General features: G+C 46.7%; 1 protein-coding gene and 1 pseudogene across 3 annotated transcripts; both read left to right on the forward strand.

The window, feature by feature from the left end:
- The first annotated feature begins 2,625 nt into the window (after positions 1 to 2,625).
- On the forward strand, positions 2,626 to 3,845 carry LOC129523592 (uncharacterized; annotated as a pseudogene).
- An 11,382-nt stretch (positions 3,846 to 15,227) lies between these two features.
- Positions 15,228 to 42,488, forward strand: RBAK (RB associated KRAB zinc finger). 3 transcript variants are annotated; one of them, XM_055346447.2, is made up of 9 exons: positions 15,228 to 15,489; positions 15,775 to 15,940; positions 17,053 to 17,174; positions 26,529 to 26,655; positions 26,917 to 27,012; positions 32,951 to 39,440; positions 40,473 to 41,466; positions 41,628 to 41,763; positions 42,189 to 42,488. In XM_055346447.2, the coding sequence occupies exons 3-6, from the start codon at positions 17,160 to 17,162 to the stop codon at positions 34,855 to 34,857; spliced, it is 2,145 nt and encodes a 714-aa protein (XP_055202422.1). In that variant the 5' UTR covers positions 15,228 to 15,489; positions 15,775 to 15,940; positions 17,053 to 17,159; the 3' UTR covers positions 34,858 to 39,440; positions 40,473 to 41,466; positions 41,628 to 41,763; positions 42,189 to 42,488. The 3 variants fall into 3 exon arrangements, with proteins under 3 accessions (XP_055202422.1, XP_030868716.1, XP_030868714.1); XM_031012856.3 differs by having other exon boundaries at positions 17,116 to 17,174; XM_031012854.3 differs by lacking the exon at positions 15,775 to 15,940 and having other exon boundaries at positions 17,116 to 17,174.
- Positions 42,489 to 71,235: the final 28,747 nt, after the last annotated feature.

Consider the following 71,235-nt stretch of genomic DNA (forward strand, 5'->3'; position numbering starts at 1 on the left):
CTGCCCAGGGAGTAGGGCACCCTCAGAGAATGTGGCTTTGGACTTCATCACAGCTGGGGCCTTTTGTGTCACTTAAGAGCTAAACTTGTAACCATGCTAGATCTGTTTCTAATGTGACAACATCATGAACCACGAGTCCCAAAGCCTAATCCTTAATCCTACCTCCTCATGATGAAGTCTCATGCTCTGTGCTCAACGTGGTTAGCTGCACAAGATGTAAACCAAAGCTTCACTGAACCCTCAACCCAAATCGGTAACTCAAGTGCTTCAATCATAGTGAACCTCCCCGAACTCAGTATTTATGATTATTTTTGAATCAGGGTCTCACTCTGTCGCCCGGGCTGGAGCGCAGTGGCAGGATCAGGGCTCCCTGCAGCCCCGACCTTCCAGGCTCCAGCGATCCTCCTGCCTCAGCCTCCTGAGTAGTTGGGAGTAGAGATGCCTCCCACACCGCCTGGCTACTTTTTGTATTTTTGTGGAGAGGGGATCTCGCCACATTGCCCAGGCTTGAAGCCAGATCAAGCAGTTGGGTTCCTCAGATTTCTGAAATAGACCCCAATATTCTGCCTTTACCCCGGAGGACACAGATGTACCTTCTCTCAGGCCAATGACCTCAGGCCTCTACGGTCCGTGGAGCTCTAGGAAAGGCGGGTGCGATCTCACGCCCACACCCAGTGCTGTGGGTCATAACCCTGGATCTGGAAAAACAAATGCCCCTTAAGAAGATGGAGACTCCCCAGGATACTCCTCCCTCCCCTCATCCAGCCTCCAGCCTCCAGCCCACCCGATTCCTCCCCACCTCCTCCATCTCCCCAGGCCCCACCCACCTCTTCCAACTCCTCCAGGAAAACCCAAGCCCTGCAGTGCACGTAACAGAAGAACTGGAACCGAAGCTTGTGGAACAAGGCTATCTGAGAGCAGTTCTTCCCGTACAAGAAGTAGAAGATGTTTTGTTTGGGGGTCTCGCTGTCCTCCTCCATGTCATTGGCCAGGTAGCTGGGGACAGAAGTCAGGTTACTGCTCAGGGGCACCACCAGGAGAGACCTCCGGCTGAGGTCAGCTTCCCAGAGAGGAGGGCAGGGGACCGTCCTGAGCTCAGGATGGGCACCCACCCTGCAGAGAGCCACGCCTTCCTCAGGAGGGCTCTGCTGGACACAGACCTGCTGAAGGGCATCTCCCACTCCTTCAGGATGGAGACAAAAACCCAACTGGTGGCCGAGAGTGGTGGCTTATGCGAGGAATCCCAGCACATTGGGAGGCCGAAGCAGGAGGATCACTTGAGGCCAGGAGTTTGAGACGGGCCTGGGCAACATAGCAAGACCCTCATCTGTATTAAAAATATAAAAAATACGCCGGATGCAGTGGCTCATGCCTGTAATCCCAGCATTTTAGAAGGTTGAAGCAGGTGGATCACTTGAGACCAGGAGTTTGAGACCAGCCTGGTCAACCTGGAGAAACCCCGTCTCTACTAAAAATACAAAAGTCCCCCTAGTGCGGTGGCACACCTGTTAGTCCTAGCGACTCAAGAGGCTGAAGCATAAGAATTGTGTGAACCCAGGAGGCGGAGGTTGCAGTGAGCCGAGATTGGGCCACTCCACTCCAGCCTGAGAGGTACAGCAACACTCTGTCTCAATCAGTCAATCAATCAATAACTGTCCAGGTATGGTGGCACAGCCCTGTAGTCGGAGCTAATCAAGGGGCTGAGGTGGGAGGATCGCCTGAGCCCAGGATATGGAGGCTGCAGTGAGCTATGATCTCACCACTGCACTCCAGCTTGGGGCACAGGGCAAGTCTGTCTCAAAAAAATAAAAGAAATTGAATACATTGATATTTTGCCAGGACCCTGCCTTCTACAGGCATCTAGTCTAATGGGACTGGGAGTAATCAGGGCAGATGACCTAATCCCAGTGTCACATTATAATAGGATGTAACTGGAGAGCTATGGGCATGCAGAAGTTGGAAGATGAGGGAAGGCATGACAGAGGCTGTGGGGTGAACTGACTTCAAGGAATGGGTCCTTCCCTTCAGAACCACATGTGTGTGGGACACCCAGACAGAAAACACAAACGCAAAGTCGAGTGGAGGGCATTTGGAAGGAGCAGTGAAGCCAAGCCAGGAAACACCAAGAAGGCGAGCCAGTGTGGTTGTAGAGATTGTAGAGAGGGTGGAATTGGCACTGTTACCCTGGCCTCGATTTAGAAAGACATCAGCTAAGGAGGTTGTTCAGGTGGGCAGTGAGGTTGTTGTGCTGTGGAAAGATGTTCAGGCTGCACTAGGGAGCCCCCTGGCTTGGGGAGAGACTCCAGGAGACCCCAGCAGGGAGCATTTGACAGTGGATTCGAGTGATGCGAGGGGGACCTGAACTGTGGCCTCTGTCGTGAGAACCTGGAGGAGGTCGATGGCATTTGCGGTTGATGTGGGAAGGAGAGAGAGAGAAGAACCAGAAACGTCTGCTTGCTGGGGGAAGTGTTGTGTCCGCTCCTCCGCTCCTTTTCTTCTCCCCTTAGGAGCAGTTTATGGTTCCTTTTGTTTTATTCTTTTATTTGTACACTGGCGTTGGAGTTTGTTTTTTTTGCTGTTTTTTTTTTTTTTTTTTTTTTTTGGAGAAAAAGTCTCACTCTGTCACCCAGGCTGGAGTGCAGTGGCTCAACCTTAGCTTACTGCAACTTCCACCTCCTCGGTTCAAGGGGTTCTCTTGCCTCAGCTTCCCAAGTACCTGGGATTACAAGTGCACACCACCATGCCCAGCTAATTTTTCTATTTTTACTAGAGACGGGGTTTGGCCATGTTCACCAGGCTGGTCTCGAACTCCTAACCTCAGGTGATCCGCTTGCCTTGGCCTCCCAAAGTGCTGGGATTACAGGCATTAGCCACTGCACCCAGCCTGAGTTTCTTTTTAGAAACAGCAGTTTAAGAACAAGATAGTATAATCCTGTCTTTTTTGTACACAGAGTAAAGAGGACAAATAGGTGAAAGAATAAATGAAAGGCTGGAATCCCACCTTCCTCTGCTGTCCCAGGGCGTTGGATACTGACGGATAGGAGTCAGCAAACCACTCACAGAGCCAGGAAGAAATGAATGCGTTGGTATTGCCAGGAGAAGAGGCTGGCCGGGCTAGAATACGCTATGACCGTAGCCAGGAGATACTGATGGAGCGAAGGGAACACAGAGAGGGAGAGGTCACATCTTGGGAGAGGAAGATCATGGAGATAGTGGAATGGGGGTCTGGGGAGGGGCTGCCCATCAGAGAAGGGACCTCAGTGTTGGGGTGACTGTGCTCATGTGCAAATTGCGGGGTGGAGGGGTATTCAAAGGTCGGATGCAAATTCGAGAAGCCGGAGGAAGGGATGTCGGTGATGCTCCCAGGATGGTGGGCTCTGATGGGATCTTTGAAAGGGTGAGTCTAGGTCAGCTGGTGTCAGGAGGGTCTTTGGTGTGCCAGGCAGAGAACTGTCCCAAAGAGCTGAGAGTAGAGGGGCCAGGAGCTTCAGGGCTGTGGCCAGACTGTGGCCCAGGGCTCAGATCCCAAACGACCTGTAGGAGAGGCAGGGGCCACTCATTCACTCGGCAAGAGACCAGCAGAGTCCTGAGGGAGATGCTGACAAATCATAAAAAAGACCAAGAATAGCCAGGAGTGGCGGCTGAAGCCTGTGATCCCACTAGTTTGAGAGGTGGAGACAGGAGGATCACGTGAGCCCAACAGTTCGAGAACAACCGGGACAACATAGCAAGACCCTGTTTGTTTAAAAATTATTCAAGCGTGATGGCATGTGCCTGTACTCCCAGCTACTCAGGAGGCTGAGGCAGGAGTATTGCTTGAGCCTAGGAATTAGAGGCTGCAGTGAGCTGTGATCATGCCACTGCACTCCATCCTGGGGAACTCAGCTACATACTGTCTCAAAAAAAAAAGGGGGGGGAACCAAGACTCAAGACTGTGGGAGCTGGAGGGGCACAGTGGCTGACGTCTGTAATCCCAGCACTTTGGGAGGCCAAGGCAAGTGGAACACCTGAGGTCAGGTGTTCAAGGCCAGCCAGGTCAACATGGCAAAACCCGGTCTATACTAAAAACACAAAAATTAGCCAGCCCTGGTGGTGCATGCCTGTAATCCCAGCTGCTTGAGAGGCTGAGGCAGGAGAATGCCTTGAACTCGGGAGGCGTCGGCTGCAGTGAGCCAAGGTTGAGACACTGCCCTCCAGCCTGGGCAACAGAGCGAGACTCTGTCTCACAAAAAGAAAAGAAAAAGACTGTGGGAGCATCTGGTGGGAGATGCTGGAGGGAGAGAGGAGAGGAACTGTGGGTTTGGAAGCTGTGCCCTGCCCCGGGCGGTGCATTGTAGCAGGAACACCGTTCCGTAGAAAACAACCTTACCTTGTCCGACACCCTCAGATCTTTGTCCCAGACCAGGAGTCTTTTAACGACAGGATCCTCTGTGATTAGAGAGCAGATGTCAGCGTGAGAAGCAGGACAGGGTTTCCGTGGGAGCAGCAGAGCAGCGAGAAGTGTGCTTCCCGGGGGGAAGTCTCAGGATTGTGGCCACGGGTGAGGTGGATGGGAGAGGGGAGAATGACTTTCACTGGGCAAGGGACAGAGGCTCCCGCTCTGACAGTCCCCTGAGAAGAGGCCGAAGGAGGCCCTGGGTGTGAGAATCTACGAGATGTAGAGCTGGGAATAAGCCAGGACGCCCTCCCAGCAGACACGGAGGGACCACTGCAGAGTCGTAAAAGAATTCCCATCATTTCCCCATAAGACAATCACATCAGGGTGCGACCATGGCCTTGGTATCCCCCTCTATGGATGGAGACACTTAGGTTTAGAAAAGTCAGTAAGAGACATTAAGTTTCAGAGAGCACAGCTGAAGCCACTTTCTTTGATTTCTTATTTTATTTATTTATTTATTTATTTATTTATTTATTTACTTATTGAGATGGAGTCTCACTCTGTGGGCCAGGCTGGAATGCAGTGGCACAATCTCAGCTCACTGCAACCTCGACCTCCCAAGTTCAAGCGATTCTCCTGTCTCAGTCCCCTGAGTAGCTGGGATTACAGGCGTGTGCTACCACGCCCGGCTAATTTTTGTATTTTTAGTAGAGATCAGGTTTTACTATGTTGGTCAGACTGGTCTCTAGCTCCTGACCTCAGGTGATCCACCTGCCTTGGCCTCCCAAAGTGCTGGGATTACAGGTATGAGCTACCGCGCCTGGCCTTGCTTTTTCTTTTGAGACAGAGTTTTGCTCTATCACCCAAGCTGGAGTGCAGTGGTGCCATCATAGCTCATAGCTCACTGCAGCCTCAAAGTCCAGAGTTCAAGCAATCCTCTTGCCTCAGCCTCCCAATGTGCTGGGATCTCAGGCGTGAGCCCCCGCACTCAGCCCAAAACCAAGCTTTCTCATCCCAAGTGCTGACCTAATCCTAATCCTCTATCGTCTCCTAAACGTCCCTCATGAGTGATCACTTCTGAGTCCTCCCGCATGGAGAGCTCACCCACTGGGGGCATGTTTTTCCCATTGGAAAAGTGTGGTTATTGGAAGTTTCCTCTTTTTAGAAAGAACAGGATTGGAGGTGCTCTCTGGGGTGTCCTCCTACCAAGCAGCCTGTTAAAGGACTCAGGTGCTCAGGGAGCATGGGTGACACTCGCTGTCACTTCAGCTTCATCTTGAGCCCACACAGTGTCTCCGCCACCCAGGTCTCCTCAGGCTCGGGGGTGAGCTCCTTCTCTGGCTCCTCCTCACATTCGTCCGACCACTCATTCTTCCTTTTCCAACAAAGGGACCTACCCCAGGGGCTGAGTAAAGAAACCAGTCCACGGTGTAATGCTTCTGCAACTGATCACCTTAGACCCCGACCCAAAACCCCAAACTACTCTCCATCCTCCCTAGCGTCACAGACTGTTGGTTTCTCCAAGCCATCTTTCTGTCTTTCTCCTCTGCTGAGCCCCATGTGGTGCTCCTTCTCCTCCCCATTCTTGCATCTCTCTGTCCTGAGAACACTTCCTCATGTCCTTCCCTGGTCCCTGGCTCTCTGAGTCCCTCTTTTTCTGTTTGTTTGTTTGTTTGTTTGTTTGTTTTGTTTTGAGACAGAATCTTGCTTTGTCTCCCAGACTGGAGTGTAGTGGTGCAATGTCAGCTCACTGCAACATCCATCTCCCGGATTCCAGTTATTCTCCTGCCTCAGCCTCTCAGCTCTCAGGTAGCTGGGATTACAGGTGTCTGCTATAATGCCCAGCTCAGTTTTGTACTTTTAGTAGAGATGGGGTTTCACCATGTTGGCCAGGCTGGTCTCAAACTCCTGGCCTCAAACTCTTGGCAGGCCAAGTGAACCGTCTGCCTTGGCCTCCCAAAGTGCTGGGATTACCGGTGTGAGCCACTGCACCCGGTCTGAATTTCTCCATTCTTCCCACACACCCTTCTCAGGTTCTCCTTCCTGATTTCTGACCCTTTTTTTTTTTTTTTTTTTTTTGAGACAGTCTCTCTCACCCAGACTGGAGTGCAGTAGTGCTATCTCGGCTCACTGCAACCTCTTCCTCCCAGGCTTAAGCGATGCTCCTGTCTCAGCCTCCTGAGTAGCTGGGATTACAGGCGCACACCACTACCACCTGGATTTTTGTACTTTTAGTAGAGATGGAGTTTCACCATATTGGCCAGGCTGGTCTTGAACTCCTAACCTTAGGTGATCCACCCACCTTGGCCTCCCAAAGTGTTGGGGTTACAGGTGTGAGCCACTGCGCCCAGCCCCCTTCCTTCGTCTTAGTCAATCCTATCCTACCTCTTCTTCCTCCAGTCCCCTCACCTGATGGTCCCGACACTTCATCATCCACCACCTCCTGGAGGGGGTACCCCGAGGCGCTGGGCTGGGGGCTCTGCTCCTCATCCTGGAGGTGTGGTTGGTGGCTGGTCATGATCTTCCCCAAAACCTGTCCCATCCCATGGAACCTAGTCTCTGTTCTGTCCAAGGCCTTCTTCTGGACTCTGCTAAGACCCAGAAGAGTGTGTTGTCAATTCTCGAGGCTGGGAGAAGTCAGGAGTGGACAACAGCTCTGAGAAGATGCTGTTGTCCACCTGAGCTCCCAGGCGCCCACAGAGTCCAGTCCTTCCTAGGAAGGTTGGAATCTCTGATGTCATTGGTCATTCCAACCTGGCAACCATTTGGAAGAAAAACACATGTAACTGCCAGGCTGATCTCTTGTCCTGGGTGAATGGTATCTCCTGCCACTGTCCCAACCTCAGACCACTGTCCAAAAGCATCTTCAGGGTCTCCGCATCCCTCTGTTCCCTGTCCCAGCAGAGGCTGTGTCCTCTCCACTCAAAGCCTGAAGTATGTTGGGGTCTCCTCTTCTCTGTACATGCCCATTTCAGAGTCCAGTCTGGTGGGAGAGGGAACAGGGTTGGAAAGAAAACTAGGGTAAGCAGAAACTATGAAACCTTACAAGAGTGAGATGATCATGTACAAGAGATCCCAGGAACATTGACTTGATGAAAAAGTCACATCAGAGCACTCAATTTGGCAGAGCTTTTCTGCCGAATGTTTACTGACATTCACTGTCTGAGATTCTATACTGGGGGTACAAGCGTCCTCTGCCCTAAGGCATCTTTGAGTCCAAGAGACATTTTGAGGCCTGAAAATCATAGGAAAGTGCCCATGAGCTCACACATATTTCCAATTGTGTCCCGAATTTCAGGGAGTCCATGGATTACCTAAAGCCAGCCTCTCCAGTTCAGCTAAGAAACTCTAGTCTATATATCAAGTTTTGTATCATATGTATTACTCTGAACTCAGAAATTTCCCTACCATTTATGGAGTCTATGAATAAAATATCGCATATACAAAAAGACTAAGTCGAAAAATTTCAGCTGTGCACAGTGGCTCATGCTTGTAATCCCAGCACTTTGGGTGGCCAAGGGAGGAAGATTGCCTGAGGCCAGCAGTTCAAGATCAGTGTAGGCAACATAGCAAGACCCCCATCTCTAAAAAAACAAAACCAAACCAAATTAGCCAGGTGTGGTGGCTGGCACCTGTGCTCCACTTACTTGGGAGACTCGTGACAGGAAGATCGCTTGAGCCCAGGAGTTAGAAGCTGCAGTGAGCTATGATCTGGCCACTGCACTCCAGTCTGGGCAACACAGCAAGACGTTGTGTCAAAAAAAGTTTTTTGATAAAAAATAAAAGAGTTGCATGACATTCAGAGACCATCCGAAAAACCTGTGGGTTCCTGGCCGGGCTCAGTGGCTCATGCCTATAATCCCAGCACTTTGGGAGGCCAAAGGGGGTGGATCACTTGAGGTCAGGAGTTTGAGACCAGCCTGGCCAACATGGTGAAACCCCATCTCTACTAAAAATACAAAAAATTAGTCAGGCATGGTGGCGGGTGCCTGTAATCCTAGCTACTTGGGTGAGGGAGTGCTGGAGAATCACTTGAACTCGGGGTGCAGAGGTTGCAGGGAGCCAAGATCACACCATTGCTCTCCAGCCTGGGCAACAAAAGCAAAACTCTGTCTCAAAAAAATAAAGAACCTGTGAGTGAGTTCCCACATGGCTTCCTAATGGGCTGCGGCTCTCCTAGGAGTCTCTTGCTCATGGGAAAGACACAGACTGAGTGAAGAAGCAGATCCCATTGCTGTGGAAGTCCCATTGTTAGGAAACTCTGCTTTTCTGGAGTTCAAATTTGCATTCATGACGCTTTAAACCGTCAGAGCTGGGTGGGTCCTCCTACCACAAAACAGTTTGCTCTCTGTCTCCTGGTTAACAGGCTTTCAGATATTAGAAGATCCATGTTCTGACCCCGTTAAAATTGCTCTTTTGTGGAATGAAAAGCTCTGATTTAACCCGTCTTCAAGCCTGGTTTGCATATTCCCCTCTCTTCTGGCCACCTTGTCTAGACACACTACACTGAGGCCGTGCCCATCTTAAATAATGTTGATACATTGTCAAAAAATGGGCGAAGCAGGTGCGGTGGCTCTTGCCTGTAATCCTACCACTTTAAGAAGCCGAGGCAGACAGATCACCAGAGGTCAGAAGTTTGAGACCAGCCTGGCCAAGGTGTTGAAATCCGTCTCTACTAAAAATACAGAAAAAATGAGCTGGGCGTGGGAGTGCACATCTGTAATCCCAGCTACTTGGGAGGCTGAGGCAGGAGAATCACTGGAACCTGGAAGGCAGAGGTTGCAGTGAGCAGAGATTGCGCCACTGCACTCCAGCCTGGGCAACAGGGCGAGACACCATCTCAAAAAAAAAAAAAAAAAAAAGGCTAAACAGCCCAGGTTTGGTCTGATATGTTCAGAAAAAAGCAAAACAGCCACCTCTCGCCTTCTTTTTTCCTGCAGTGATGCAGTTGAATACAGCAATGGCTGCACGTATGCGGCAGAAATATCATTCAAGTGACACAGAAGGGCTTTCCTGGCCTGACACAGTGCTCACTCCTGCAATCCCAACACTTTGGTTGCAAGGTGGGAGGATTTCTTGCAGCCAGGAGTTGGAGGCTGCAGTGAGCTGTGATCCCACCACTGCATTCGAGGCTGGGCCTCAGAGTGAGGCCTGTCTCTAAAAAACTCTTCACTCCCCACAAGAAGGGATTTGCAAATACCAGCCTTTCAGCATGAGGATCACAGGGAGGAACATTAAGATATAGATGCTGGGACCTGGCCCTATTGATTGTAATTCAAAAGCTCAGGTGGGGCCTGATTTAACCCCATTATTGGAATCCATTCAGATTTGGAACTCTCTGGGTTGAACAGTGTAAGAGAGATCCTAAGAAAGCAAAGTCACTATGGACTGAAATGAGTAGACAAGGTTTTCTTTCTTTCTTTCTTTCTTTTTTTTTGGAGACAGAGTCTCGCTCTGTCACCCAGGCTGGAGTGCAGTGGCGTGATCTTGGCTCACTGCAAGCTTCGCCTCCCAGGTTCATGCTATTCTCCTGCCTCAGCCTCCCGAGTAGCTGGGACGACAGGTGCCTGCCACCACGCCCGGCTAATTTTTTTGTATTTTTAGTAGAGACGGGGTTTCACCGTGTTAGCCAGGCTGGTCTCCATCTCCTGACCTTGTGATCCTGCCCGCCTCGGCCTCCCAAAGTTCTGGGATTACAGGCGTGAGCCACCGATCCCGGCCGTAGACAAGGTTTTCTGAGCATAGTGAAATATGATCTGGGCCTCACTTGGGAGGGCTGTGGCCAGGCCTTGAGTCCTTGGCTCAGTGAGACCATCTGAAACAGCCTCCAAGCTGTGCCCCCGCTTCCTTTGCTGTTGGATGACCCCCTCCAGTGGCTTTGGTGCTGATGGGAATAAGTCGACCTGCAGCGGAAGTTCAGCCCAAGTCTCAGCCCAGCAGCCTCCCCACACCTGACTGGGGTCTGGTCATGCTGCCATCTCCGTGGTTCTCTGCAGAGTTGTGGTTTCTGTACCTTGAAGAGAATTTCCCCTTCTGGAACCCAGAAACCCAGTAAACCCTGAGGAAAAAAGCGAATGAAATTACTCTGTGGTGGGGAGATGGAAAAGAGGCTCTTTGTTTTTGTTTTTTTGTTTTTTGTTTTTTGAGACACAGTTTCACTCTTGTTGCCCAGACTGGATTGTAGTGGCTCAATCTTGGCTCATTGCAACCTCTGCCTCCCATGTTTGAGCGGTTCTCGTGCCTCAGCCTCCAGAGTAGCTGGGACAATAGGCGCACACTACCATGCCCAGCTAATTTTTGTATTTGTAGTAGAGATGGGGTTTTGCCATGTTGCCCAGGCTGGTCTTGAACTCCTGGCCTGAAGCAATCCGCCTGCCTTGGCCTCCCAAAGTGCTGGGATTACAGATGATGTAAGCCACTGTGTCCAGCCCTCACTGTACGGATTTTCTAAAAAAAAAAAAAAAAAAAAAAAAAAAGATTAAATTTGTCTTAGTTGCCAAAAGGTAAATTAACCTTTTCTCCTCTCCTTTTTAAAGAGTATTTCCTGATAAATGTTGTAATATAAATAACTTTTGTGCCTTTGACATGTATCTAAATCTTTTAAAAAGGTAAATGAACTTCTTGCCAACATTACAACCCAGGAATTTTTTTTTTTTTTTTTTTTTTTTGAGACAGAATCTCACTCTCACCCAGGCTGGAGTGCAGTGGTGTGATCTCGGCTCACTTCAACCTCCACTTCCCCGGTTCAAGCAATTCCCCCGTCTCAACCTCCTGAGTAGCTGAGACTACAGCGCCTGCCACCACGCCTGGCTAATTTTTTTATTTTTAGTAGAGACGGGGTTTCACCTTGTTGGTCTGGCTCGTCTTGAACTCCTAGCCTCAGGTGATCCACCTGCCTCGGCCTCCCAAAGTGCTGGGATTACCAGCATGACCCACCACGCCTGGCCACAACCCAGGAATTTTTTTCTTAAGAGCCTGAGAGTCTTGTCTTTGAAATGTAAACCTCGAGGAAGATAGTGTCCCTATCTTCCTGTTGCCTAGGGAGTTTAGCCTAGGCACCTTGAGCTGTTACTACCTGCTTGTCAAGGAGATATGAGAAGTTTTGTTTTTTCATCGGATACAGGTAATTAACTAGCATGGGTGGCCACCTTGATTTCCAGGTGAATTTAGGATGAGTGTTTAAGAATGCATAGCAGGCCAGGCGCGGTGGCTCACACCTGTAATCCCAGCACTCTGGGGAGGCCGAGATGGGCGGATCACTTGAAGCCGCACAGAAATCAAAAGAAGGAGTTTGAGTCCAGCCTGGCCAATATGGCGAAACTCTGTCTCTACTAAAATACAAAGATTAGCTGGGCATGATGGCACATGTCTGTAATTCCAGCTACTCGGGAGGCTTAGGCACGAGAATCACTTGAATCCAGGAGGTGGGGGTTACAGTGAGCCAAGATCACACCACTACACTCCAGCCTGGATGACAGAATGAGACCCTGTCTCAAAAAAAAAAAAAAAAAAAAAAAGCATAGCAAGTCCTTTTACATGAGGATGAGTCACCGTTTATCTTGACAGCGTGTGTGCAATGGATCATGTCTGCCAGGCTATGTAAATAGGAGGCTTTGGCGGGGCGCCATGGCTCATGCCTATAATTCCAGCACTTTGGGAGGCCTAGGTGGGTGAATTGTGAGGTCAGGATTTTGAGACCATCCAAGCTAACATGACGAAACCCCATCTCTACTAAAAATACAAAAAATTAGCCAGGCGTGGTGGTACGTGCTTGTAGTCCCAGTTACTTGGGAGGCTGAGGCAGCAGAATCGCTTAAACTGGGGAGGCAGAGGTTGCAGTGAGCCGAGATCATACCACTGCACTCCAGCCTGGGTGAAACAGCAAGACTCTGTCTCAAAAAAAAAAAAGGAGGCTTTATTTCTCTTTGCATCTCATTAATGGATCACCTGCAATGGACATCACAGTTTGGTTTAATGTTTATTCAATAATAAAATTGTTTTCTTTATTTTCTGAATTTGTTGAGAGAATATTCTAGGTTAATAGAAGAATTTATTTATTTGTCTATTTATTTATTTAGAGGTGGAGTCTTGCTCTGTCGCCAGGCTGGAGTGTAGTGGCGTGATCTCGGCTCACTGCAATCTCCGCCTCCCGGTTCAAATGATTCCCCTGCCTCAGCCTGCCAAGTAGCTGGGACTACAGGCACGCACCACCACACCCAGCTAATTTTTTGTGTTTTAGTCGAGACGGGGTTTCACCATGTTGGCCAGGATGGTCTTGGTCTCCTGACCTCATGATCCACCTGCCTCAGCCTCCCAAAGTGCTGGGATTACAGGCATGAGCCACTGTTCCTGGCCTCAGAAGAATTTATTTTTAGTCTTTTCCTTACCAGTTTTTATGAAACAACTGGGCAAGAACACTGTTAGATTTCACCAAAAAATTGTGATGAATCATTGTCCTTATGATCCCATTTTTGAAAACTGACATTTTAATTGTAAAGCAAAAATAAAATTCTAAGCCCCCACAACTGACTGAATGGACTCCCCTGTTGGCCAGCAGGATCCAAAATAAACATGAAAAACTGATTCAGGTCATGATGGGAAGGAGGGGGTCAGACATGCCTTGTCATACTCTCCTCCCTTCAGAGTTTAGGCACAGCTGACCAACATTAACACTAGAATACAGATCATAAGACTGACAGAACAGGCTCTTTGTATCAGTAAGATACCCAACTCCAACCAGACTCTGATATAGCATCACATGACAGATAGCAGTCCCTGAAGGAAATCATAGTATTTTACCCCATAATATATTTTCTTTGACACACTTTAAAATAGTCCTGCAAAGCCATCTCTTTGGGGGAAATTTGCATTCTGTAGGGAATCTCCTTCCCTTACAGAAAAGAATCCAGGTCTTTTCTCGAGATTCTGACACCTTTTAAGATCCAATAAGAGATTTTTATCATCTATTCTCTCTGAAGCCTGTTCTGAGGCTTCATCTACATAACAAGAACCTTGGTTTCCACAATGCCCTTTACCTTAACTCAAGCTTTTCTTTTCTTTCCCTCCCTCTTTCTTTTCCTTCCTTCCCTCCTTCCTCTCTCTCTTTTCCTCTCTCTCTTTCTCTCTTTCTTTTATTCTCTGTTGCCCAAGCTGGAGTGCAGTGGCACCATCATGGCTCACTGTAGCCTCAACTTCCCAGGCTCAAGCGATCCTCCCATCTCAGCCTTCTGAGTAGCTGAGACTACAGGCATGCGCCACCACACCTGGATAATTTGTTTTTTTTTTTTTGTAGAGGTGGGGGTCTTCCTGTGTTGCCCAGGCTGTCCTTGAACTCCTGGCCTCAAGGGATCCTCCCAGCTCACCCTCCCAAAATGCTGGGATTACAGGCATGAGCCACCGCAATGGCCCATTCCTTTATGTCGTTTTCCAACTGTTCAGCCAACGCTTAACTCTGAACCAACTGCCAATCTTTGAATCTGCTAGTGACCTGAAAGCCTTTCCAGGCTGACCCAATGTGTACCTCTCATGTATTGATTTATGTCTTTGCCTGTAACTGCTGTCTCCCTGAGATGTATAAAACCAAGCTGTAACCCAACCACTTTGGGCTCACACTCTCAGGACCCCCTGAGGCTGTGTCACCAGCCATGGTCACTCAAATAGGAGGCCCAGAATAAAACTCTTTACAGACTTTGAGTCTTTTTGGTCAACATAACCTAACCCTAAACATAATCCTCCTGGGGAAGGTGAGATCACAGGTATCTCTTTTCTTCGTTCGATCTGTATATTTCCTGATTTCTCTACAGTTTTTAGGCATTCGCTGTGTGATCTAGAAAAGCTACAGAGTCTTGCTCCGTCGCCAGGCTGGAGTGCAGGGGCGCGAACTCGGCTCACTGCAACCTCCACCTCCCAGGTTCAAACTGTTCTCCTGCCTCAGCCCTCGAGTAGCTGGGATTGCAGGCACACGCCACTACTCCCAGCTAATTTTCGTATTTTTAGTAGAGACGGGGTTTCACCATGTTGGCCAGGATGGTATCTATCTCTTGACCTCGCGATCCGCCCTCCTCGGCCTCCCAAAGTGCTGGGATTTACAGGCGTGAGCCACCGCGCCCGGCCACAAATTCTATTTTCTTTCTCTTCCTTGGAAAGCATCGCTGGGCATTTATCCTGTCCTAGTATTTGAGTGAAACTTCTCTTAGCATTTCAGCGCAGTGACCACGATACACCCTTTCCTTTCCTTCTCGTTATGGGAAACTCGGTTCTAACCCAGAGGCCTTGAGCTCCAGGACCCAGTCAGGCAGCCCTGGACTTGACCCTAAAAGGGAGTAAAGACAAATGCGAAGTTCAATCAGGGGTTCAGCGCTCCCAAACCTCATAGCCTGGAGCTTCTTAACCTTTAGGCAGGGTAGAGACATTTAAAACGGCCCCTAAACTTGGGGGGCGCGTAGGCTCATGGGAAATAGAGTAGGGTGCTTGTCCTAGGACCAGCTGTGGGCCCCGGAGGCTGACTTCCGGTGCACTCCTGCGCGTGTGCACCTCTCTCTGTGTGCGTGTTCGCGCATGCGCGCCGTCGCTGCACTGCCCTCGCTTCCTGTGCGTCCTCAGGTCACCGCTTGCTCTAGTTCCCAGGCTTTGGCCTCCAGTGGACGAGAATCGCGGAGCCCGCGGGGCTGGACGCTGAGCACCCGGGCCAGCACCTAGGCGGGCGCGGGGCTGTGCGGGCCAGGGTTCGCGCGGGCCGGGTGGAGGCTTGAGCGGGGACCCCCGAGCTTGAGCCCCGGAGCCGGCGGCGCTGGGGCCAGAGGGGCCGGACGGGAGGTGGCGGAGGTGGCGGCGGAGGCAAAGGGGCGGCGGGACGCGGGCCTGGCCCGTGTGTGTCCTGGCGGCCTGGCCCAGGCTGCCGGTGTACGGTGAGCCCCAGGGAGGCGGATCTGGGTCCCGGGAAGGACACCCGCCTGGATTTGCCCCTTAGGCCCGGCCCGGGCCCCTCGGGAGCAGAACAACCTTAGTGAGGTGGACAGGAGGGGTCCTCGCGAGCAGACGCGCGCCAGCAACAGCAGCCCCGCCCCGGCCTCTCGGGAGCCGTGGGGCAGAGGCTGCGGAGCCCCAGAAGGGTAGGTCTTGGGTTTTCGGGCCCGGAGCGAGAAGGGCCTGGGTGAAGTCACCGTGTGTTGGGGACCTTAGAGTGTGGGGCAGGGGGAGGGTCTCGATCGCTTGCAGGAGAGACGTGTGTTTGGGTCTGAGGGCAGGGTCCGGCTGCACCGAACAGGCGCTGCATGGGAAATCTGGGAGGACGAGGCTTATGGGGGCCTGGAGGGTGTCACCAGCCTCAGCTGCGGACGTCGTCTCCACTCCCCGCTAACCCCTAACAGCCCTTCCTCCTCCTTTCCGTGCTGCAGATTTCGACTGCCTCTAAACGTCCGTCAGCACCTCTGTTCTCTCATTGAAGTGTCTGCTGACTCCCCCCTTAGATCTGTCCTGGAGACTGGTAGTAATGCAGGAACGGTCTGCAGGGATTCTCTCTTGCTGCCTCAGTTGCTAGGGGAAGAGACTCGGCCTTAGCAGGTGGGTGACTTGACCAGGTCACCGGCTTTGTGGGTAGAGTTGCTCATAGTAGAACTCAGGAGTCTTATCTCCCAGGGCAGTGTTCTTTCTCCCGTATCCTAGTTTTCTTAATAGAAGATTATTAGGTGCAGCAATAACCAAGTTTAGTTAGATAATTTAGAAACAAAACCATATTTTATACACATTCATTTCATTTCTGAGAGCTCACACACTCAATTCCTATGGTTTCTTTGATTTTAAGCAGTTTAAAGAGACAATAAGAAAATGCGGGCTGGATGCAGTGGCCCATACCTGTAATCCCAGCGCTTTGCGGGGCTACAGCAAGAGTATCCCTTGAGACCAGGAGTTAGAGACCAGCCTAGGCAACATAGGGAGACCCTGACGCTTCAAAAAATACAAAAGTAGCCAGGCATGCTGGGATGCACCTGTGGTCCCAACTACTCAGGAGGCTGAGGTGGGAGGATCAATGGAGCCCAGGAGGTCGAGGCTGCAGTGAGCTGTGAATGCACCACTGCACTCCAGCCTGGGTGGCAGATTGAGACCCTGTCTCAACAAACAAACCAGAAAAAACATGAGCTGTATAATGGGAATTTTTTTTTCTTTTTGCAGGTTGTATTTGATGATGGCAGACTATATTTGTAAAAGGAGTCATGTTACCCATGAGAGTCTAACTCATCTAATTACTACCCGATTATCTTAGAGTTACAAAGTTACAAGTGCATGCTTCGCCTATCACTCTTTTTCACTCTTTTTTTTTTTTTTTTTTTTTTGAGACAGTGTCTCTCACCCAGTCTGGAGTGCAGCAGTGTGGTCTTGGCTCACTGCAACCTCCACCTCCCAGGTTCAAAGGATTCTTGTGCCTCAGCCTCCTGAGTAGCTGGGACTACAGGCACGTGACACTGTGCCTGGCTAATTTTTTTGTTATTTTTAGGTAGAGACGGGGTTTCGCCATGTTGGCCAAGGCAGGCAGATCACTTGAGGCCAGAATTCGAGACCAGCCTGGCCAACATGGCGAAACCCTGTATCACTCTTTTAGGCCCTTCTGAGTGTTTGCAGGCTGAGTGTTCACAGGGTGTTAGCCTATTGAGCTTTCTTTTGTGGTTCTTACGCAGGAGATTCCTGCCTTTGCAGGCCAGAGCACTCATGACTTCAGTGACCTGCTTCTCCCCCTCTAGGTCTATCAGCCACAGTCTCTGCACGTTTCCAAGAGCAGCAGAAAATGAACACATTGCAGGTGAGTTTTCATGCTTGTGTACATGTTCCTCAACTTTATTTTATGATGCATTTTAAGAGGTTTGTAAGGATTCGTACTTTTTTTTTTTCTTTTTTTTTTTGAGATGGATTCTTGCTCTGTTGCCCAGGCTGGAGTGCAGTGGCATGATCTCACTTCACTGCAACCTCCACCTCCTGGGTTCAAGCGATTCTCCTGCCTCAGCCTCCCGAGTAGCTGGGATTACAGGCGTGCGCCACCATGCCCAACTAATTTTTTGTATTTTTAGAAGAGACAGGGTTTTACAATGTTGGCCAGGCTGGTCTCAAACTCCTGACCTCAGGTGATCCTCCCACCTCAGCCTCCCAAACTGCTGGGATTACAGGCGTGAGCCACCGCACCCAGCCAGGATTCATACTTTAAAATGGGAATGTGGAAATAGACATTGTCCTGTAAAATATAGTTAGTGTGGCAGATCAACACCAAAAATGATTTGTGAAGCTTGTATGTGTGGATAGTAGATTTTAAGGCTGTTGAAATTGAGCTGCACCCAGGACTGATATTCTTGGCAGTCATCACAAAAGGAAAATGCTATCTGTATTAGTCCATTCTCACGCTGCTATAGAGAAATAACCAAGACTGGGTCATGTATAAAGAAAAGAGGTTTAATTGGCTCACGCCTGCAGGCTCTATCATAGAAAGCATGGCTGGGGAGGCCTCAGGAAACTTACAGTCATGGTGGAAGGCAAAGGGAAAGCGGGTACATCTTCCATCACCAGAGCAGGAGGAAGAGGGAGGGGGAGGCGCTACACACTTTTAAACAACCACGTCTTGTGATAAGTCACTGAGTGTCAGGAGAACAGCACCAAAAGGGAAATTGCCCCCATGATGCAATCACCTCCCAGCAGGCCCCACCCCCAACATTGGGGATTACAATTGAACATGAGATTTGGGCGGCGACACAAACCGAAACCATATCACCATCCATGACATCATTTGCATTCATAATAAGGAGAAACCAATTTTGTTACTTCTGGATTTAAAAGATTTTCTAGGACTTGGAAAAATTTCTTCATTCAAGTTCATATAATTGCGGATAGCTTTCCTAATAACAACCATTAAGTTACCATAACTTATGGCTTATTCTTGGTGCTTATGTAAGCAGAGGGCCTGCCTGCTGCCCAAGGAGAACTTGGTGCATATAATTTTTCCAGGGACGGAAATATTGTGATCCAAGTAGACAGAATTCTGTTTTTACTGTTGAGTCCTAGATCATGGGGGGAATGAATGACTTGATCATCCTTCAAATATTTGTTCGTCTTTCAGTTTGGGTTGCACAGCAAACAATACAGTTACTCTCTTGTGAAGATTTCCTCATTTCTGTTTCTCATTTCAGTTCTCAGTGTTTTAGTTTTGTCCTTTTCACATTGCTGAGTCAGTCTGTAAAGATTACCAGTGATTTCATTGCAGTCAAATCCAGCGGGCATTTTCTAGCCCCTACCTCCCAGGACCCTTTGTCTGCCTTTGACATCTGTTACTTCCAAACTGATACTTTCTCCATGGAGTCTCTCTTTTCTTGGCTTTTAAAAAGATTCATCTGTAAGTATTTCTGCTTGTCTTTAAATGATGAAGTCTGTTTTGTTTTGTTCTGTTTCTTTTTTTCTTTTTTTGAGATAGGGTCTTGCTCTGTCACCCAGGCTGGAGCGTAGAGACGTGATCACAACTCACTGCAACCTCAATCTCCTGGGCTCACACGATCCTCCTGCCTCAGCCTCCTACATAGCTACAGGCGCAAGCTGCCACACCCGACTAATTTTTTTATATTTTAGTAGGGACTGGGTTTCACCATGTCACCCAGGCTGGTCTTGAACTCCTGAGCTCAGGCAATCTGCCCACCTCAGCCTCCCAAAATGCTAGGATTACAGGCGTGAGCCACTGCTCCCGGCCTAGAGATGTATTCCCACTGTATTGCTCAGACTGGTCTCAAACTCCTGACCTCAAGCAGTCCTTTCACTTTGGCCTCCCAAAGTGCTAGGATTACAGGTGTAAGCCACCACACCTGGCTAATAAGGAATCTTTTTAAAAGGGGCTAGGAATAACCCATAATACTCTCTTAATACATGTGGCAATTGGGTTAAATCTTTTAATAGTTCCTATATTATGTCTCTTGCGTGCTCATTGTTTTGAAGAAACTGGGTTGGTTATCCTCAGTTTGGATTGTGTTACCCTTGTTTCACCTTTAGCACATTTTTAAAAAATATCTTGTATGCCTTGTAAAATTGGTAGTTTGATCTGGAAGTCTAATCAGGTTTATGTTCAATTCTTTTCACACAGCTGTACCATATGTGGCATTTGTCTACTTCTGGAGGCATGTGTTACCTTCTTTGTTTTTGTGAACTTAAGAACTATTGACTGTTGATTATTGCTGTGATTTACTAGTTCATTAGGGGAGGCAAAATGGTGATGTGCTAATTCTACCATTTCTTCTTTATTTACTAGCCAAAATACCTTTCTTTTCTTTTCTTTTTTTGGAAACAGAGTCTCACTCTGTCACCCAGGCTGTCGTGTTTATGGCTCACTGCAGCTTCAGACTCCTGTGCTCAAGTGATCCTCCCACTTCAGCCTCACAACTAGCTGGAAGTATAGTCATGTGCCACAATGCCCAGTGAATTTTTTAATTTTTAGTAGAGACAGGTTTTGCTATGTTGCCCAGGCTGGTCTTGAACTCCTGGGCTCAAGTGATCCTCTTCTTTGACCTCCCAGTGTTGGGATTACAGGCATGAGTCACCACAGCTGGCCTAGAATACTTTTCTAAAGATAAATTTCTGTTCTCTATTTGGTTATGTAATTCATGCAGGAAAGACAGTTTCTAAAATATTGAGTAGGCTTCTAAGCAGGAAGGTTTTTTTGTTTTGTTACCATTATGAGCTCATGGGTTTAAACAGATAGTAAATATTTCAGTACATCGAAGTTGTGATTCTTTTTGAAAATTAAGTGGCTCCATCTTTGGCCAGACAAAATCCCTTTAAGTTGGTTTCTGAGTCCTTTTGAAATATATTTGATATATTTGATAGCAAATCTATACATATAATATATATTTGATAGCATTATTTTCTGTTCAGCGTTTTATTTTGAAATCATTTCAAATTTTCAGAAAAATTGCAAGGATTTTACAGAGAAATCCCAGCTACTTCCTTTTGTTCAGATACTTCATTCTTAACATTTTCCCACATTAATCATTTATATGCATATATACATATATGTGTGTACATATTTTTATATATTTTTTTTCTGAACTGTTTGAGAGTGGGTATGATTTGTCATGCCTCTTTACCCTATAAAGTTTTAGATTATATCTCATAAAATCAAGAACTTTCTATTAAATACCCATAGCACAGTAATTGAATTCAGGAAATTTATCATTGATTTAATACTTTTATCTAAACTATAGTTCATTTTCCAGTTTTGCCAGTTTCCCAATAATTTCCTTTATAGCAATTTTTAATTTTTGGTAGAAGATTCAGTCTAGGACTGTCAATTGCCTTTAGTTTTCATGCTTTTTAAGGCTGTTTAATATGAATTTGTTCCTCAGTGCCATTATAATATTTGCAGAATACAGGCCAATGATTTTATAGAAGTCTTTAAATTTAGGTTTCCCTGATCTTTCTTCATGATTAGATTTAGTTGGTGAATTTTGGTCTGGAACACTACATGGGACCTCTTAAATTTATGGCTCAGAATAGGATCTGTCTTGGGAAACTTCTGCGCATGCTTGAGAAGATGGCTTGTTCTGCTCTGGTTGGGTGGAGTGTTTGATAAATGTTAATGAGATCAAGTTGGTTGGTTGTGTTGTTCAAGTGTATTATATCCTTGCCTACTTGTATCAATTGTTGGGGAGAGGGGATTGAAATCTGCTGCATTTGTGGTTCTCTTTCTCTTTGCAATTTTACCACTTTTTGCTTTATGTATTATATGAGATACATAAATGTTCAAGATTATTACGTCCTGTTGATTAATTAACCACTTTGTAAAATGGCCTTCCTTATCCCTGCTAATATTCCAGGCTGAAATGTACTTTGTTATTTATGTAGCATTCTTTTGAGTAATGCATGCATGGTATATCTTATTCCATCCTTTTACTTATAACGTATTTGCATCTTTATATCTAAAGTATTATTTCTTGTAGGCAGCAAGATTTGGATCTTGCTTGTTTTCATCAGTCTATTTCTGTCTCATAATTGGGGATGTATAGACTGTTTACATGTAATGTAATTATTGATAAAACTAGTTAGGTTATAGTCCATTGCCTTTGCTTTCTTTTAGTCTCATCTTCTTTGTTTCTTTTTAAAATGTCTTTGTCTTCCTTCCTTTTGATTAACTGATAATTTTTTATGATTCTACTTAATATATTTTGTTGGGTTTTTAGCTACCACACTGTTTTGTTATTTTAGTGAGTTAGAATTTATAGTGTGCAACTTTAATTATCATAGTTTATTCTTAAGTAATATACCATTTTTCTTAGAGTAAGAGAAGCTTACAGTAGGATACTTCCATTTCTCTCCTCTTGGTCTTTACACCGTTGTTCATTTTATTTTTACAGGTGGTATCAGTGCCACACAGAATCTATTACGTTGTTGTTAATTAAACAGTTATCTTTGATTGATTGATTGATTGATTGATTGATTGATTTTGAGATGGAGTCTCCCTCTGTCCCCCAGGCTGGAGTGCAGGGGTGCGATCTTGGCTTACTGCAACCTCTGCCTCCCAGGTTCAAGTGATTCTCCTGCCTCAGCCTCCCGGGTAGCTGGGATTACAGACATCCACCACCACGCCTGTCTAATTTTGGTATTTTTAGTAGAGACGAGGTTTCACCATGTTGGCCAGGCTGGTCTCAAACTCCTGACCTCAGGTGACTTGTCTGCCTCAGCCTCCCAAAGTGCTGGGATTACAGGTGTAAGCCACCACACCCAGCCCAGTTATCTTTTAAAACGATTTAAGTAATGAGAAAATACGCAGTTACCATTTCTGGTACTCTTCATTCCTTTGTGTAAATCTAAATTTTTATTTGCTGTCATTTTACTTCTGCCTCAAGGACTTTCTTTAACATTTCTTCTAGTTGATGATGAATTCTTGTATGTCTGCAAATGTCTTCATTGTGTCTTAGCTTTTAAAGGTGTTTCTGCTGGATATTTCTCCACAGTGCTTTAAATATGTTTCTCTATTGTCTTCCTGCTTACATTTTTTTCTAAGAGAAATCTGATCTCATACTCATCTTTGTTCCCCTATATATAACATGTCTTTTTTTCTTTCCCCCCTTATGTTATAAACTTTTTATCACTAGTTTTGGGCAATTTGATTGCAATATGTCATGGTATCATTTTTTCATGTTTCTGTTTTGGGGATCACTGAACTTCTCAGATCTTGGGTTTATGGTGTCATCACTTTGGGAACATTTTTATCATTATTTCTTCACATACCCACCACCTCCGCTCCATTGATTCTTGTTGCCTGTATATTAGGCCACTTGAAATTTTCCCACAACACACTGTTGCTCTTTATTTGCTTTTAATTCTTTTTTCTCTGTTTCATTTTATGTAACTTCTGTTGCTGTCTTTATATTCACTAATCTGTTTTTTCCACGATGCTGTTAATCTTGTCCAGTATAATTTTCATCTCAGATATTGTAGTTTCTATCTGTAGAAGGTTAGCATGGGTCTTTTTTACATCTTGCCTGTCTCAATTTTTTTGGACATGTGGAATAGAATGATGAACTCTCTCAGTGCTCTGTGCGGGTTGTAAACTCTGTGCCAATTCTGGGCCAGTTTTGATGGACTGATTCTTTTCTTCCTTATGGGTTGTAATTTCCTGCCCATTTTCCCATCTCACAACTCTTACACCTCACATCTGCCTCTGTTCTTCTTCCCTGTTCTGTGGCCTGGAAACACTCAAGGCAGAAGTTGATTGGTTCACCTTGTTTATTTCCCATCACTCATAGATAACTCTACTGCCTGATAGTCAGTGCCTTGAAAACCATTGCTTCGGCCTGGGCATGGTGGCTCATAACCTGTAATCACAGCACTTTGGGAGACCACGGAGGGTGGATCACAAGGTCAGGAGTTTGAGACCAGCCTGGCCAACATAGTGAAACCCCTTCTCTACTAAAAATACAAAAATTAGCCAGGCATGCTGGTGCACGCCTGTAATCCCAGCTACTTGGGAGGCTGAGGCAGGAGAATCGCTGGAACCCAGGAGACGGAGGTTGCAGTGAGCCGAGATTGTGCCATTGCACTCCAGCCTAGAAGACAAGAGTGAGACCTCACCTCAAAAAAAAAAAAACAAACAAACCATTGCTTCATATGTGTTCTCCGTTTTATTTTTCTTTCTGTTTTTGATTTTGTTGTTGCTTCTGTTCTTTGTTATGTGCCATTTCAGGTTGGAGGGTATATCCAGTACCTGTTAGTTTATCACAACTGAGGGCAGAAGTCCTCATGTCTCTCTCTATATATATTTTTTCTAATATATATAATTTTTTCTTTGTAGAGACAGGGTCTTGCTATGTTGCCAAGGCTGGTCGCAAACTCCTGGCCTCAAGCAGTCCTTCCGCCTCAGCTTTCCTGAGTGCTGGGATTACAGGCATGAGCCACTGCACCTGGCCTGGATCCAGTTTTGTCCATGTCCAAATGGTGTTTTTCCCTGAGCTGTTTTTGATTTTCTTCCACCCCATATGAACTGTAGTGTCAGCTTACTAGTTCCAGGAAAAAGCTTTTTGGTATTTTTATTGGGGTTGCATATTTATAAAGTAATTTAGGGTAACTGACTTGCCCTAGGTAGGGTAAGTTGACCTTAATAATACAACTAATTTTTTTTAATTTTATTTTTAGTAGAGATGGGGGTTTCACCATGTTGACCAGGCTGGTCTTGAACTCCTGACGTTGGGTGATCTGCCCACCTCGGCCTCCCAAAGTGTTGAGATTACAGGCGTGAGCCACCATGCCCGAGCACTTTTTTCTTAGTTATATTCCTCTAATTGTTTTATCTTCTCTAATTGTAGATAATGAGCATTTTATTAATACCTTGTTCTTGATCTTAGTAGGAAGGTATGTAGTTTTTCCCTGTTAAGTAAAATCCTGACTTTTGGACCGAGAAGACTGAGGCATAAATGCGTGCGTGCGTGCATGCATGTGTGTGTGTGTGTGTGTATACACGCAAACTGTATATATGTGCTTGTGTGTAATTGAAATACATATGTCACATATATATCATACATACTATTGCATATTAGGGTGCAATATTTATATTTGTGTATATACATATTATTGATGTTAATGAAGTAGCCATCAGTTTCTATTTTCTTTAGTTTGTTTTTTTAAATCAGCTTTTTCTGTCAAGCTTTTTCAGGTATCTTCATGGATACAAGATTTTTCTTCTTTGCTGTGTTATAGTGGCTTATCATATTAATAGATTTCCAAATATTCAACTAGTCTATACTATTGGAATAAGTCCCATTTGGCTATTGTATATTATGTTTTTAATCTGGTACTGGATTTTGTTTGATTATGTTTCATTTTGGGTTTTTGTGTTGATGTAAGTGGTATTGGCATGTAATTTTATGTTATTTATTGGTTGATCAGTCTTCTAACCCCTACTACCTCCTTGCCTTCTGGACTAACTTAACCCAGAAGGTTATTACTCTCTCTCAGTGATTTTGTCAGCTCCTGTGGCCTGATTGTGGATAAGCTTGGATGTTCTGCTTTAGTTTCTCAGCCCACAGCCTAGCGGCCCTGCCTCTGCTGTCTCTTGGGATCTACATGGTCCTAGCTGTATCACTGGATTTGAACCCCTTGTCGATATGTTCTTTATAAATAATAGGATAATGCAACCTGCTTACTGGGCACTTCCTTTTTCTAAACTACAAGTTTGGGCGGGGCATGCTGGCTCAAGCCTGTAATCCCAACACTTTGGGAGGCCAAGGCAGGTGGATTGCTGGAGCCCAGGAGTTTTGCTTTTTTTTTTTTTTTTTTTTGAGACAAGGTCTCACTCTGTTGCCTAGGCTGGAGTGCAGTGTTGCATTCACAGCTCACTGCAGCCTTGACCTCCCAGGCTCAAGTGATCCTCCTGCCTTAGCCTCCCAAGTAGCTAGAACTACAGGCATGTGCCATGATGCCCAGCCAATTTTTTTTTTAAATTTATTTTTAGCAGAGATGAGGTCTTACTATGTTGCCCAAGCTGGTCTCAAACTCCTGAGCTCAAACGATCTTCCCATCTTGGCCTCCCAAAGTGCTAGGATTATAGGCATGAGCCACCATGCCCAGCCCCAACCTCTTAAAAATTGAAGCTGCTTCCCGTTTGCCATTGGAACTTTTTACACCTCATCATATTGTTCTTCCCCTTCATCCCATAGAATACACGATTCATCTTTAAAGACTTCAAGCTAACTGAGTCTGTGAAGCCTAATCTGATGGCATAAAATTAAAATAATTTGATCCTCTTTTGTTAAATCATTCTGCACCTTGTCTGCATTACTCTAATAACAGCTTTGGGCATTCATTCATTTAACGAATATTTATTGCTCCAAGATTGAGATGTTTGAGATAAAACTCAGCCATGCAGATAGCCAGAGGCCACTGGTTTTGAGAATAAAAGAGCCAAAAGAACAAGGAGCTGAAACTAGGTGAGAGCCGCAGAGCAGTGAGTTAGGAGGAAGAGGACCAGGAGCTGAGTGGTGGGCACTCCAACATGAAGAGGTCCAGGAGAAGGGGAGGGCCTGGCAGCAAGGAGGACTAAAAGAAGTGACAAGGAGTAAAATGCTTATGTTTGTTTACATGTTTATCTCCTTATTAGGTTGTCCACTTTGGGAGCAGGCATGGTGTTTCACTCATCTCATGTCCCCAGAGCTCAGCTAGTTCACTTGCAAAATAGGAGCTCAGTTGTGTTTTGGGTTTTTATTTTTGTGGGGCAATATATATATATATAAATATATATATTATATATATTTTATGTATAATATATATTTATATATTACATATATTATACATATTTATATATTATATATATAATATATTTTATATATATAATATATATTTATATAATATATATCTGTATAATATATAAAATATATATTATATAAATATATAAATATATATATCATATATATTATATATATCATATATATTTTTTATATATATGATATATATAATATATATATTAATATATATAACCCCAAAGGATATGTGTTTCCAATATGATTTCCCTTCCATAATCTGTAACATAAAATAAGGTATACAATGTTTATGGTTAACTTTACCAGTGAGCTTTGTAAAACGTTATCCCCCTATCCCTTTTCCATATCTCCCAATTCTGATCATGTTGCCATTACAGGGGCCAGTGTCATTCAAAGATGTGGCTGTGGATTTCACCCAGGAGGAGTGGCAGCAGCTGGACCCCGATGAGAAGATAACATACAGGGATGTGATGTTGGAGAACTACAGCCATCTAGTTTCTGTGGGTGAGGATAGCTTGCTTTCTGAATGCTGTCAGTTGAATGGGGTTTTATCCTTGAGTTTGAAGAAATAAGTGAGACATCATTTAATTCCTTGTGGGCACTAGCTGGAGTGTTTATATTATTATTCATTGAAAGGTTCTAACTTTGATAAGGTAAAAAACGGAGCACTTCTGTTATGTAGCTTATGAGGTGGCAACATCTTGTACTTCAGAGATTCTGAAGCCAAGCAGCTTGCCCAAGTCCTCCTTCTTTTCCCATTAACAGGGTATGATACCACCAAGCCAAACGTCATCATTAAGTTGGAGCAGGGAGAGGAGCCGTGGATAATGGGAGGTGAATTTCCATGTCAGCATAGTCCAGGTAAGTTAGTAGCGTATCAAAGGTTAAAAAATGCTCATCCCAGACCTTTGGGAGAGACTAAAGAGTTGTTTATATGTATTCGGTACCCTCAGTAACACCTCCCAACCCCCAAATATCACTTTCCTTCCCGCACACATACATGAACTCTTTTGTTGATTTTACATTTGATTTACATTGGTAGGGATTTTTTCATTCTAACTGGTACACTAGAGACCCATTCACTTCCTCTTTCTCCAGCATTATTGGTAACTTATTTACTCCCTTGCCATTACAGAATTGTTTTGGGTTTGTTTGTTTGTTTGTTTTGGAGACAGAGTCTTGTTCTGTCACCCAAGCTGGTGTGCAGTGGTATGATCTCAGCTCACTGCAACCACCACCTCCCAGGTTCAAGCGATTCTCCTTCCTCAGCCTCCCAAGTAGCTGGGATTACAGGCACATGCCACCACGCCTAATTTTTATATTTTTAGTAGACACAGAGTTTCACCATGTTGACCACACTGGTCTTGAACTCCTGGCCTCAAGTGATCTGCCCACCTCAGCCTCCCAAAGTGCTGAGATTACAGTCCTGAGGCTCCTGGCCTTACAGAATTGTTTTGTTTTGGGGCATTCAGAAGTCTGACATAAAAATTAACTTGAGACTTTTATGTTCATTCCTTTTATCTTCCATTTTCTTTCCTTCCTTGCTTTAAAAATACCTTGGACTTGTTTTCTGCCCTCGATTTTATTTACTCCTTTAGGCATTCAGATACCAAAACCTCATCCTCCACCTGTGCTTGTGTATTGAGTCACAGCTTGTGGCGTATGTTATTTCCCAAAGTCCTTGTTCAGTTGATGTGACGCTATAGCACTCCCTCAGCCTTCGTCTCTTTCCGCAATGCTCATGACCCGTCTGTGTGTTCATTTCCCCTTCCCCGTAACTGGAATCATGCTCTGTCCATAGCAGACATTCAGGAAGTGTGAATTTCATAAGTGAATGTTGGTTCCTTTTCTTGCCTTTTCAGGAGTGTCCCCCTAGGACCTATTTTCCACTTTTTTGGTTTTCTTTGTATCCCTTAAAAGAGTTTATCTAATCTCACCTTCTAAGACCTTTTTTCCCATGTATTTTTGCAGCTTGCCTCCAAATTGATACGTCTGTCACTTTTAACCTGGAGTCTAGTTGAATATTTTACTTGACAACATAGCAGTTACCAGGGAGATAGTTCACTTCCTTCTTTCTCAGAATGTCTGATGATAAACTGTGCACATTCCAAAATCATGAATTCTGTCTACCTTCCTCACCTCCCAGTATTTGATTGTGCTAGTCTTCTCTCCATGGTTTGTGTTCTTTGTCTTCTGTGAAATGCCTTGCAGATCGTCAGCACATTCTGTTTCTTTCAACATTTGTGTTCAGTATTCTCCCATACCTGGATTTCAGTGGATCCATCTTCCATTCAAATGATCATTGTCCTTTTCCTTCATCTGCATTTTACTTGCCCACATAATACATATTTTCCCTCCCTTTCTTCCTCTCCTCCCTCTCTCCCTTCCTTCATTCCTTCCTTCCATTTTGAGACGGAGTCTCACTCTTGTCGCCCAGGCTGGAGTGCAATGGCATGATCTCGGCTCACTGCAGCCTCCCCCTCCCAGGTTCAAGCGATTCTCCTGCCTCAGCCTCCCAAAGTAGCTGGGATTACAGGTGCACGCCACCATGCCTGGCTAATTTTTATATTTGTATTAAAAAAACACACATAACATACCATCATATTTACCATCATAACCATTTTTAAGTATACAGTAATGTTAACTGTATTTGCATTGATGAGCAATAAACTTTAGAACTTTATGCTTTACATTTGAGCTGAAAAGGTTAACTCCTTGAAGTTCCCTTCATGGTTCATTGACCACTCCAGTCTTTCCTTCTCTTAATATCTATTCCAGTCGGCGATTATTACCACAAAAAGTTAGATATGATTATATACTCTGATATGATTATACACTCTGATAGGATTATATGCTCTAAGATTATATGCTCTGATAGGAGTGTATGCTCTATAAGCTCTAAGATTGTGTGCTCTGTGATTGTATGCTGTGATAGGATTATATATTCTAAGATTATATGCTCTGATAGGAGTGTATGCTCTATGAGTATAAACTCTGATGGGATTATATATTCAAAGATTATATGTTCTGATAGGATTATATGCTGTGATAGGAGTGTATGCTCTATGAGTATATGCTCTGTTAGGATTATATGCTCTGAGTATAAGCTCTGATAGGAGTATATGCTCTGTGATTCTATGCTTTGATAGGAATATATACTCTAAATGATTATATGCTCTGAGAGGTAGGTGCATATATTTGTTGCTTGAGCTTCTTCTACCTGAATTATAGTCCTCCAAAGAGGAAAGACCTTTTTACTCTTCTTGTTTTGATAATGCAACATACAGTAGGCATTCAGTAGATTTTTATTGACTTACCAAGGAGCTAGGTAGAAGAAAGATCTTTATCATTAATCCATCAAGAGATCATTTATTCTGAACCACAGATTCTGATAAAACAGATAGGGGTTAGATTAGAACCTGTAAGCACCCATCAGATTAGGAACTACTTTAATTTCTATTCAGAGAGATTCAAAGAAAATATGAATATTTTCCAAGGGCATAGGTTTTGGTTAGGAAATAAGATAAAAGCTGCATGAATTACTTTAAAATTCAGCTTTCACATGGATAATTTATACTCCAATGCACATTGTGCAACTTTAAGAAGCTATTTTAAAATGTAAGGGAAAGAGATTCAATGAACTGGGAAGAGATTTGATAAATGTCTTCAAGTTTCCCCCAAAGTATAGATAGATTTTGAGTATAGCCAACACCAGGAGTCAAATTGAATGAGGAAGATCACGAGTACAGACTTGTGGCTGAGAATAAGCAAGGCATAGCCTAGGCTTCCAGGAGCAGAAGATGTTGGCAGATTAGTGGAATGCTAGCTTGGATATATATTGTGAGTCCAAGTAGTGAAAAATCCCGTTAATAACCTTTCTGTTTCTTCTGTTGGTGTTTGGGGTGCTGGAGCTCAGAGATGTCGTAGATTTCTGAGCAGAGTACCATCTGGGTTGCATTGAATGTGGGTGATAGCAGCTAAAAATAGTTTGTGCATCCAAAAATTTGTAAGATACATAAAAATAAAAGTACATCATAGGGGCAGCTTTAGGAATCTGAGATATAAGATTTTACACCAAACGAAACCCAGGAGTTTGGGAACTCTTGTTTGTATTCAGAATTAAGTAAAAGAATTATACAGAGACATGACTGGTTTTAGGAAATTTAGGTCAGCAAATTGAAAGAAAATTAATGGCTCAACTTAATGAGCATTTGTTTTATGTTATAAACTGTTCTAAGCAGTTTACATGTACTAATTCAGTCCTTTGACAACCCTATGATTTAGGCACTCGTATTCACATTTCAGATGAGTGAAACTGCATCACAGTTACACAACTTGACCAAGTGCCCTAGTTAGTAAATTGTTGGGGGTTTGAACTGAGGTGACCTGCTCTGGTGGTCATGCTCTTAACCACTGTGCTATATTGTGCAAGCAGGGAAAGCAGAAATTAATGGCTAGGAAGGTTAGCTAGTATTAAATATGACTTTCAAAACACTTCAAAGATCTGATCTTGGGTTTTTTGTTTTGTTTTTCTTTTTGTTTTTTTGTTTGTTTGTTTGTTTGTTTGTTTTTTAGTAGCGACAGGGTTTTGCATGTTGCCCAGGCTGGTCTCAAACTCCTGAGCTCAGGCAATCCATCCACCTTGGCCTCCCAAAGTGCTAGGATTACAGGCATGAGCCACCATGCCCAGCATGATCTTGTTTTTAAGATATTCCCTGGCTGGCCACGGTGGCTCATGTTTGTAATCTCAGCACTTTGGGAGGCTGAGGTGGGTGGATCACCTGAGGTCAAGAGTTCAAGACCAGTCTGGGCAACATGGTGAAACCCTATCTCTACTAAAAATACAAAAATTAGCTGGGTGCGGTGGCGTGTGCCTGTAATCCCAGCTACTTGGGAGGCTGAGGCAGGAGATTCGCTTGAGCCTGAGAAGTGGAGGTTGCAGTGAGCCAAAATGGTGCCATTGTATTCCAGCCTGGGTGATAGAGCGAGACTCCATCTCCAAAAAAAACAGATACCTTGTCTTCTGGTCTATCTTATGTTTCTTTTGGACATTCACATGCCTGGAACTCTCCTCCAGATGAATGTGAATCCTCTCTGTAAACGTGAAGAAATCAAAGCATTCAGAATGCTTATTTGCATTTATACGCAGACTAGTAAGGCATGGATTTTGGAAGGGATGCCACCATCGTAGTCTTGATATGAAGTGATATCTTGCAGTTTAATATAAATTGTAATAGATGTCTCCCACATGTAATCCATAATGGAGTCTTTCCTTTGCACGGAGACCTAGCACCTGTTTTTGTTCCTCCTGATCCCATTTGTGTCGGGGAACCTGCCCCGATAGTCACGTAGGTTCTTTTCTATTTTCCCTAAGCATCAGCTGGTTTGAGAAATAAAGGGACAGAGTACAAAAGAGAGAAATTTTAAAGCTGGGCATCCGGGGGAGACATCATATGTCGGTAGGTTCTGTGATGCTCCACAAGCTGCAAAACTAGCAAGTTTTTATTAGGGACTTTCAAAAGGGGAGGGAGTGTACAAATAGGTGTGGGTCACAGAGATCACGTAGTTCACAAGGTAATAGAACATCACAATTCAAATGGAGGCAGGGCAAGATCACAGGACCACAGGACCGGGGCAAAATTAAAATTGCTAATGAAGTTTCGGGCACCATTGTCATTGATAACATCTTATCAGGAGACAGGGTTTCGAGAGCAACCGGTCTGACCAAAATTTATTAGGCAGGAATTTCCTCTTCCTAATAAGCCTGGGAGCGCTATGGGAGACTGGGATTTATTTCATCCCTACAGTCTCGACCATAGACGACGGCCACACCTAAGGGGGCCATCTATAGGCCCACCCCAAGGCGCATATTCTCTTTCCCAGGGACGTTCTTTGCTGAGAAAAAGAATTCAGCAATATATCTCCCATTTGCTTTTGAAAGAAGAGAAATATGGCTCTGTTCCACCCGGCTCACCGGCAGTCAGAGTTTAAGGTTATCGCTCTTGTTCCCTAAACATTGCTGTTTTTCTGTTCTTTTTTCAAGGTGCCCAGATTTCATATTGTTCAAACACACATGCGCTACAACTTGTGCAGTTAATGCAATTATCACAGGGTCCTGAGGCGACATACATCCTCCTCAGCTGATTAAGAGATTAAAGTAAAGACAGGCATAGGAAATCACAAGGGTATTGATTGGGGAAGTGATGAGTGTCCATGAAATCTTCACAATTTATGTTCAGAGATTACAGTAAAGACAGGCATAAGAAATTATTAAAGTATTAATTTGGGGAACTAATAAATGTCCATGAAGTCTTAACAATCCATGTTCTTCTGCCATGGCTTCAGCCAGTCCCTCCGTTTGGGGTCCCTGACTTCCCACAACACATTTGATCTAAGTCCTCCCATCTTTGCCTGGATCTGACGCACTTTCAACCACTTCTCTGCTCATCATTTGGTTTTATTTCACCTTTTCTACCAAACTTTGAAACATAATATTTGTAAAGCAACAAAGTTACCTGTATTCAATATGAATTTACTCTTCTATTTTCTACCACTATCTCACCTTAATTCTTTCACCGTGTGTGTGTGTGTGTGTGTGTGTGTGTGTGTGTGTGTGTGTTTCTGTTTTGTATTCCAAATCAAAGGAAAAAGAGAACTATGCATTTGTAATTATTTTTATTTATGGAGATTGGCTCTAAAGCCAGAGTCAACCCCACAATGGGGTCTCTTGAATACCAGTACCTTTCCATAGCTAGTGTGTTCAGATTTACAAAGTTTGTTTACTATTTTTCCTTTTTAGAAGCCTGCAAAGTTGATGACCTGATAGAGAGAATCCAAGAAAACGAAGACAAACATTCAAGGCAAGCTGCTTGTATCAACAGCAAAACCCTGACTGAAGAGAAAGAGAATACATTTAGTCAAATTTACATGGAAACAAGCCTTGTTCCTTCAAGCATAATAGCTCATAATTGTGTCTCATGTGGAAAGAATTTAGAATCTATTTCGGAATTAATTAGCAGTGATGGAAGCTATGCCAGGACAAAACCTGATGAGTGTAATGAATGTGGGAAAACATATCATGGAGAGAAAATGTGTGAATTTAATCAAAATGGGGATACCTATTCTCACAATGAAGAAAATATTCTTCAGAAAATTAGTATTTTGGAGAAACCCTTTGAATATAATGAATGCATGGAAGCCTTAGACAATGAGGCTGTTTTTATTGCTCATAAGAGAGCTTACATAGGGGAGAAGCCCTATGAGTGGAATGATTCTGGACCAGACTTCATACAGATGTCAAATTTTAATGCATATCAGAGATCACAAATGGAAATGAAGCCCTTTGAATGCAGTGAATGTGGAAAATCCTTCTGTAAAAAGTCAAAATTCATCATCCACCAGAGGGCTCACACAGGAGAGAAACCTTATGAATGTAATGTATGTGGGAAATCCTTCAGCCAAAAGGGAACCCTCACTGTACATCGGAGATCACACTTAGAGGAGAAGCCCTATAAATGTAATGAATGTGGGAAAACCTTTTGTCAGAAGTTACACCTCACTCAACACCTAAGAACTCATTCAGGAGAGAAACCCTACGAATGTAGCGAATGTGGGAAAACCTTCTGCCAAAAGACACATCTCACCCTACACCAGAGGAATCATTCAGGAGAGAGGCCCTATCCATGTAACGAATGTGGGAAATCCTTCTCCCGCAAGTCCGCTCTCAGTGACCATCAGAGAACTCACACAGGAGAGAAGCTTTATAAATGTAATGAATGTGGGAAATCCTACTACCGAAAGTCTACTCTGATTACACATCAGAGAACACACACAGGAGAGAAGCCCTATCAGTGTAGCGAGTGTGGGAAATTCTTTTCTCGGGTGTCGTACCTCACTATACATTATAGAAGTCATTTAGAAGAGAAACCCTATGAATGTAATGAATGTGGCAAAACCTTCAATTTAAATTCAGCCTTTATTAGACATCGGAAAGTACACACAGAAGAGAAATCCCATGAATGTAGTGAATGTGGAAAGTTCTCTCACTTGTATCTCACCGACCATCATACAACTCATTTAGAAGAGAAACCCTATGAATGTAATGAATGTGGGAAAACCTTCGTTGTAAATTCAGCCTTCGATGGGCACCAGCCACTTCCAAAAGGGGAGAAATCCTATGAATGTAATGTATGTGGAAAGTTATTCACTGAGTTGTCATACTATACTGAACATTATAGAAGTCATTCAGAAGAGAAACCTTATGGATGTAGCGAATGTGGGAAAACCTTTTCCCATAATTCATCCCTCTTCAGACATCAAAGAGTACACACAGGCGAGAAACCCTATGAATGTTACGAATGTGGAAAATTCTTCTCTCAGAAATCATATCTCACCATACATCATCGAATTCATTCAGGAGAGAAACCCTATGAATGTAGTAAATGTGGAAAAGTCTTCTCTCGGATGTCAAACCTCACTGTCCACTACAGAAGCCATTCGGGAGAGAAACCCTATGAATGTAATGAATGTGGGAAAGTCTTTTCTCAGAAGTCATACCTCACTGTACACTATAGAACTCATTCAGGAGAGAAACCCTATGAATGTAATGAATGTGGGAAAAAATTCCACCACAGATCAGCCTTCAATAGCCATCAGAGAATTCATAGAAGAGGAAATATGAATGTACTTGATGTGGAAAATCTCTGAAGTCAGATCTCAATTTTTAGAAAACTCTCTGAATATAATGAATATGGGAAATCCAATAGGAAGTCAAAGCGTTTATCTGAGAGTTCGTGTTCCTGAATGGTGAGAAGCATTTAGGCGTTAGAGTCATTTTAATCCAAATTTTCACAGAGAAGAATCCCGAAGAATGTAACAAGAAGCAAAGCCTTCAGCAAGATCATACGACTCATCGGACACTAATTTATGCAGGAGTGAAGTTTTATAAATATTTAATATTTATTTTGGATTCAAATTGTATTTACATATCAGGGAATCATACAAAGGCAAAATCTGTCAATGTGGTGAATGTGGAAAATATATTGTCTTGGAAATTTGTTGTAAAAGCCATATTTCTAATGGAAAATCAGGTGTTTATAGGAAAGATCTCAGAGGCTATGAGCTCTGAATAAATCTTCATTGTATAAAATGAAGTTTTTAAGTTGTCAGGAGTTGATCATGAGGACAGTAGCATTAAATAAGTATATGGCCATTTTTTATCATGTCTTAAAAATGCAATCTAATGGTAATTCTATGCAAGTTTGGAATTGGACAACTTGTGAAGAGGCAGTTTTCTTATTTGAGTATTAGGATAGCAAAATGTATTAAGACAGGACATATTGTTGGCGAGGTAATATTTAATAGGCATAAAATGGTAAAATACCTAGTTTTCTATTTAGAGGAATTTACAAATGGGTTTTTAACAAATGCCTCATTAGTAGAGGAGGCAGTCATTTTGTAAAGTTTTCAACTGCATCTGAGTAAGATAAGATTTTCTAAAAGACTATTTTGATAAACTATACATATATAATTTGGAATTGTTTAAGTCTATTTCAGTGAAAGAGAACAAGCATACTGCCCATACTCTAAAATATCCCCAGCTCTCACACCACCCTCGTTTTTTAACCCATAGGTTTGAGTGTGCCTAGTGCCAGTATTTTGTAATTTAGAAATTTTATTCACAAACTTCTGTTTGGTACAAATACAGTGTCATTGTTTTGTGCATTCTCCTTTTTCCCAGTATTTTGGAACAAATTGATTCAAGTTTCTAGCAGATATTTTTTGATCAATTAACTTAATGTCCTCACTCCATATCTTGCTGGAACAGTTTAGGTACCTACCACTTCTTCACATGACACAGAGGAATCCTGATTAGTCAAAATAATAATGATTTCATTCTCTTTGCCAGTAACTTGTTTTATAGTGGTCATATGACCTGATACTGGGTAAACAAAACAAAGATGGACTTGTTCTGGGAAAAGGTAAAATGGTAATCAAATAGATTGTGTTCCAGGAACGCAAAGGTGGCTTAATATTCACAAGTCAGTTGCTATTATACACCACCTGTAGAAAAGTAATCTGGCATGCAGAACGTTCTTGTGGTACAATTAATGTTCGTTTATGATCTTAGCAAATGATGGATTGAAAGGGACTTCCTTAATTGCATAAAGAGACTTAAACTACAACAAACAGTGTGCTTAATGATGAAATAGTGAACATTTCTCCTAAGATTATAAAAATAAGACAAGGATATCTGCTGTCAATGATTTTATTCAGCATTGTTCAGAAGGACCTAACCAGAAAACTAATGCAAGAAACGGAAACAAAAGGCATAGAGATTAAAAAATAAGTAAAACTTTAAAAACGAAAAAGAATATAAATCTCTATTTGCAGATGCCGTGAGTAAATTTGGTAAGTTCCCTGCATAAAAGTTATGCAAAAAGCATTTTATGATATACCAGCAAAAAAACATGGAGAATGAAATTTTGAAAAGCAATGCCACTTAAAAGATCCCTCAAGTGCCTAGAGGGAGAAAATGAGTTAGTACGCTTTGAAGAATTGTATCCAGAAAATAAAATTACAAAGGAGGAGAGGGATAGGATTCCAGGACAATCTCAAAACTATTGCTTTTTCCTAAATTCATTGCAACCTTAAAATCCTAGCAAGTTCTTTAATGTAAATTAACAAGCTAATTCTAGAATTCATATGCATATTCAAAAGGCCAATAATTGTCAAGGCTATCCTGTAGAATGGACAGAGAGGATTGAAATTTCTAAATATCAAGACCTGTTACAAAGCCATAGAAATAATGAAGGTGTTATTTTGGCACAAGGATGAAAAAACTGACTAGTGGAACAGCATACAGATTCAAAAGTAGACCCACATGTATACCATCACCTGAGTTTTGAGAAAGGTGACATTGAAGTGTAGTGGGGGAAAGGGTGTTCTTTCCAGTAAATGTACTTTGCCAATTAAATTTTGTAATTTAATAAAAAGTTATTTGGAGGTGGGTTGCAGATCTGAATATGAAATGTGAAAGCTTTACAAAGAAATCTTAGGACAGTTTGTAATCTTGGAGTAAGCAAAGGTTTATTGAGACCCAAAAAGCATTAACCCATAAAATTAGAACTTAATATTAAATTTGAGAACTTCTATTTATCAGAAAGACCACTAGTAAGAAAATGAACAGGAAACCATGGGGAGAAGATATTTGCAGTTCATGTATGTGACAACAGCACTGAGTATAGCAAAAGTGTTGGCAAACTTTAGCAAGGCACCAGATGGTGAAAATTTTCAGCTTTGTCACAACTGCTCATCTTTGCTATTGTGTGAAAGCATCCGTACACCATGCATTAAAAAAAAATGAGCATGGCTGCTTCCCAGTAAAACCATTCACAATCCCAGGTGGCAGTCTGGATTTGGTCTGCACTCATAGTTTTCTGGTCCCTGATCTCGAATATGTAAAGAGCACCTACAAATCAACAAGGGGGAACTGGAAAAGGCAAAAGACTTTAGAGGATATCCACTCACTTTAGAGGATATCCAGACGGCCAATAAGCATGAAAAGATGTGTTAGCTTTATTAGTAATCAGGGAAATGCAAATTTAAAACATGTAGCGCTGCTACCCATCCATGGAAATGGTTAAAATGAAAAGCATGAAAAAGCATCACGTTTTGGCAAGGATGTAAGCAAGAGGAACTGTACACTACTGGTGGAATTGCTCATCGATAAAACCATTTTTGAAAGCTGGCACTAAAAGCCAAGCATATGTATACCGTTTTACCCAAACCCAGCAAAAATGCATGTGTCTGTCCACCAAAGGACATGCACTAGAATATTTATAGCATAAAACTGCACAAAACAGTACTATCTTAAGGCACATGTGCAATGGAATGAATAAAGAAGTGGCATATTTCCATGGAATACTGTAAAACAGTGAGCATGAATGAACTAGAAGTCCGTGCAATAACGTAGCTGAATTTAACAAACCTTGCTGAATGAAAGACTCCAGACACAAAAGCCAACATGCTGTATGATTCCTTCTATATAAATTATAAAGACGGGCAAAACTTGTATACGCGGTTCAAAATTAGGATAGCGGTTAACCTTGGCCAAGGCTGAAAGGGGGGCATTTATCTGGTGCTGGGAATAATCTGTTTCTAAACCTAGGTGCTAAATATTTGAGTGTGTTCTGAGCTGTGCGCTTAAGATATGTGTATTTTTCTGCATGTGTGTTACACTTTCCATAAAAGTTTTCTAAAATCACAAATGGCTAACATTTGTGTCGCTCATCACTCTAATATTTTTCTAGATGTGTATGAATATGCTGCATAACAGGAATTAAATGGCAGATTTTGCATAATTCTGTGCAGGAAATACATATTTATAGTAATTTTGATGGCAACTACTAAGATTTCCTACGCTGTCCTTAAGGCTTAGCATAATGTATATTTTAAGTGAAATATTTGAGAAGGTTAAAGAGTCATTACGTACTTTGTCATCCTATACTTTTGCATATATAAATAGGTCTGAGCTGCCTCTTCAATAAAGAAGCTAATGTGTAACATTTCATATTTCCCTAAACAAATTGTTTTTGGCATTTCTGAATTCGGGATTCATCTTAACTTTTACCATAGGGGTGACCTTTCTTGGCAGTGAATGAATATAATGCTGAGTTTGATTTGATGGAAAATTATTTTAAAAGTATTCAGCTAAACATTTGAGCAAATCTCAGATACACAGTTAACAGCACAGATGTAAGTGAGTGAAAGAAACAGGTCACCAAGATTTTGCACCATTGAGAAAAAAAACACTTTGGGTGAGGGCTGGCTGAGCTTGTAAAAGCACAGCAAGAAGGACGTGACATTGGATAGCATAGACTGTGTGCCTCATTTTTTTTTTTTTTTTTTTTTTGGTGGGAAGGCATTTGTTTTTTGTTTTTCTTTCTCTTATTTTTAGAGTCAGGTTCTCACCACAGCCTGCAGTGCAGTGGTGCAATCACAGCTCACTGCAGCCCCGACTTTCTGGGATCAAATGAGCCTCCCACCTCAGCCTCATGAGTAGCTGGGACTACAGGTGCATGCCACCACACCTGGCTAATTTTTTTATTTTTTTATTTTTTTCGTAGAGACGGGGTCTTGCTGTGTTGCTGGACTCAAACTCCTGGGCTCAAGTGGTCCACCCAACTCGGCCGCCCAGAGTCCTGGGATTCCAGGAGTGAGCCACCTCGCCCGGCCATGTGCTTTTCATTCCACCTTACTCATTGAGGGTTAAGCTGAAGTGTGAGCAGGTGACTAATGCTTTGCTGAAGGAGGGGGAATCTGGGAGTTGGTTGGGACTTGGGGGTGTGATTCCCCCACGATGGCTCCCTTTGCTCTCTCACTCCTTTGGCCAGAACCACCAGGCAGTATTTAAGCAAGGCAGGGGCTCGCCCTTCACCCCCACCGGAAGTGCCCATTTCACAGGAGATTTTCTCCGCCCACGCCCATATTTGCTGGTGCTTGGCTTGGGGTTGGCGAACTTTTCAATGTTGTCTCTAAATTATGGCAAAAGACGTAAATGCAAGACTACTACTTTATACCTGAGGCCAAAAATTCACCCACTGTTCCTTATTCCATCCCAAATTATGTCCAGATATGAGGATGCTAGGCTCTTCAAAGAAGGGAAGCAGACCAGGCACACCTGTAATCCCAGCACTTTGGGAGGCTGAGGTGGGAGGATCTTGAGCTGAGGAGTTCAAGAGCAGCCTGGGCAACACAGCCAGGCCCCATCTCTATTTATTTCGTGTGTGTGTTTTGTTTTTTTTTGTTTTTTGAGATGGAGTTTTGCTCTGTCGCCCAGGCTGGAGTGCAGTGGCTCAATCTCGGCTCACTGCAAGCTCCGCCTCCCGGGTTCATGCCATTCTCCTGCCTCAGCCTCCCGAGTAGCCGGGACTACAGGCACCCGCCACCACGCCTGGCTTATTTTTTTGTATTTTTAGTAGAGACGGGGTTTCCCCGTGTTAGTCAGGATGGTCTCGATCTCTTGACCTCGTGATCCACCCGCCTCGGCCTCCCTAAGTTCTGGGATTACAGGCATGAGCCACTGCTCCCAGCCCTAATTTTTGTATTTTTAGTAGAGATGGGGTTTCACCATGTTGACCAGGCTGGTCTCAAACTCCTGACCTCAGGTGATCCACCCGCCTTGGCCTCCCAAAGTGCTGGGATTACAGGCGTGAGCCACTGAGCCCAGCCAACATCCTCTATAAACCCCTTCTAAAAAGCAGAAATAGGGTTAATCTCCCGTACCAGGAAGTAGCTATGAGATTATTTTTTCTTTCCAGGCAAGATTGCAGCACTTCCCTGGAGAAAATGAGTTCTGGCAAAAATAACCAGACATTTGAGGAACTCAATCACCAAAGAACAAACTGCACCACCTATGCTAAAGATTCTCAAAGAAATAAGAATATATTGGTAATGTTTGGGAGACTGAGGCAGGAGGATCTCTTGCGGCGCAGAGTTCAAGACCTGCCTGGGCAACATAGTGAGACTCCGTCTCTACAAAAGATAATTTTAAAAATTAGCTGGGCTTGGCTGCGTGCACCTGTGGTTCCAGTACTCAGGAGGCCGAGATGGGAGGATCGCTTGAGCCCAGGAATTTGAGGCGACAGTGAGCTATGATCATGCCACTCCATTCCAGCTCGGGCAACAGTGAGACCCTGTCTCAAAAACACAAAAACAAAAAAACAGGCATGCAAAGAAGCAGAAAAACAGAACCCATAATGAGTAGAAAAATAACAAAGACCCAGAAATGGCATAGATGATGGAATTAGTGATCAGGACATTAAAACAGCTACTATGAATATTCCCCGTATGTTCAAGAAGAACGGAGAATGAACGTGAGGGACCGGAAACGACTGTGTTCCATGCTGAGGGTGGCAGAGGCTGGCCTGGATGCTGGATGAGGCTCAACTCGGGGGCCTGGGCTGTTGCACTGGGGCTGGACTGGGGATCACGGAAGAGAGCCAGGCCCGCGTGGGTCTCCAGAGCTGTGCTCAGGGGCGTGGTCTTCTGCAGTGGGGGCTTGGCTGGTGAGTGGAGACTCTGCGTGACTGTGGAGGCGTGGCCGAGAATGGGTGTAGCTATGTACTAGGGCGTGGTCATTGCGTAGGGGTTTGGGTGAAGCGTTAACAGTGGGTGGGCGTGGCTCGGGCTCGAGGGCGTGACCAGCACGCGGGGGCGTGGCTCAGGCTCGTGGAGGCGTCCGAGCTCCAAGGCAGCTCTGGGGCAGAACTGTCCGGATCTAACAATCCCTGGGGAGCCGGAGACCGGTGACCGGTCTGTGGGCTAACTCAGGGCTGCTCGGGAGACATAGGCGGGCCGTGGGGGCAGGTGAAGGGTGCTGGACGTGCGAGCCTGGCACGCAGAAGCCAGAGGGCAGAGAGGAAAGGGCGTGAAGAGGGGGCGGGGCTTCTAACGCCCACCTTGTCCCCCGACAGCCGCTCTGCCCGCAGGCCATGTGGCCCCCGCTGTTGCTGCTGCTGCTGCTGCTCCCGGCCGCCCCGGTCCCCACCGCCAAAGCCGCTCCCCTCCCGGATGCTAACACCCAGGAAGGCCTTCAGAACCTGCTCCAAGGTTTCAACCGCCGCATGCTGGAGGGGAGGGGCGGGGAAGGGGACTGGGGGCGGGGGGATGGACGCGAAGAGAGGAAGTCAGGGACGCAGAGAAAGGAACAGAGGAGACAGAAAGATGAGGCACTACAGACCCAGCACAGGGAACTGGATAAGGACAGGGGACCAGACAGGGGTGGGAGGATGACTGGTGGGGCCCCGACGGTCAGAGGGTGGAGAACATGGGTTGGGCTGCTGGGACCCTTGGCTTCGAGGCCGGCCACATACCTGGAACCCCCAGGGCACCTGCTGCGGGACAGGGACAGCGTCCCCGATGCCCCCCCTCCCCCCAGGCACAGCGACAGCACAGAGGACCAGGGGGCTGCCTGGCTGAAGAGCATCACCCTTTCTAGCCAGCACCAGGAAGCCCCCCTTTATCCCCTTCCCCAGGAGTCGAGGCTGGCGGAGACGGAGAGCTGCAGGCAGACTCACACCTGGCCCCGGGCTCTGGCTGTATTGATGGGGCTGTGGTGGCCACGCGACCAGAAAGCCGGGGAGGAAGACCTGCGGCTCCGTGAGAGGCGTCCAGGGTTGCAGGCCTCGGCGACAGGCTCCGGGGAACATGGGGCTTTCCCTGTCCACTCCCAAGGAGTGTGGGCCTCAACGCATTGGCAGGGGATGGCCGTGTGCCCTCTCCAGACCCCACTCCCAGATGCATTTATTAGAAATAATAAAGTTCTTTCTTAGCTAGCGGTGCTGTTTCCTTTTGGGATGGGCCCGTGCCTGGTAGGCCAGGCTGTTCTGGGTTCCTCCCAGCTCCAAGCCTGGCCCTGTCTCCAGGAGGCACCTGCACTGGTTGAGTTCTCTGGGCCCCGTATTCAGGCACTGTCTCTGTCTTCTGATGAAGCAGCTGTGTCCTCCAGTCCCTGATGCTGACGTCCCCAGACCCTTCTCTGCACTCAGTCTGCCCATGTCACCTGAAGCCCCACATGACTCGATCCTTCAATGTCACCTGCAGTCCTATTTGTCCACCGGGTCCCTGTCACCTGCAGCCCCAGCTGTGCACCCAGTCCATCACCTGCAGTGGGTTTGTACACTCAGTCCCTGTCACCTGAAGCCCTGTCCGTGCACTCCGTCCCTGACTGTCACCTGCAGCCCCGCCTGTGCTTCCGGTCCCTGACCTGTCATCTGCAGCCACTCTGTGCTCTGTCCTTAACTGTCACTTGTAGCCCTGTCTGAACACTCCGCCCCTGACTCTGTCACCTCTAGATGCTGCAGCCTGTGGGTGTCCCATTTGCTGGTTCCTAACCTCTCCAATGGTGGGGCACTCGGCTCTTACTCAAGGCCACCTGAGATCTCAGAGGAGCATGCTGAGTTGGGCACAGCAAGTGTGTCTAGTCCTGCTCCCCTACGGAGCACTGCTTACCACACTGAGCCTCCTGGCCCCAGCCTCAGTAACAGCACACGCTGGAGCCGCCCTTGTTACTTTCTGTCTCAGTGACTTCAAAAATACCAGCCCTGGTGGTTTTTTTTTTTTTTTCTTTTGTTTGAGACAGAGTTTTGCTCTTGTTGCCCAGGCTGGAGTGCAATGGCACAATCTCGGCTCACCGCAACCTCTGCCTCCCAGGTTCAAGTGATTCTCCTGCCTCAGCCTCCTGAGTAGCTGGGATTACAGGTGTGTGCCACCATGCCCAGCTAATTTTTGTATTTTTAGTAGAAACAGGGGTTTCATCATATTGGTTAGGCTGGTCTCGAGCTCCTGACCTCAGGTGATCCGCCCACCTCGGCCTCTCAAAGTGCTGGGATTACAAGCATGTGCCACCGCGCCCAGCAGGTGGTTTCTTAAAATGTTAAACCCACACCTGCCTATGACCCAGCCATTCCATGGCCTGGACACTTACCCAAGAGGCATGAAAGCACACGCCTCACAAACACTTGTACACAAATGCTCACGGCAGCTTGATTTATAATTGCCGAAGTTTAGAAACAACCCAAATAGCAACAGGTAGAATGGATAAACACCATGATATAGCCTCATGAGGGAAAGTTCATCAGCAATAAAAAGGAAAGAATTACTGATACATGCAACATGAATGGGTCTCAGAAACATATTCTGAAAAAAAAAAGCCACTAAAAAATACTGCATATAGTTCTTTTTTTTTTTTTTTTTTTTTTTTTTTTTTTTTTTTTTTGAGACAGAGTCTCGCTCTGTCGCCCCAGGCTGGAGTGCAGTGGTGCGATCTCGGCTCACTGCGAGCTCCGCCTCCCGGGTTCACGCCATTCTCCTGCCTCAGCCCCACCAGTAGCTGGCACTACAGGCGCCCGCCACCGCGCCCGGCTAATTTTTTTTGTATTTTTAGTAGAGATGGGGTTTCACCGTGTTAGCCAGGATGGTCTCGATCTCCCGACCTCGTGATCCGCCTGCCTCGGCCTCCCAAAGTGCTGGGATTACAGGCGTGAGCCACCGCGCCCTGCCAAATACTGCATATAATTCTATCCTTGATGAAATCCCAGAAAAAGCAAAATCTCAGACCAGGCACAATGGCTCACACCTGTACTCCCAGCACTTTGGGAGGCTAAGGTGGGTGGATTGAGGTCAGAGGTTCAAGACCAGCCTGACCAACATGGTGAAACCCTGTCTCTTCTAAAAATACAAAAAAATTAGCCAGGCATTGTGGTGTGCACCTGTAATCCCAGCTACTCGGGAGGCTGAGGCAGGAGAATCGCTTGAACCCGGGAGGGGGAGGTTGCAGTGAGCCAAGATCCAGACTGGGCAACAGAGCAAGACTCTGTCTCAAAAATAATAATAATTAATTAACGGGGTGTGATAGCGTGCTGTTGTAGTCCCTATTCAGGGGGCTGAGGTGGGAGGATCGCTTGAGCCCAGGAGGTTGAGGCTGCAGTGAGCCGTGATTGCACCTCTGCACTCCAGCCTGGGCAATAGAGTGAGACCCTGTCTCAAAAAAAACTCGAGTCTACACTGACAGCAGATCCGAGATTGCCTGGGGATGAGGGTGGGAGAGGATGGGGTGACAGGGACACAGGGAAGCTTCTGGGGGTGATATGCTTCGGCTGTGTCCACACCCAAATCTCATCTCGAATTGTAATCTGACTGGTAATCCCCAGGTGTCAGGGGAGGGACCTGGTGGGAGGTGATTGAATCATCAGCGTGGCTTCCTCCGTGCCGTTCTTATGATAGCGAGTTCTCACGAGATCTGATGGTTTTATAAGTGCCAGTTCCTCCCGCCCGCTCTGGTGAAGAAGGGGTTCGCTCCGCCTTCTGCTATGATTGTGAATTTCCTGAGACCTCCCAGCCATGTGAACCGTGAGTCAATTAAGCCTCTTTCGTTTATAAATTACCCAGTCTTGGGTATTTCTTTATAGCAACATGAAAACAGACCAATACAGGGGGTATTGGCCCATCTTCTTTGTGGCGACGGTGTCACAGGTGTACATATCTATGTCAAACTCATTGAAACCACACAGTTAAATGGATGCAGTTTACTATATCCATCAGACCTCGGTAAACTAGCAAAGCCAGCTCTCTGTGCTCAGAGCCCCGCGCGGAAGGAACCCTGCAGCCTTTTCAGATCCTTGTCTGTTCCTCCCGGTCCCCTCAGTCTCCGTGAGAACATGGGCCAGGTTCCCTCTGCACCATGGAGAATGGCGAGTGGGTGGAGGCGCACCCCCCATTGTCCCTGCCCATAATCACGCCTGGGAGGTTGTCACTGCCGCTGCCCCTGCATCCCCAGAGCCACACTGAGAGTGGCGTAGCCTTTGCTCCCTCTGTGTGGCATGCGTCACCCTGCAGGTCTGCCCTGGCCTCCTGCCTGGCCGCTCTGCCATGGCACGGTCAGTGCCCAAGGAGGGATGCAATTTAGGGGACCTGCCTTGAGGTCTGGCATCTCCTGGTGTTGTCTATTTGCTTTGTTTGGTTGCTAATTGGCATTCCGTTTTTAGGACTGATATAAGCTACTTGAGACCCAGTTGTATCCCATCATCTTTGGCCCAGGTAAAGCCTCCCCTCCCAAGTGGTTGATTGTGATGCAGCCCACCTGTTCCTCATCCCGCCAACCCCCCAAACCCAACACACCCACAGCTGCTGACCACGCTGAAACCTTCGGGCCAACACCTGCGTCATGAAAATCAGTTCCCTTCACAGGAGTTTCCTTTCCTTTTCTTTCTCTTCTTTTTCTTTTTTGAGATGGAGCTTTGCACTTGTTGCCCAGACTGGAGTGCAATGGTGCAATCTCAGCTCACTGCAACCTCCACCTCCCGGGTTCAAGTGATTTTCCTGCCTCAGCCTCCTGAGTAGCTGGGATTACAGGCATATGCAACTACGCCCAGCTAATTTTGTATTTTTAGTAGAGACGGGGTTTCTCCATGTTGGTCAGGCTGGTCTCGAACTCCCGACCTCACATGATCCGCCCACCTCGGCCTCCCAAAGTGCTGGGATTACAGGTGTGAGCCACCACACCCGGCCTCCTTTCTTTCTCTACCTTTCCTTCCCTTCCTTCCCTCCCTCCCTTCCTCCCCTCCCTCCCTTCTTCCTTCCTTTTCTTCCTTCCTCCCTTCCTCCTTCCTTTACTTCCCTTCCCATTTTTTCTTTCTCTCTCTCTCCCTTTCTCTCTTTGTCTCCCTCCCTTTCTCTTTCTCTCTCTTCTTTTTTTTTTTTTTTTTTTTTTTTGAGATGGAATCTTGCTCTGTCGCCCAGGCTGGAGTGCAGTGGCGCGATCTCGGCTCACTGCAAGCTCTGCTTCCCGGGTTCACGCCATTCTCCTGCCTCAGCCTCCCGAGTAGCTGGGACTACAGGCGCCCCCCACCACGCCCGGCTAATTTTTTGTATTTTTAGTAGAGACGGGGTTTCCCCGTGTTAGTCAGGATGGTCTCGATCTCCTGACCTCGTGATCCGCCCGCCTCGGCCTCTTTTTTCTTATACTTTCTCTTTTTACTTTTTCTTTCTCTTTGTTTTATTTCTCTTTCTCTCTTTTTCTTTCTTTCTCTTATCTTTCTCTTTCTCTCTTTCTTTTTCTTTCTCTCTTTTTCTCTTTTTCTCTTTTTCTCTTTCTCCCTTCTCCTCTTTCCCTTCTTTCTCTTCTCTCCTTTTCTTTTCGAGACGAAGTCTTGCTCTATCGCCAGGCTGGAGTGCAGTGGCGTGATCCCGGCTCACTGCAACCTCCACCTTCCAGGTTCAAGCAATTCTCCTGTCTCAGCCTCCTGAGTAGCTGGGATTACTACTAATTTTTGTATTTTTAGTAGAGATGGGGTTTCATCATATTGGCCAGGTTGGTCTCAAACTCCTGGCCTCAAGTGATCCACCCGCCTCAGCCTCCCGAAGTGTTCTTTCGTTTTCTGCTCCTCCTCTTCCCCTTTCCTTTCCCTGTTTCTCTCAAGAGAGTATGGCTCTGTCGCCCAGGCTGGAGTGCAGTGGTACAATCATGGCTCAGTGCAGCCTTAAACTCCTAGGCTCAAGTGATTCTCTTGCGTCAGTCTCCCAAGTAGCTGAGACTACAGGCCTGTGCCACCACCCTTGGCTAATCTTTAAAAAAAATTTCTTTTCTTTTTCTTTCTTTCTTTCTTTCCTTTTTTTTTTTTTTTTTTTTTGAGGCGGGGGTCTCGTATGTTGCCCAGACTGGCTCAAACTCCTGGCCTCAAGTGATCTGCCCACCTTGGCCTCCCAAAATGCTGGGATTGCAGGCGTGAGCCACCACACCCAGCCCTGTTTTCCATTTTAACTGAAACGTCCTGACCAATAGTTTCCAGAAACAGCATTTGACTATTGTAGCCGCAAACCCAGGATGGGCTGGGCAGTCTTCTGCATACAAGTGTGTGTGTGCACGAAAATGATTGCTTTTCTTTTCCATAAACCCTCTTACAAACTCCTGACGGCAGAAATGGGCTGTGTTTCCTGCTGTGTCACACAACACTCAGCTTGGCAGACGTTCAGTTCTCGAAGCCTTTTTCTCCCATCGAGGACAAGCACTCAGGTGGCTGTGTCTGTCACATGCTGTGCAGAGAGGCTGTTCCCAGACACTCCAGCCCCTGTTTCCACTTTACTGTTGCCTCCAGTGGTGATCTTGTGGGACAGCGTAAAATGCTAGGGTCCTGTTGCTCAAAGGCTGAAACGTGAAATTTACGCTCATGGATAGATGGGTGAGTTGGCAGTGATTGAAAATAAATGGGGCTGGGTGTGGTGGCTCACGCCTGTAATCCCAACACTCTGGGAGGCCAAGGCGTGGGGACCACCTGAAGTCAGGAGTTCGAGACCAGCCTGGCCAACATGGTGAAACCGCATCTCTACTAAAAACACAAAAATTAGCCAGGTGTGGTGGCAGACGCGTCATCCCAGCTACTCGGGAGGCTGAGGCAGGAGAATCACTTGAACCCAGGAGATGGAGGTTGCAGTGAGCCAAGATCACGCCACAGCACTCCATCCTGGCTGACAGAGCAAGACTGTCTCAAAAAAAATAAATAAATAAAAATAAATTGACTACTCACAGGAGTACTTTGATCTCTGTTGGGAGGTAAAGAACCACTATTTCTTTACAATTCTTTTCAATAGAGTCAGGGTTTTGTCACGTTGCCCAGGCTGGCCTGGAACTCCTGGGTTCAAGCGATTCACCTGCCTCGGCTTCCCAAAATGTTGGGATTACAGGCGCACCCAGTCTACAACCTTTTCTTTCTTTTCTTTTCTTTCCTTCCTTTCTTTCTTTCCTTTCTCTCTTTCCTTTCTTCCTTTCTTTCCTTTCTTCCTTTCTTTCCTTTCCTCATTTCCTTTCTTTCCTTTTTCTTTCTTTTCTTTCTTTCTTTCCTTTCTTCCTTTCGACAGGATCTCACTCTGTCACCCAGGCTGGAGTGCAGTGGCATAATCTCAGCTCACTGCAACCTCTGTCTCCCAGGTTCAAGTGACTCTACTGACTTAGCCTCCCGAGTAGCTGGGATTACAGGTGTGAGCCACCACGCCAAGCTAATTTTTCTATTTTTAGTAGACACAGAGTCTCACCATGTTGGCCAGGCTGGTCTTGAACTCCTGACTTAAAGTGATTTGCCTGCCTCAGCCTTCCAAAGTGCTGGGATTACAGGTGTGAGCCACGGTGCCCAGACTAAAACCACTCTTGCTTAAAGCTTTGTGGGTAAAGTGATGACACCTTCTCCTCCTGCTGTGTCCTGGGCATAGCCGGGGGCAGAGCTGGGCATTTCTACACTGCCACAGGCTTATTTTCTGGTAGGTCTTCACTTGAGCCAAGCCAGAGGAGCGGGCCTGGGGTGACATTGGCCTTCAGCAGGCTCAGTGGCTGAGCAAGGGAGATGTGGGAGGATCTAGAAAAGGGGTTAGGCTGGGCGTGGTGGCTCACGCCTGTAATCCCAGCACTTTGGGAGGCCAAGGCAGGTGGATTATGTGAGGTCAAGAGTTCGAGACCAGCCTGGCCAACATGGTGAAATCCCATCTCTACCAAAAATACAAAAATTAGCTGGGCGTAGTGGTGGGTGCCTGTAATCCCAGCTACTAGGAGGCTGAGACAGAAGAATTGCTTGAACTTGGGAGGCAGAAGTTGCAGTGAGCCGAGATCACACCACTGCACTCCAGCCTGGGTGATAGAGCGAGACTCAGTGTCAAAATAGAAAAGAAAAGGGTAAGTATGGTGGTCACACCTGTAATCCCAGAACTTTGGGAGGCTGAGGTGGGATGATTGCTTAAGTCCAGGCATTTTGAGACCAGCCTGGGCAACACAGCAAGACACCATCTTTATAAAAAATAATACTAAGCTGGGTGTGGTGGCAGGGGCCTATAGTCCCAGCTACTCAGGAGACTGAGGTGGGAGGATAGCTCAAGCCCAGGAGTTGGAGGCTGCAGTGAGCTATGATTATGCCATTGTACTCCAGCCTGGGCAACAAAGCAAGACCCCATCTCTACATAAAAATTTAAGAATTAGCTAGGCGTGGTGACCTGTGCCTATAATCCCAGCTACTCAGGAGGCTGAGGCAGGAGGATTGCTTGAGCCCAGGAGTTTGAGACTAGAGTGAGCTATGATCATGCCACTGCACTCCAGCCTGGGTAACAGAGCAAGACTCTATCTCTTTAAAAAAAAAAAAAAAAATGCGGGCCGGGCGCGGTGGCTCACTCCTGTAATCCCAGCACTTTGGGAGGCCGAGGCGGGTGGATCACGAGGTCAAGACGATCCTGGCTGACACAGTGAAACCCTGTCTCTACTAAAAATACAAAAAATTAGCCGGGCATGGTGGCAGGCACCTGTAGTCCCAGCTACTCAGGAGGCTAAGGCCGGAGAATGGTGTGAACCAGGGAGGTGGAGCTTGCAGTGAGACGAGATAGCGCCACTGCACTCCAGCCTGGGTGACAGAGCGAGACTCCGTCTCAAAAAAAAGAAAAAAATGCGGAGGGCTGAGGTGGAGGGCTCAGAGAGGGCAGAACTGTGCAGATGGCAGGGCTGGGAGTGATGGGTAGGCAGGGCTGGGATAATCAACTGAGCTCAGGTGGGGTGGGTATGGCTGGTGGTGGAGCAGCCCTCACTGGGCCTGGGTGAATGTGCATAGTGTAGACATCAGGAGCAAGGGGGGGACCCTGAATGGTGCAAGGAGAGGCTGCAGGAGATGTGACAGCTGCCCTGTCCCTTGGCTTCAAGCAACAGTGTGGCTTAGGTAGCACTTTGGTTGCCTCCGTGACCCCAGGCTGATAAAACCACCCAATCACATGGCAGCTACTTCTACCAGAAGGTGAATGCCCATCAGGCAATGCGACCCTCCTCTGCATCCCCGGCGTTTGCCTAAACCCAGACGAGCAGGGCCAGCTGCTGTTCCAGCATCTGTGCTAGAGCTTGGCTCACACTGTTCCACTGCCTGGAATGCCAGCCTCTGTCCTCTCCTCCGGCCCATTAAGAAGGGGAAAACTGAGACATCATGGCAGAGCCTATGAGATGTTATCAACATTCTATGTCAATTTATTTTTTATTTTTTAATTTGCTTTTTTTTTTTTTTTTTTTTTTGAGATAGAGTCTAGCTCTGTCGCCCAGGCTGGAGTGCAGTGGCATGATCTCAGCTCACTGAAACCTCTACCTCCCGGGTTCAACCAATCCTCCCACCTCAGCCTCCCGAGTAGCTGGGACTACAGGCATGTGCCACCATGCCTGGCTAATTTTTGTATTTTTAGTAGAGAGGGGGTTTCACCTTGTTGGCCAGGCTGGTCTCGAACTCCTGACCTCAAGTGATCTACCCACCTCAGCCTCCCAAAGTGCTGGGATTACAGGTGTGAGTCATCGTGTCTGGCCATGCCAATGAATTTAAGTATTTGGATAAAACCAACAACTTTCTAGAAAATTACTGAAACTGACACAAGAAATTGAATCTGTAACTTAAAATCCCCCCACCACGGCCCAGCGCGGTGGCACATGACTGTAATTCCAGCAGTTTGGGAGGGCAAGGTGGGAAGAACTCGTGAGGCCAGGAGTTCAAGACCACCCTGGGCAACATAGCAAGACCCCCCGCCCTCTGTCTCTACAAAAAATTTCCAAATTAGCCGGGCATGGTGGTGCATGCCTGTAGCCCCAGTTGCTCGGGAAGTGAGGAGGAAGAATTGTTTGAACACAGGAGGTCGAGGCTGCAGTGAGCTGTGATTGCATCTCTGCACTCTAGCCTGGGTGACAGAGTGAGACTCATTTTTTTTTTTTAAGACTTTAAAAAATGGCCTTCTGAGGACCTGGCTCTTGCCTTGAATGAATGGGGGGACCTCTTCACCCTTCAGACCCCCAGAATGGCAGGTTCCCTCTCCTCATGGGTATTTCTGCTGGGACTCTCTCTGGGTTCACCTGAAAGGTACGGAGCTCTTCAGCTCCCTTCCACTCTTCAGAAAAGACATCCCTCGCCACGGCCTGAGTCCACTGGAGCACACAGTTGATGACTTTTAGGCTGTTGATATTTCTCTGGTAACGTGTTTTTTTTTTTTAATTATTATTATTGTTATTATTCTTTTGAGATGGAGTCTCGCTGTGTTTCCCAGGCTGGAGTGCAGTGGCACAATCATAGCTCACTGTAGCCTCCACCTCCTGGGCTGAAGTGATCCTTCTGCTCAACCTCCCACGTAGGTAGGACTACAGGCACATGCCACCATGCTGGCTAGTTTACTTTTTGTACAGACAAGGTCTTACTGTATTGCTCAGGCTGGTCTCAAACTCCTGGGCTCAAGCGATCCTCCCACCTTGGCCTCCCAAAGTGCTGGGATTATAGGCATGAGCCACCATGCTGGGCCTCTTTGCTTAAAAAAAAAAAAGTCACTATTTGCTGTACCCCAGTTTCCATTTACCATGTGTTTGGGGTGCAACCTGCCCAGTCATCTGAGAAGGAAGTGCCAGGGATTCAATTATTTCCAAAAACTGGGTTTCCAGGTTTTGCCATCGAGAAATAAATTGGGATTTGGGTCAGGTGCAGTGGCTCATGCCTGTAATCCCAGAACTTTGGGAGGCCGAGGCAGGCAGATCACTTGAGGCCAGGAGTTCAAGACCAGCCTGGCCAACATGGCAAAACCCCGTCTCTACTTAAAATATGTTTTTAAAAAAGAAGAAAAAGAAAAAAGAAAATTAGCCGGGCATGGTGGTAGGTGCCTTCAATCCCATCTATTCCAGACGCTGAGGCAGGAGAATGGCTTGAGGTGGAGGTTGCAGTGAGCCGAGATTGCGCAACTGCACTCCAGCCAGCCTGGGCGAAAGAAACCGGGATTTAGAAATGCCTCAGGTATTGGGCTCCTGTCTCCTCTTGCGGGGGTGGGGGAGAGTGGTATTTTCACGCCTTCCAGGAAGCAGGCGGGTGTCTCCAGTCCCATAACCCTCTTCTCACCTGGATTTGCCATGCTGGTGAGTGCTGCAAAAGTGCCGAGTGAGCCAAGCACACCTTGTCCCTTCCCTAGCTGGTCTCTCTGGGACAGCCTGGTCCACAGTTCCTTCTGCTTTTCCTAACAGAAGACCTTTGTGGTTTTCGAACTTTACCTGTGACTGGCAGGTGCAAAGTGCTGGGAAACCCACGCTGGCCGTCTCCCCCAGCCTCCGCCCCGGTCCCTCTACTTCCTCCAATTCAGTGTCGTTCATAATAAAACGGATTTTGACTGCTATGCATCTGACACTGGTGTTTATGGCTTGGGGGATTACAAAGTTAGGAAAGGAAGAGGGGTTGGTATCAACCCCCAAACTAGCATGCTTACGTGGATTGCAAGGAGTCTGGCATGGTGATGTGTGCCTGCAATCTCGCAATGCGTCCGTTATGTGCGCTTGCCTTCGTCCAGCGTGGTTATCTGCACTCGCAATGCGTCTGGCATGGCTACCTGCGCTTGCGATGGGTCCGGCGTGGTTATGTGCGCTTGGCTGCATCTGGCGTGGTTATTTGCGCTTGCAATGCGTCCGGCAGGGTTATGAGCGCTTGCAGTGGCTCCAGCACGATTATCTGTGCTCGCAATGAATACGGCAAGGTTATGTGTGCTTGCCTGCATCCGGCATGGTTATCTGCGCTTGCAATGTGTCCGGCACGGTTATGTGTGATTGCAGTGCGTCTGGCATGGTTATCAGCGCTTGCAGTGCATCTGTTATGTGCGCTTGCAATGTGTCTGGCATGGTTATGTGTGCTTGTACTTGCTGGGGATAAGGACCAGCTGCATCGCCTTTGTTTCTCTCCATCCCACTGCCTCATGATAACCACCATGCCAAAGCGGCAACTGTCCCCCACAATCTGAAGGACGTGACATCGAAGCTTCCCTTGAAACCTACTGAGGAGCTTGTAAGAAACTGATTTGGCACAGACAATCCCCACTGCAACTCACTCAATCCACGAGGACTTTTTTTTTGAGACAGAGTCTCGCTCTGTCACCCAGACTGAGCTTGAACTCCTGGGCTGAAGTGATCCTCCTGCCTCAGCCTCCTGAGTAGTGGGGAGTACAGGCACGCACTCCACACCAAGCTAATTTCTTAATTTTATTTTGTAGAGACGGGGTCTTGCTATATTGCTCAGGCTGGTCTAGATCTCCCAGGCTCAAGTGATCCTCCTGCCTTGGCTGGGATTACAGGCATGAGTCACTGCATCCAGCCCCCATCCCCCTTTTTTGGCTTAACCCCACCAAGATAAAGGGAACATGAATACAGTTAAAGGTAGAAAAGAGATGTCCACACAGTGTTAGGAGAAACATTACTAATGGCAACCCCTGGCAGAGCAAAGCTGAAGACCAGGCTGGGTGCAGTGGCTCACACCTGTAATCCCAGCACTTTGGGAGGTTGAGGCAGGTGGATCACGAGGTCAGGAGTTCAAGACCAGCCTGGCCAAGATGGTGAAACCCCATCTCTACTAAAAATACAAAAATTAGCTGGGTGTGGTGGTGGGGGCCTGTAATCCTAGCTACTTAGGAGGCTGAGGCAGGAGAATCGCTTAAACTGAGGAGGCGTAGGTTGCAGTGCACCGAGATCGCACCACTGCACTCCAGCCTGGGAAACAGAGCAAAACTGTCTCAAAAAAAACCCCTGAAGCCTAAGTTCTTCAGAGGCAAACACTCTTTGGGAGGGGAGTCAAAGAGGAAAAGGCTCTGGGATTGGTGGAAACATATATGCCAGAGGGTGGAGATGTGCAGTGGGCTGCAAACAGGAGACCTGTTCAAAGTCAGAGTGAAGGCTGGGCACAGTGGCTCATGCCTGTAACCCCAGCACTTTGGGAAGCCAAAGCAGGAGACTCTCTTGAGGCCAGGAGTTCAAGACCAGCCTGGGCAACATAGTGAGACCCCCCATCTCTACAAAAAATAAAAATAGAAAAATTAGCCAGATGTGGTGGTGCACACCTGTAGTTCCAGCTACTTGGGAGGCTGGGGTGGGAGGATTGCTTGAGCCCAGGAGCTGGAAGCTGTAGTGAGCTGTGATTGCACTACTGCACTCCAGCCTGGGAAACAGAGCCAGACCCTATGTCCCTTTTTTTTTTTTTTTTTTTTTGAGATGGAGTCTTGCTCTGTTACCAGGCTGGAATGCAATGGCATGACCTCAGCTCACTGCAACCTCCGCCTCCCGGGTTCAAGCAATTCTCCCGCCTCAGCATCCTGAGTAGCTGGGACTACAGGCACCCGCCACCATGTCCGGCTAATTTTTGTATTTTTAGTAGAGATGGAGTTTCACCATGTTGGCCAAGATGGTCTCCATCTCCTGACTTCGTGATCCGACTGCCTGGGGCTCCCAAAGTGCTGGGATGACAGGGGTGAGCTAACCCTATGTCTTGAAAAAAAAAAAAGTTTAAATGAAGAGTGGTAAGACATGAGACCCCCTCTACACTGGGCTGGGTGGTCGCTCGCCCCAGTCTGCAAGAGGGAAAGAAAAGGTCTGAACTTGGAGGTGTGAAAATGGAACCTCTCTAGAAAGCTGCACCCTGGCCAGCGACACCACAGCTGTGTCTCCTGGAGCTGGGAGCATCCCCACTCACACCTCAGGGAGGGAGTGGAGTATTCCCAGGTGCAGATATGGCCCGGTGCAGATACAAACCTAACCGAGGGAAAAGCCCTTGTGAGGGTCCTGCCTCTGTCCCCAGGACGAGTGCGAGGCAGCCCTGCCCCCTGGTGGCAGCACTCAGAACTGCATCAGCAGGTGGTCTGCCTTAGGACCGGGGGACACCGCAGGCAACATAAATGCCCTTGTGGGTTACAATCTAATAAGGAAGATGGTCAATCATCTTATTAAAATAATCGGCCGGGCGCATTGGCTCACGCCTGTAATCCCAGCACTTTGGGCGGCCCAGGCGGGCAGATCACGAGGTCAGGAGATCGAGACCATCCTGGCTAACACGGTGAAACCCTGTCTCTACTAAAAATACAAAAATTAGCCGGGCGTGTGGCAGGCACCTGTAGTCCCAGCTACTCCGGAGGCTGAGGCAGGAGAATCACTTGAACCCGGGAGGCAGAGCTTGCAGTGAGCCAAGATCGTGCCACTGCACTCCAGCCTGGGCGACAGAGTGAGACTCCATCTCAAAAAAAAAAAAAAAAAAAAAAAAAATTTAGCCTGGCGTGCTGGCCTATAATCCCAGCAACTTGGGAGGCAGAGGAAGGAGAATTGCTTGAACCCGGGAGGCGGAGGTTGCAGTGAGCCGAGATTGCACCACTGCACTCCAGCCTGGGCAACAGAGGCAGACTCTGTCTCAAAAAGAAAAAAAAAATTACTGCTGTGAAGGGAACAAGGGGCCGAAGGAAGTAATTACAGAAGGGCCAGGGACAGGGTAGCGTTTATGAGAGGTTGGGGATGAGATTTTGAAGATGGTCTCTGGGTTCCAGGCCGAGCTCACTCTGGTGCTCCTCTGGACGGTGGAGCGGGGCTCTTCGCTGGGCTGCTTATTCCAGGCTCTGAGCTCTGGGTGGTGGGCTCAGGCTCTCCCAGGGATGTCGGTGTCTCTGTGGTTACCACTGCCCAGTGGCCTGGGTTCTGCTTCTCCTCTGGACTCAGGTACTCTCTGGGGCTGACAAGACCCAGGTGGGCAGAGAATGAGGTGAAGGCTTGAAGACCAAATCGTGGGAGATGCCGGGAATGGGTGGTGCAGCGTCTGCCTGGCAGCAGCCCTGGGTGGGAGGCGCTTACGGCAGTGGTATGTCCACTCTGACCGCAATTTCCCATCAATATCCAGACCTGTGCCTGCAACATCAAGACCTGTGCCTGTTCCTAAAGAGTGCAGGTACCTGAAGCCCCACAAGGGCTCCCCCTCTACAAGACCTGCCCCCAGGATCTTAGGGCCTGGGAAAAGCGGGAGCTAAGATGAGGGTTTTGGGGGAGAGGAGGGGACCCCTTCATTGACTCCATGGACCAGCCTCAAAACAGAGATGGAGGCAGAGATGTTCAGAGATAGTACCAGCGTCAAGGAAACTCCTGTGTCGCCCCTAGGTCAGGCTGCCCTGGAGAGAAGTCCAGAGCCCCTGGAGGGGATAGACTGAGCTAGAGAGATGAGGGGGTGGCTGGTGCTCCCCTACTTCATCAGATAGGACTGTGAAGCCTGGGAGCAGGCTGGGAGTCCGAGGATATGGGAGAGCATTCACAGCTGAGAAGTAAAGGAGAGGGTGGGCGCGGCAGCTCATGCCCGTAATCCCGGCACCTTGGGAGGTCGAGGTGGGCAGATGACTTGAGCTCAGGGGTTCAAGGCCAGCCTGGGCAACATGGCGAAACCCCGTCTATACCAAAAATTACAAAAACTAGCTGGGCATGGTGGTATGTGCCTGTAGTCCCAGCTACTTGGGAGGCTGAGAGGTGGGAGGATCGATTGAGCCCAGGAAGCAGAGGTTGCAGTGAGCTGAGATCACACTACTGCATTCCAGCCTGGGTAACCGAGCGAGACCCTGTCTTAAAAAGAAGAAGTAAAAGACTGATTCATCCCCTCCTGGACGCATAGCCCCTCTAGAGCTGTCTTTGACAGTCTGGGCTGCCATAACAAAGTCCCATAGACTGGCTGCCTTGCCTTATCAACAATAGACATCTATTTCTCACAACTCCGGAGACTGAAGATCTGAGATCAGGGTACATGGTCAGCTTCTGGTGAGGGTCCTCTTCTGGGTTCCAGATCACAGACTTCTAGTTGTGTCTTCATGTGGTGGAAAAAGAGGGCGCTCTCTGGGGTCCCATTGATTGATGGATTGATTGATTGAGATGGAGTTTCACTCTTGTCGCCCAGGCTGGAGTGCAGTGGCATGATCTCGGCTCACTGCAACCTCCACCTCCCTGGTTCACGCCATTCTCCTGCCTCAGCCTCCCAAGTAGCTGGGATTACAGGCATCTGTCACCATGCCCAGCTAATTTTTTGTATTTTTAGGAGAGACAGGGTTTCACCATGTTGGGCAGGCTGGTCTTGAACTTTTGACCTCATGATCCGCCTGCCTCAGCCTCCTTAAGTGCAGGCATTACAGGTGTGAGCCACCGCACCCAGCCATCCCTTTTATTAATATAAGGGCACTATGCCATTTGTGAGGGTAACACCCTTATGACACAATCACCTCCCAAAGGCCCATGTCTCATAATACCATTACCTTGGAGGGCAGGTTTCAACATATAAATGTTAGGGGGAGCATGTTCAGTCTACTGCAAGAGCAATGAGGTAAGTTTCAGTGTTGGGGTGTGCATGAAATGGGGGACAATATTGCAGGCAAAGACACTGGCTGAGAAGCAACCCCTCCAGCCCATACCCCAAATACCCCATTAAGATCTCATTTATTTGTCCACAAAATGGGAACAGAAATAGCACTTTGGCCAGGTGCGGTGGCTCACGCCTGTAATCCCAGCACTTTGGGAGGCCCAGGTGAGTGGATCACGAGGTCAGGAGTTTGAGACAGGCCTGGCCAATATGGTAAAACCCCGTCTCTACTAATACTACAAAAATTAGCCGGGCATGGTGGCCTATGCCTGTAATCCCAGCTACTCAGGAGGCTGAGGCAGGAGAATCACTTGAACCCATGAGGCGGAGGTTGCAGTGAGCTGAGATTGCGCCATTGCACTCCAGCCTGGGCAACAAGAGTGAAACTCTGTCTCCCAAAAAAAAAAAAAAAAAGGAAGGAAGAAATAGCACCGCCCATGGGAATGGGATTCCCACCCTCTTGGGCTGCTGTGTTTGGCTCCAGAGTGTAGAGCCTGGGCTTGCGAAGACAGGGGGACCCTTCCAGGCCTCTAATTTCCTGAAGCCATTTGTGGGGACTACTGAACACACCTGGAGGAAGTCCCTCCTCTCTCCAGAGGAACAGGGCAAAACACTGCCCTCTGACGACAAATTGTAGTTGCTTTTCCCAGGAGCACTGAGCTTTAATTTTTTTTTTTTTTTCCTGAGACAGAGTCTTGCTTTGTCACCAAGTTGGAGTGCAGTGGCGCAAACTCGGCTCACCACAACCTCCGCCTCCCAGGTTCAAGCAATTCTCCTGCCTCAGCCTCCTGAGTAGCTGAGATTATAGCCATGCAGCACCACGCCCAGCTAATTTTTGTATTTTTAGTGGAGACGAGGTTTCACCATGGTGGCTGGGATGGTTTTGATCTCCTGAACTCGTGATCCACCTACCTTGGCCTCCCGAAGTGCTGAGATTACAGGCATGAGCTACCACGCCGGCCTGAATCTTAATTTTTGTTCCGCAAACGCCCTCCTTCTGCCCTCAGGCCTGGGAGGAAAATGCTCCTTGTCTAACTCTGTGGAGTCTCTGCCCCAAGGGGATCCACCAGACAGGAAATTCAGGATTCCAATTTGTAGGGACAAGTACCAAATTTCCTTCCAGAAAGCTTGACAAATTACCCTCCACCAACTGCATGCAAGAAAACCTCTCACCTCTGCCAGGCTGGTTAGAAACTTACACATTTTTTGCCACTATTTTTGCAAAAACACAGTATTGCATTTACAATTGTTTCATTTGCTGAATCAAAGGTAAGTTGGGAGGCAGGATCATTTCAAGAACAGCAGAATAAACACCTCTGATAATCGGCCAGGCGCAGTGGCTCACTCCTGTAATCCCAGCACTTTGGGAGGCTGAGGCAGGCAGATCATGAGGTCAGGAGTTTGAGACCAGTCTGGCCAATGCGGTGAAACCCCATCTCTACTAAAAATAGAAAAATTAGCCAGGCCTGGTGGTGCACGCCTGTAGTCCCAGCTACTTGGGAGGCTGAGGCAGGAGAATTGCTTGAACCCGGGAGGCGGAGGTTGAAGTGAGCTAAGATCGCACCACTGCACTGCAGCCTGGGCGACAGAGGGAGACTCCGTCTCCAAACAAAAAAAACTCCAAAATAACTGAAAATCTCCTCCTCCATAAAAGCCACACAAATCCTGGCAAAAATGGTCAAAACCAACTTCTTCATAACTTTAGAAATTAACCAAAGGCTTATAACAATTCGAGGAGTTTAAGAAAAATACCTGAATATCTGTAAGATTGTCAGTCAAGAAAAATGATGAGACAAGCATCAATCATTTTAGGAGGTTTATTCGCCAAAGTTAACGATGTACACCTGGGAGACAGGTCTATGTCTTTCTCCAAAAGTAATTTTGAGACTCCACTGTTAAAGGGGAAAGGGCAAGATACTGAGAAGTACACAATTTTCATGTAAGAAGGAGGTAGGAAAAATAGTCATTCATGCCTGTTGTCTGGTTCAGTGAATCTGCTTCTCCCCGCCCCCAAAGAGGGTCTCATTCTGTTGCCCAGGCTGGAGTGCAGTGGCACAATCTCGGCTCACTGCAACCTCCGCCTCCCGGGTTCAAGCGATTCTCCTGCCTCAGCCTCACAAATAGCTGGGATTACAGGTGCCCACCACCACGCCTGGCTAATATATGTATTTTTAGTAGAGACGGGGTTTCACCATGTTGCCCGGGGTTGGTCTCGAACTCCTGACCTCAGGTGATCCGCCCGCCTCAGCCTCCCAAAGTGCTGGGATTACAGGCATGAGCCACCGTGCCTGGCCTGTACTTTTTTATTTTTTTATTTTTTTACATAAGATAACATAGACAAAATGGGGCAGGGGAGCAATCAGATATGCATTTGTGTCTGGTGGGCAGGGGTTTGACTGCACCTGTAAAAGGTGAGCTATCAGTTTACATTGCTCTGGTGAAATTTTCACAGAAACACCTTAAAGATCTTGCACCTCACTAGGAATTTCCTTGTGAGCAAAATGTGAAGGAGGCTTGTAGCTAGCCATCTTATTTAGAAACCCAAAAATGGGGAGGCAGGTTTGCACAACCCAGTTCCCAGGTTGACTTTTCCCTTTGGCTTAACGAGTTTGAGGTCCCAAGATTTTTTTTTTTTTTTTTTTTGAGATGGAGTCTCGCTCTGTCACCCAGGTTGGAGTGCAGTGGCACGATCTTGGCTCATGGCAACCTCTGCCTCCTAGGTTCAAGCAGTTCTCCTGCCTCAGCCTCCTGAGTATCTGGGATTACAGGTGCCCACCACCACACCTAGCTAATTTTTGTATTTTTAGCAGAGATGGGGTTTCACCATGTTGGCCAGGCTGGTCACGAGCTCCTGACCTTAGGTTATCTGCCCGTCTCAGCCTCCCAAAGTGATGGGATTACAGGCGTGAACCACCACGCCCAGCCTGGGGTCCCAAGATTTAATTTCCTTTCAGGAGACCAGTGAGCTCTGTAGCATGTGACCTTCCCATTTCCTTCTTCCCAACTCTGATAGCCTTAAAATCCAATAGGTTTGGCCAGGTGCACACTTGTAATCCCAGCACTTTGGGAGGCTAAGGTGGGTAAATTGCTTGAGCCCAGGAGTTTAAGACCAGCCTGGGCAAGATGGTGAGACCCCATATCTACAAAAAATACAAAAATTAGCTAGGCGTGGTGGTACAAGCCTGTAGTCTCAGGTACTTGGGAGGCTGAAGTGGGAGGATCGCCTGAACCCAGGAAGTCGAGGCTGCAGTGAGCCATGATCATGCCACTGTACTCCAATCTGAACAATGGGGGTGATACCCTTCCATCTCAAAAAAAAGAAAAAAACCCAACACCCTTTACCCACAGTAGCTGTAAAAACCAGCACTTTAGGCCGGGCGTGGTGGCTCACACCTGTAATCCCAGCACTTTGGGAGGCCGAGGTGGGCAGATCACAAGGTCAGGAGATTGAGACCATCCTGGCTAACATGGTGAAACCCCATTTCTACTAAAAATACAAAAAATTAGCCAGGTGTGGTGGCGGGCGCCTGTAGTCCCAGCTACTCGGGAGGTTGAGGCAGGAGAATGGTGTGAATCCGGGAGGCGGAGCTTGCAGTGAGCCGAGATCGAGCCACTGCACTCCAGCCTGGGCGACAATGCGAGACTGTCTAAAAAAAAAAAAAAAAAATTAGCAACCATTTTGAGAGAAAATGGGTTTCAAACTCGCCAAAAAGCCCTATCTTCAGAGAATTGTCAGTACTTCACCTATGAGGCAACTGTCTAGAAAAGCCCCACTCAGATGACTTTTTTAATTTTTTCCTTTGAGGTAAAGTCTTGCTCTGTTGCCAGGCTGGAGTGCAGTGGAGTGATCTTGGCTCACTGCAAGCTCCGCCTCCTGGGTTCAAGTGATTCTCCTGCCTCAGCCTCTCCAGTAGCTGGGACTACAGGCACGTGCCACCATGCCCAGCTAATTTTTTTTTTTTTTTTTTGAGACAGAGTCTTGCTCTGTTGCCCAGGCTGGAGTGCGGTGGCACGATCTCGCCTCACTGCAGGCTCCGCCCCCCCGGGGTTCACGCCATTCTCCTGCCTCAGCCTCCCGAGCAGCTGGGACTACAGGCACCCGCCACCTCGCCCAGGCTAATTTGGTTTTTTGCATTTTCAGTACAGACGGGGTTTCACCATGTTAGCCAGGATGGTCTCGATCTCCTGACCTCATGATCCACCCGCCTCGGCCTCCCAAAGTGCTGGAATTACAGGTGTGAGCCACCGCGCCCAGCCTACCCAGCTAATTTTTGTATTTTTAGTAGAAACAGGGTTTCACCATGTTGGCCAGGATGGTCTTGATCTCTTGACCTCGTGATCCACCCTCCGTGGCCTCCCAAAGTGCTGTGATTGTAGGTGTGAGCCAGCGCGCCTGGCCTCAGAGGACTTTTATTCACTTTCAGTAACAACTCCCTTAGAAGGTTAATACCCTATTCCCAGGACATTTCTCAAAAACAGTCAGTAGCAATTGAATAACATTGCAGCTCCCTGGGGTGGCAGTACCAGCTAAGACACACAAGAGGCTGGCCAAAAAGCATAAAATGATAATTTCGAGCATGACAGGTCTATACAGGGTTTTGAAAAGGTCTAAGATGTTCCAGTGATCTAGAAGGACATACAATATATAAGGCCATGCAGATGCCTGTGAAATGCCATGGACACCTCCAGTGTCTCACATCTGTTGTCCTTGAGATTCTGAACTGGCAGGAAGTGAAAGCTAACCGCAGGCTTGTCAACTGCTGGGGTGTTGAAGATGGACCCCAACACACAGGGGACCCTTGGCAAAAACTGGAAGACTTATTCGCTTAAAGCATTTAAGGAAACCTGTACAGTCGCTAGCTGAACACTAAACTGAGCAGAGACGAGAACCAAGAGCAAGAAAATCTGAAAACGGGGAAGGAAATCTGATTACCAGAGTTACCATAATACAGTATTTAAAATCTCCAGTTTTTGTTTGTTTTTTGTTTGTTTTTTTGTTTTGTTTTTTTGAGACACAGTCTTGCTCTGTCGCCCAGGCTACAGTGCAGTGGCACATTCTCAGCTCACTGCAACCTCCGTCTCCCTGGTTCAAGCGTTTCCCCTGCCTCAGCCTCCGGTGTAGCTGGGATTATAGGCACCCACGACCGTGCCTGGCTAATTTTTGTATTTTTAGTAGAGACGGGATTTCACCATCTTGGCCTGGCTGGCTTCGAACTCCTGACCTTGTGATCCACCCTCCTCGGTCTCCCAAAGTGCTGGGATTACAGGCGTGAGCCACCGCACCTGGCCCTAAAATCTCCATTTTTATGCAGAAAAAGTGATACATGCAAAGAAACAGAAATGTGTGGCTCATACACAAAATACATAAAAAGTAGTCCATACAAACTGGCCCTGAGGAGTTCCAGGGTTGGGCTTACTAGACGAAGACTTGAAGCTGTTATAAATATGTTCAAATAACTAAAGGAAATGTTGTCTAAAGAGTGAAAGCAGAAGAACAATGTTCCACCAAATAGAGAATATCAATAGATACCAAAATTAGGTATCTCTATTAGAGGCTGGGTATAGTGGCTCACACCTATAATCCCAACACTTTGGGAGGCTGAGGTGGGAGGATTGCTTAAGCTCAGGACTTAGGGACCAGCCTGAGCAACATACACTCCCATCTCTACAAAAGTTTTGAAAATTAGTTGGGCATGGTGGCACATTCCTGTAGTCCCAACTACTCAGGAAGCACTTGAGCCCAGAGACTGAAGCTACAGTGAGCTATGATCATGTCACTGCACTCTAGACTGGGTGACAGAGTGAGACCCTGTCTCAAAAAATCAAAAACAGAAATCCAGTAACAGCAAAAAACACTAAATAGAAGTTTTGAGTTAGAACTTCACTAGAGGGGCTCAGCAGCAGATGTGAACTGGCAGAAGAAAGAATCACCAACTCGAGGATAGATAAATTGAGATTAACCAGTATGAGGAGCAGAAGGAGGGGAGAAAGGCTTATGAGACTTGTGTTGTACCATCAAGCATAGCAACATACACGTAATTGGAATTCCATAAGGAGTGGGGAGAGAGAAAGGGGCACAAAAAGTATTTGAAGAATAGTGGACAAAACTCCATAAATTTGATGAAAAACATTAATCTACAGAGCCAAGAAGATCAATGTACTCTAACTAGGATAAACTCAGAGATCCACACGTAACTATATCACAGTCAAACTGTGGAAAGCAGCCAGGTGCAGCTCACGCCTATAATCCCAGCACTTTGGCAGGCCAAGGCGGGAGGATCACCTGAGGTCAGGAGTTGGAGACCCTCCTAGCCAACATGGCAAAACCCCATCTCTACTCAATACACAAAAATTAGCTGGGCTAATTTTTTTTTTTTCTTTGAGACGAAGTGTCTCTCTGTTGCCAGGCTGGAGTGCAGTGAGCACAATCTTGGCTCACTGTAACCTCCACCTCCCGGGTTCCCTCCTTACAGAATGGTGGTGGGTGCCTGTAATCCCAGCTACTCGAGAGGCTAAAGCAGGGAGAATTGCTTGAACCTGGGAGGTGGAAGTTGCAGTGAGCCAAAATCGTGCCACTGCACTCCAGCCTGGGTGACAGGGTGAGGCTCCATCTTAAAAAAATAAAACAAAAAACTGTGGAAAGCTACAGACAGAAAAAACTTGAAAGCAGTAAGAGAATGATATACAAGGACACCTTTATAAGATTCATAGGTGACTTCTCATCAGAAACCAGACCAGAGCAATGTCAGAAGCAATGTCAACCAAGAACTCTATACCAGTGAAATTATCCTTCAAAAATGAAGGTGAAATCAAGACATTCCCAGATAAAGAAAAGCTGATAGAATTCATCACTTGGATGCCTGTCCTGTGAGAAATACTAAAGGGGCCAGTTGCGGTGGCTCATGCTTGTGATTCCAACACTGGGAGAACAAGGCAGGTGGATCATGAGGTCAGGAGTTTGAGACCATCCTGGCTAACATGGTGAAACCCCGTCTCTACTAAAAATACAAAAATTAGCCTGGTGTGGTGCCACGCACCTGTAGTCCCAGCTACTCGGGGAGGTTGAGGCAGGAGAATTGTTTGAACCTGGGAGGCAGAGGTTGCAATGAGCCAAGATCGTGCCACTGCACTCTAGCCTGGGTGACAGAGTGAGACTCCATCTCAAAAAAAAAAAAAAGAAAAATTAAAAAATACTAAAGGGAGTCTCAGGCTGAAATATAAGGACACTAGGCAGTAACTCAAATCCACATGAAAAAATAGAGCCATCAGTAAAGGCAACCACTTAGGTGAATGTAAGAAATAGTATAAACGAGGCCAGGCGCGGTGGCTCACGCCTGTAATCCCAGCACTTTGGGAGGCCGAGGCAGGCGGATCTTGAGGTCAAGAGATCGAGACCATCTTGGCTAACACGGTGAAACCCCGTCTCTACTAAGAATACAAAAAATTAGCCGGGCGTGGTGGCGGGTGCCTGTAGTCCCACCTACTCAGGAGGCTGAGGCAGAATGGCGTGAACCCGGGAGGCGGAGCTTGCAGTGAGCCGAGACCGTGCCATTGCACTCCAGCCTGGGTGACAAGAGTGAAACTCAGTCTCAAAAAAAGAATTCATCAACATCCCAGTCTCCAGAACCATGAGTCAAATAAACTTCTGTTCTTTATAAATTAAAAAAAATGCACCAGTGGCTGGGCATGGTGGCTCATGCCTGTAATCCCAGCACTTTGGGAGGCTGAGGTGGATCACTTGGGGTCAGGAGTTCAAGACCAGCCTGGCCAACATGGTGAAACCCCATCTCTACTAAAAACACAAAAATTAGCCAAGCATGGTGGCACACGCTTGTAATCCCAGCTATTCGGGAGGCTGAGGCAGGAGAATCGCTTGAACCTGGGAGGCGGAAGTTGCAATGAGCCAAGATCGCACCATTGCACCCCAGCCTTGGATGACAGAGCGAGACTCTGGGGAAAAAAATATATAAAAGAATTCACCCAACTGAAACCCATGTTTAAAGTAAAGAGAAAATCCTATAAAAAGGGAGTCTTGGGTACAGAAGGCTGGTGGGGCACAGAAGGTTCCAAATCTCTCTCAATCCCTCCTCTCTTTGGTAGCCCAGAGTCTGGTGAGCTACCTGAGCAGGGGGCACTCCATCCAGTGTCTTCACTTTTAATTTCCCTGCTACATACAACCTCTGGTCACGTGCCTCATTCTGGTTCTGCACTTCTTTTTCTCTGTGTGCCTCTGAGTCTTTCTTTCAGTCCCTTTTCATTTTCTCCGCATTTGGGTGGGAAGATACAGACTGATAAGAGAGACAGAACGGCAGGATCCCCCTACATACGAGAACAGACTTTGAAATCAGTCAGTCCTGGGGACAGGTCCCAGCTCAGAGAGAAGCTATGTGACTCCTTTACCAAGTCAGTCTCTCTAAGGCTCAGCTTCCTCCACCGTCAATTACATTATTTTTTAAGAGACCAGAGTATTACTCTGTCATCCAGGCTGGAGTGCAGTGGTACAATCATAGCTCACTGCAGCCTCGAACTCTCAGACTGAAGCGATCTTCCTGCCTCAGCCTCCCAAGCAGCTGAGATTATAGGCCTGCACCACCACACCCGGCCTCTCCTCTGTAAATTAATAATAAGAATGCCTACTACCACACAGTGGTCTTGCAAAGATTAAATAATATCGTGCTTGGCCGGGCGCGGTGGCTCACACCTGTAATCCAAGCACTTTGGGAGGCTGAGGCGGGTGGATCACTTGAGATCAGGAGTTAGAGACTATCCTGGCCAACATGGTGAAACCCCATCTCTACTAAAAATACAAAAATTAGCTGGGCATGATGGTGGGTGCCTGTAATCCCAGCTACTCAGGAGGCTGAGGCAGGAAAATCGCTTGAACCCAGGAGGTGGAAGTTGCAGTAAGCTGAGATCTCACCACTGCACTCCAGCCTGGGTGACAGATCGAGACTCCGTGTCAATAAATAAATAAATAAATAGATAAATAAATAAATAAATACATGTATTGTGCTTATGGTGCACTTAGCCTATCACTTGCCCATTGTAATGGCTCAACAAATAGCAGTAATAATAACAGCAGGAGGCGTTGTTGTTTTCTGTTCTCTCACTCCCATCAGTATTTAGAGGGAATACGGGGATATTGCCAAGGAAGGGAAAGTTGGAGACAGTGTCAGCGTCTCTGGGCCATTGTCCAGGAAAGCACGGAGGAAGAGCTGGGGTTGGGGGTCCGGGGATTGGGAAAGGGGAAAGAGAGATGGGCTGGAAACGTAAAGGCATCCAGGGTCTTGGAGCAGCTAGGAGGTGATGCTTGTCTATCGTATGCCTCTGCCACCAAGATGCCTGCATTTTCTTCTGTCCCCCACTGGTATTTAATCTCTCCAGATATGTCTTCCATCCTGAGATTTTCAACCAGTGTAGACTGTAACAAGCATGTGATGAGCCAGAAGCACAGTAAAAGGACTAAGGACATCTTGCTATTTGGGTAATTTTTATTCGTTAACACTTCCTGGGCCAGGCACAGTGGCTCATGCCTATAATCCCAGCACATTGGAAGGCTGAGGTGGGAGGATTCCTTGAGGCCAGGAGTTCGAGGCCAGCCTGAGCAACATAGAGAGACCCCTGTCTCTACAGGTAATTTTAAAAATTAGCTGGGCATGGTGGTGTGCACCTGTGGTCCCGTCTACTCAGGAGGCTTAGGTGGGAGAATCACTTGAGCCTGGGAGATTGAGGCTGCAGTGAGCTGTGATCATGCCACCGCACTCCAGCCTGGGTGACAGAGTGAGACCTTGTCCCTACAAAAAATAAGACTTCCTAAATACAGGAAGCACTGCAGGAGATGTTTTCTATACATCATTTAAATTAATCGCTAAAACAGGGCAGGCGCAGTGGCTCACGCCTGTAATCCCAGCACTTTGGGAGGCCAAGGCAGGTGGATCACCTGAAGTCAGGAGTTCAAGACCAGCCAGGCCAACATGGTGACACCCAGTCTCTACTAAAAATACAAAAAAAATTTTTTTTAATTTAGCCAGGTGCGGTGGTACCCGCCTGTAATCCCAGCTACTCAGGAGGCTGAGGCAGGAGAATCGCTTGGACCCGGAGGCAGAGGTTGCAATAAGCCGAGATCATGCCACTGCACTCCAGCCTGGGTGACAAAAGCGAAACTCCATCTCAAAAATAAATAAGCCGGGCGCAGTGGCTCACGCCTGTAATCCCAGCACTTTCGGAGACCGAGACTGGCAGATCACAAGGTCAGGAGATCAAGACCATCCTGGCTAACACGGTGAAACCCCGTCTCTAATAAAAATACAAAAAAGCCGGGCGTGGTGGTGGGCACCTGTAGTCTCAGCTACTCAGGAGGCTGAGGCGGGAGAATGGCGAGAACTCGGGAGACGGAGCTTGTAGTGAGCCGAGATCGCGCCACTGCACTCCAGCCTGGGCGACAGAGTGAGACTCTCTCTCAAAAATAAATAAATAAACAAATAAACAAACCAAAACAATCCTGTGGGGTGAAGGACATTGCTGATGCTTGAAAATGTTAAAAAATTCCTCCTAAGCTCTCCCGACTCATACCTGAAAGAGTTGAGAGGAAAACGCAGATATGAACCCAAAGCTCCTGTTTGTCCCTTCACTGTGCCCCAGGCAAAGACAAAAGCTAGGCTCCTGCCTCAGGGAACTGGAAAATTTGATCTTGGGGCACTCTCAGTGGCCACAGCCCTTGAGTTCCTCATCAAGGGGGGGTAGATGAAGAATCTAAAACCCAGAGAAAAAAATGTAACTTGTCAACATCACATGCCATTCCAGAGGTCAGACAGGAACAGAAACCAAGCCTTTAGACTCCAGCCCCCAGACTTCCCTGAGGTGACCCCGGAGTTGGATGAAGAAGGCAACCACATCCCAGATTGCACTGTACACTGGCACACAGCTGTGCAAATGGGCACTTACACAAACACATTCGTATAGCTAGAAAGAGCTTTTTCTTTTTTCTTCTTGAGACGGAGTCTTACTTTTGTCTCCCAGGCTGCAGCGCAGTGGTGCAATCTCTGCTCACTGCAATCTCTGCCTCCCGCATTCAAGCAATTCTCCCTGCCTCAGCCTCCCAAGTAGCTAGGATTACAGGCGTCCACCACCACACCTGGCTAATTTTTTGTATTTTTAGTAGAGATGGGGTTTCACCATGTTTGCCAGGCTGGTCTCAAACTCCTGACCTCAGGTGATCCACCTGCCTCAGCCTCCCAAAGAGCTGGGATTATAGGCGTGAGCCACCGCACCTGGCCCCCTCCCCCAACTCTTTTTTTTTTAAGAGACAGGGTCTTGCTCTGTTGCCCAGACTGGACTGCAGTAGCTTGAACATAGCTGCCTTCAGCCTCGAACTCCTGGACTAAGCGATCCTCCCACCTCAGCCTCCCAAGTAGCTGGGTCTACTGGTGCACACCACCATGCCTGGCTGAATTTTAAATTGTTTGTAGAGACGAGGTCTTTCTGTGTTGCCCAGGCTGGTCTTGAACTCCTAGGCTCAAGTGATCTACCTGCCTCGGTCTCCCAGAACGCTGAGATTATAGGCATGAATCCCTGTACCCAGCTAAAAGAGCCTTTTTGGTATGTACATTGGTCTGAGGCCCTTCTAAGATCTGTGAATGGGTGTCTGTGAATAGGTATCATATTATGCATCGCTTAACGCCTGCCTTATTGACTTACAATTCTAAAGTAAACTGATGTCTTCAAACTTTTTTTTCGAGAAAGGGTCTTGCTCTGTTGCCCAAGCTGGAGTGTAGTGGCTTGATCACAGTTCATAGCAGCCTGGCTCTGCCAAGACCAGCTCGGTCGTGGAGACCCTAACCCAGTGGTGCTAGAGGAATTAAAGACACACACACACAAATATAGAGTGTGGAGTGGGAAATCAGGGGACTCACAGCCTTCAGAGCTGAGAGCCCCAAACAGAGTTTGACCCACATGTTTATTGACAGTAAGCCAGTGTTAAGCATTGTTTCTATAGATTATAGATTAACTAAAAGTATTCCTTATGGGAAACAAAGGGATGGATGGGCTCTGGCTAGTTATCTGCGGCAGGAGCTTGTCCTTAAGGCACAGGTCGCTCATGCCATTGTTTGTGGTTTAAGAACGCCTTTAAGCGGTTTTCCCCCCTGAGTGAGCCAGGTGTTCCTTGCCCTCATTCCAGTAAACCCACAACCTTCAGCGTGGGCCTCATGGCCATCGTGAACATGTCACTGTGCTGCAGAGATTTTGTTTATGGCCAGATTTGGAGGCCTGTTCCCAACACGGCTCCTGAAACAAAATGTCTTTTCTTTTTTTAAATATGGTTTACCTTGGAAATAAAAGTATAATTACAAACATAACTTTATTTTCCTTTTTTTTTAGAGATGAGGTCTTTGCTCTGTGGCCCAGGTTGGAGTGCAGTGGTGCAATCATAGCTCACTGCAGCCTCAAACTCCTGGGCTCAAGTAATCCTCCTGCTTCAGCCTTCCAAATAGTTGGGACTACAGATGTGTGCCACCATGCCTGGCTAATTTTTAAATTTTTTGTAGAGATGAGATCTCCCTGTGTTGTCAAAGCTGGTCTCAAACCCCTGGACTCAAGAGATCCTCCCACCTTTGCCTCCCAAAGTGCTGAGATTATACGCGTGAGCTGCTGTCTGGCACAAACACAACTTTCAATGGAACCATAAAGTATCCGAACCAGAGGCCGCATGTGGTAATCCCAACACTTTGGGAGGCCAAGGTGGGCAGATCACCTGAGGTCAGGAGTTCGAGAGCAGCCTGGCCAACATGGCGAAACCTCATGTCTACTAAAATTACAAAAATTAGCTGGGAGTGGTGGCGCATGCCTGTAATCCCAGCTACTTGGGAGGCTGAGGAAGGAGAATCAGTTGAACCCAGGAGGCAGATATTGCAGTGAGCCTAGCTCGCGCCACTGCACTCCAGCCTGGGCAACAGAGCAAGACTCTGTCTCAAAAAAAAATATCAGAACCAGAAGAAACATAAAGATCCTCTGGGCCAGGTGTGGTGGGTCATGCCTGTAATCCCAGCACTTTGGGAGGCCGAGGCGGGCGGATCACGAGGTCAGAAGATCGAGACCATCCTGGCTAACATGGTGAAACCCCGTCTCTACTAAAAATACAAAAAATTAGCTGGGGGTGGTGGCGGGGGCCTGTTAGTCCCAGCTACTCGGGAGGCTGAGGCAGGAGAATCGCTTGAACCCGGGAGGTGGAGCTTGCAGTGAGCCAAGATTGCGCCATTGCACTCCAGCCTGGGCAACAAAGCAAGACTCTGTCTCAAAAAAAAAAAAAAAAAAAAATCATCTGGTCCAACTCTTATTTTCTGGTGAGGAGACGAGCTCATACACTGATCAG

This window comes from Gorilla gorilla, chromosome 6 (assembly GCF_029281585.2).
Source record: "Gorilla gorilla gorilla isolate KB3781 chromosome 6, NHGRI_mGorGor1-v2.1_pri, whole genome shotgun sequence".
Lineage (NCBI taxonomy): Eukaryota > Metazoa > Chordata > Mammalia > Primates > Hominidae > Gorilla > Gorilla gorilla.

What these genes read in the sequence shown, in the direction of transcription:
- RBAK (XM_055346447.2), top strand. An exon ending in CAGCCATCTAGTTTCTGTGG is followed by an intron (nt 26,656 to 26,916) that starts GTGAGGATAGCT and finishes TCCCATTAACAG; the next exon opens with GGTATGATACCACCAAGCCA. An exon ending in TCCATGTCAGCATAGTCCAG is followed by an intron (nt 27,013 to 32,950) that starts GTAAGTTAGTAG and finishes TTTCCTTTTTAG; the next exon opens with AAGCCTGCAAAGTTGATGAC.